This window comes from Carassius carassius, chromosome 44 (genome assembly GCF_963082965.1).
Source record: "Carassius carassius chromosome 44, fCarCar2.1, whole genome shotgun sequence".
NCBI lineage: Eukaryota > Metazoa > Chordata > Actinopteri > Cypriniformes > Cyprinidae > Carassius > Carassius carassius.
The window spans coordinates 27,096,974-27,169,062 of record NC_081798.1 but is presented as its reverse complement, the minus strand read 5'-3'; the positions used below and the strand labels follow the sequence as shown (position 1 = coordinate 27,169,062).

At 42.0% G+C, this 72,089-nt stretch overlaps 1 protein-coding gene across 2 annotated transcripts; it reads right to left on the bottom strand.

The window, feature by feature from the left end:
* Positions 1–31,592: 31,592 nt before the first annotated feature.
* Positions 31,593–67,544, bottom strand: sp1 (sp1 transcription factor). Of its 2 annotated transcripts, none has more exons than XM_059538333.1 (6): positions 67,340–67,544; positions 66,638–66,723; positions 54,909–56,028; positions 51,073–51,214; positions 49,674–49,867; positions 31,593–32,616 (listed from the first exon to the last, which is right to left on the bottom strand). In XM_059538333.1, exons 1-6 carry the CDS (start codon positions 67,389–67,391, stop codon positions 32,378–32,380), a joined length of 1,833 nt encoding a protein of 610 aa, XP_059394316.1. In that variant the 5' UTR covers positions 67,392–67,544; the 3' UTR covers positions 31,593–32,377. The 2 variants fall into 2 exon arrangements, with proteins under 2 accessions (XP_059394316.1, XP_059394317.1); XM_059538334.1 differs by having other exon boundaries at positions 66,638–66,720; positions 67,340–67,542.
* Between the last annotated feature and the right edge of the window lie 4,545 nt (positions 67,545–72,089).

Genomic DNA, 72,089 nt, shown 5'->3' with positions numbered 1-72,089 from the left:
TTCCATAAATGCCTTATACTCATTATGAAAGTCACTATTCCTTTGAAACTTTCTCTTTAAAGACAATGCTCGTTGCTCTGCCATGTGACGGTTGTTTGGCATCATAGGATTATCCTTCTTGAATGGCAAAGGCAATTGATAATGTCCATCCACTATTTCAACAGAGCTGTCCATTATCTGCATGAATTTGTGGTCTTCTACCGACATTTGTTTCTTTTCCTCAAAACTCTTTTCTGGGAAATCATGATTGTATTGCTGAATCAAAAGTTCACTCAGGTTATCAACAGAAATCCGATGTGCATGAACATATTTCTGACCTTGCTTGTTGATGCATGCATCCTCAGTATGGAGAAGTCCATTCACCACCCAACCTAGAAGTGTTTTAACAGCAAAGGGTCCATTACCCTGGCTATTGATAATTCTCCAAGGTTCCATCAATTTGGGTGCATTAATCCCAATCAGAAGGTCAATCCCAGCATTAATGTTGGGAATATCAACATCTTGAAGATAAGGCCATTTTCGAATATCTTCTCGTCTGGGGATATGTTCCCTATTGACTGGAATTTCCTGCTGAGTGTAAACTTCAGGTAATTTTATGAATTCCTTTCCTTCCAAGCTACACACTTCCAGGCCCTTGACTACCAGGCTGTTAACAGATTTCTTTTGCCCCATAGTGCGCAGAAGTATTTGTTGATGTTTCCCATTAGCATTCAAGTTCTTCCTAAGTTGTTCTGTGCAAAAGGTTGCGGAACTCCCTGGGTCAAGGAAAGCGTATGTCTGAACTACATTATTTGAATTACTCATTTTGACTTGAACTGGTATTATTGCAAGTGTACAATGTTTATCACTACATTCAAATGCCTCTGTTTTCATTGAAACCAACCCACTGCTCACTGCCTTTTTGTCTGAAGGACATGCATTACTCTGCTCTTTCGTTACATTTTGAGGTATATGCAAGATAGTGGGATGTAATTTTGAACAAATTGAACAGGTTTGTCTATTTTTGCAAGTCAAACTCATGTGTCCTTTAGCAAGACAACCAAAGCAGACACCTTTAGTCTTTAGCAGCTCAACTCGTGCGTTGTGAGACTTCTTCATCAGCTCTTGACATGACACAATCTCATGCTCACCATTACAGGCAGGACATAATTTTGATGAACTGTTTTTGGGTATATTGGATACTTGCATTGTGCTCTCTGTGTTGTTCTTTGGCGCAACTGCTACTGTTGTGGCGAAACTGCTCCCTCTGTTCTTCTGCATAGAACTCAGTGGCTTGCTACTGCTAGCGACTATTTTTGGTGACCTTCTGTTTGAGGAGCTGTCTTGGAGGTTACCAAAGACTGGGTCTTGTAGAATCCTGGCCTGCCTTTCCAGGAAGAGGACAAGATCCGAAAACGTGGCTCTTGCTCCTGTTCGTTCCCTGATGTCAAAAGCATGTGATCTCCATTTTTCTTTCACTTTGTAAGGCACCTTGGAGATCAGAAGCCTCAGGTTTAATGGAAGGTTCAGCTCATCCATGTACCTTAAGGTACGCATTACATTACAGCATCCACGGAGGAAAAGAGCATAACTGTACAGAGCTTCTCCATTGTCTGATGGGATATTATTCCAATTTAAGGCTTTATCCATATAAGCATTAGTAATTTTAAATTCATCTCCAAAATGAAGTTCCAATAGCCGTTTTGCCTCTGCATACCCTCTATCTGCATCCATATGAAGGCAACTTCTGACCAGCTCCTTAGGTTGGCCAGAGGTGTATTGTTCAAGGTAATACAGTCTGTCTTGGCTATTGCTGGTGTTGTTCTCAATACAGTGTCCAAATGCCTGCATAAATGGTCTGAAGTTCAGAGGTTCACCGTTAAACATGGGTAGATGCCTAGTTGGAAGTAAAGTCATTTTCTGTTGCTGTGCAATAAGATCAGCAACAGTACCTAGGTTGCTGGTATCTGAGCTTAAAGGGGCATGTGGAAAGGAAGTACCTGCAGATGCTTGACTGGTCGGATTCAACTGTAAGGTCTGAACAGGCCTTTGTGACCTCCGGGGTCTTGTATCCTGTGTTAAAACCTTTTGCAATGGTGTTTTGGGAACAGTAGAGATTCTGGCATATTCCACTGGTGAGGGTTCAGGGTGAACATGTTCCTTGATTCTGTCATACTTGCTCTCCAGATACGCATTCATGCCATCTCCTGGCGATTCTGAAACTTCTGTCGATATGAGTTTAGAGTTCATAGATTCAGCATCAATGCTCTGTAACACTCGCACCTTTGCATTAGCTGCAGCCAACTCTGTTTCAAGTTCAACTCTTTCCATTGCATTTTGCACTTTAATTCTTTCCATTTCCAAGGCGTGTTTTTTCTTCAGTCCTTCAGTCCGTTGCAATAGAGCTGCCTTTTCAGCTTCAGCTTTTAAACGTGCGGAAGACACTGACGAAGATTTTGAGTCAACACTGGCACCAGAACGTGAATGTTCTACTTTACTGTCACGTGCTGCCACAATGGATATACTGTCCAGAGGAGACACCACAGTTTGGGGTTCATAGCTTTGAGCACTCTTCCACATTTCTACCTCATTCAAAAATGTTTCAAAGGTTTGCATCTTTGGTTGGTACCAATCATCATTGTCACTTTTCTTTTCCTCTTCCTCATACAGCACTTGCACAGACTGATGCACATCTTTAAATTCATCCAATGCCACATGGAGATGTTCAATGCCTGTGTCAACGGCTTCAATTTCATCACCTTTTAATAATTCCTTTAATTCATTCATTTTACGTGTACACACGCCAAGTTTTCCTCTGCGCGTTGCGCAAAGCTCTTTAAGTTTGTCATCAGCCATATTTTAGCTTTTGAGAACAACAAAACAAAACAATTATTCCAGAAAATTATTTTCCTTTTCAAAAAATTAAGCACAGCACATTTATCTTCAACTCATTTCATTCTCATCTGGCTTCATTTAAGCTTATATGTGCATGAACAAAAATCTTGGTCCGCTCCAGTAGCAAATCCAGTAACAAACGATAATGCACTCCAATAGTGAACTTGAAAGGGTCAATTCTCAAAAGATCCAAAACTTTGTCAACTCCAAAGTATCAAAAAAAAAAAAAAAAAAAAAAAAAAAAAAAAAAAAAACTTTTCTGCTTCAATAACAGTCAAACAAATGCTTCCATGGGTTCCAAACAATTCAATTGTGAAGCAGTGTAAACGGTTGCAAAGTTCTTTACTTATGTAGTGGCGGACCACTCTTAGCTGGGACGTATTGCTTAGCTTCTTTAACAAGCTATCCAACACAGTTAAACTTAAATGGTACCTTTTTGAGGTGGATGAGATGGTATTCCAGCAGATAGGTAAACAGGGCAGGTATGCAGAGCAAGGCAGGTAAGCAAAGCAAAGCAGGCAGCAGGCAGGTAAGTAGGTTGGTAGTAGCAGACAAAGCATGGACTCCAGTAATCCAACAAACAATTGGTAAGTGGTTGAAAAATGGTGGTTAAAAAAGGCACAACTTAAATCAAAAATAATGTCCAAATACTGTTCAATAAAGATTCAATAGCGATTCAGTAGCGATGTAAAGAACTGTATGCTTAATACGTTCCAACAGCTTCCTTGTTCTTTTTTGTTTTTAGAAAGGTGAGAGGCGGCCATCTTTATCTTCAAACATTCTCACCGACCGTCAAACTAAAAGTCCCTACAAAATAAAGGACCCTAAATCAAACAAAATATACCAGTGCTCCAATAGCACAACAACTTAGATTAAACTCAAAACGGCTCCTACAGTCTCTATAGTGTGATATCTAGGTGAAAGAGTCTCTATGTGCTGAGAATTAACTGACCTCTGTGACGGGAGGCAGCTAGCAGACGGTCGGTTTAGCCAGTCTGTCTGCTTCCTGACCTGGGCCCCAGTTAGTCAAGTATAAACACTAAGACTATTTGCCATATTTCTAGAGAGAAGAGTGGCGCCACCCCAGGAGGGATGAAGACCATCTCTTTTAAACAGGTCAGGTCTGCCCCAAAAGCTCGTCCAATTGTCTATGAAACCTATGTTATTCTGTGGGCACCACTTAGACATCCAGCCATTGAGTGATGACAATCTGCTATGCATCTCATCACCACGGTAAGCAGGGAGGGGACCAGAGCATATTACAGTGTCTGACATCGTGCTTGCAAGTTCACACACCTCTTTAATCTTATTTTTAGTGATCTCCGACTGGCGAAGTCGAACATCATTAGCGCCGGCATGAATAACAATCTTACTGTATTTACGTTTAGCATTAGCCAGCACTTTTAAATTTGCCAAGATGTCAGGCGCTCTGGCTCCCGGTAAACATTTGACTATGGTGGCTGGTGTCTCTATATTCACGTTCCGTACAATAGAATCACCAATAACTAGAGCACTTTCATCAGGTTTCTCAGTGGGTGCATCACTGAGTGGGGAGAACCTGTTTAATGTTTTGATCGGAACAGAAGAGCGGTGTTTTGACCCACGACTACGCTGCCTCACCGTCACCCAGTTGCCCTGCTGCTGGGGCTCTGTTTCCGGAACCGAACAATGTACAGGAATCCCTGAGCTAGACGCATCCAAAGCCATATCTAGAGCCCTAACATTCTTACTGTCCTCAATTAAAGTTTGGATGCGTGTCTCTAATTCTGAAATCTTCTCTGTCAGCCTAACTATTTCCCTGCATTTATCACATGTGAATCCCTCATCAGCGACAGAGATAGATAAACTGTACATGTGGCAAGAGGTGCAAGAAACAATGATAGGAGAAGCCATTACTCACCGTGCTTGATGAAAATTCTCACTGCGGTTGTTTGATGAACTTGTGAAAAACTGGAGCGAGGGAGAGGAGAAAAGAAAACAGCAATAGGTTCGAATGAAAACGCTAATGACAAGCTAACGAGTGCTAACGTTTTGCAGGTGTACTGCACTCACGGATATAAAATAAAAGTGAACGATCAAAGTTAATCTGATAAGATTGATCGATAATATCAGAAATATGGTGTGAATTAAGTTATATTTTACCACTTTAAAAAACAGAGAGTGATAGTAAGATAAAGATTCTAGAGAAAAAAATTAAATAAAAACAGCTACACGGAGCTACAATTTGCTACAGAAGGCCAACAGGAAGTAGAGAAAACACTGCCCAACAAAGGACAACAAACTCATCTACAGTCATCTGATCTACCGGCTGAGTTATCAAAGGATTGGAATAGCTTAAGGGACCAAAAGTTGTCAGTGTTTCATCTTAAATTTACTTAAATACTATAGATTTAACAAAACATTTCTAAACTGCCTAAATGTTAGAATTAGTACCATAATTATTGCATCATGACAATGTCTTCACAGTAAAATCCTAATACTGAACATATTATTGAGCCATATTTTTTTCTTACCAAAAAAACGTCTCTAGGTTACGCATTTAAACATGGTTCCTCGAGGGAACAAGATGTTGCGTCGGAAAATGCTACAGGGAACGCGTTTAGTGTGAGCTCATCAGTTTTATCAGTTTTATGACTCATCAGTTTTATGGAAGAGCGTGACGTCACGGGCAGCATGACATAAGCGACCAAGAAGCTATGAAGGCATGTGCCGCACAACCGGCATCAGCTTCAAGTAACAGCAAGTGCCGGCAGGGGTGCCAGGGGTAGGGCATCGAGACGTAGCGTCTCGTTTCCTCAAGGAACCATGGTTACATGCATAACCTAGAGACGTTCCTCTACGGGAACTCGAGCTGTGTCGGAAAACTCGGGCAGGGCAGAAGGCCTGCAGCACTACAGGTTATGGTGTGACAGAGGTAGCCTTAGGAACATATCCCGCTCAAGGGTATATGAATGCTTTGGCCATGCCGGGCGCAAAGTGAAGATAAGTAGGGGCCAATGAGAGGGCCTGAAGATCTCCAACTCTCCGGCTCTCCTCAGAGAGGTGATTGCCAACAGAAAGGTAGTTTTGATGGTTGGACAGTGTTTTCTCTACTTCCTGTTGGCCTTCTGTAGCAAATTGTAGCTCCGTGTAGCTGTTTTTATTTTATTTTTTCTCTAGAATCTTTATCTTACTATCACTCTCTGTTTTTTAAAGTGTTTTTCACAAGTTCATCAAACAACCGCAGTAAGAATATTTCATCAAGCACAGTGAGTAATGGCTTCTCCCGTCATTGTTACTTGCACCTCTTGCCACATGTACAGTTTATCTATCTCTGTCGCTGATGAGGGATTCACATGTGATAAATGCAGGGAAATAGTTAGGCTGACAGAGAAGATTTCAGAATTAGAGACACGCATCCAAACTTTAATTGAGGACAGTAAGAATGTTAGGGCTCTAGATACGGCTTTGGATGCGTCTAGCTCAGGGATTCCTGTACATTGTTCGGTTCCGGAAACAGAGCCCTTGCAGCAGGGCAACTGGGTGACGGTGAGGCAGCGTAGTCGTGGGTCAAAACACCGCTCTTCTGTTCCGATCAAAACATTAAACAGGTTCTCCCCACTCAGTGATGTACCCACTGAGAAACCTGATGAAAGTGCTCTAGTTATTGGTGATTCTATTGTACGGAACGTGAATATTGAGACACCAACCACCATAGTCAAATGTTTACCGGGAGCCAGAGCGCCTGACATTTTGGCAAATTTAAAAGTGCTGGCTAATGCTAAACGTAAATACAGTAAGATTGTTATTCATGCCGGCGCTAATGATGTTCGACTTCGCCAGTCGGAGATCACTAAAAATAAGATTAAAGAGGTGTGTGAACTTGCAAGCACGATGTCAGACACTGTAATATGCTCTGGTCCCCTCCCTGCTTACCGTGGTGATGAGATGCATAGCAGATTGTCATCACTCAATGGATGGATGTCTAAGTGGTGCCCACAGAATAACATAGGTTTCATAGACAATTGGACGAGCTTTTGGGGCAGACCTGACCTGTTTAAAAGAGATGGTCTTCATCCCTCCTGGGGTGGCGCCACTCTTCTCTCTAGAAATATGGCAAATAGTCTTAGTGTTTATACTTGACTAACTGGGGCCCAGGTCAGGAAGCAGACAGACTGGCTAAACCGACCATCTGCTAGCTGCCTCCCGTCACAGAGGTCAGTTAATTCTCAGCACATAGAGACTCTTTCACCTAGATATCACACTATAGAGACTGTGTCTGTTCCCCGAACTAGAAAATACAAAAAACGTCCAAACCAAGTTAAGATTAAGAATTTAATTGAGGTTCAACAAATAAAAAACAGAAGCAATATGGATAAACAAATGATAAAGCTTGGCTTATTGAATATCAGATCCCTTTCTACGAAAACACTTTTTGTAAATAATATGATCACTGATCATAATATAGATGTACTCTGTTTGACAGAAACCTGGCTAAAACCTGATGATTACATTATTTTAAATGAGTCCACCCCCCAAGATTACTGTTATAAACATGAGCCACGTCTAAAAGGCAAAGGTGGAGGTGTTGCTTCAATTTATAACAACGTTTTCAGGATTTCTCAGAGGGCAGGCTACAAGTATAACTCGTTTGAAGTAATGGTACTTCATATAAAATTATCCAAAGAAACAAATGTTAATGATAAATCCCCTGTTATGTTTGTACTGGCTACTGTATACAGGCCACCAGGGCACCATACAGACTTTATTAAAGAGTTTGGTGATTTTACATCCGAGTTAGTTCTGGCTGCAGATAAAGTTTTAATAGTTGGTGATTTTAATATCCATGTTGATAATGAAAACGATGCATTGGGATCAGCATTTATAGACATTCTGAACTCTATTGGTGTTAGACAACACGTTTCAGGACCTACTCATTGTCGAAATCATACTCTAGATTTAATACTGTCACATGGAATTGATGTTGATGGTGTTGAAATTATTCAGCCAAGTGATGATATTTCAGATCATTATTTAATTCTTTGCAAAATTCATATAGCCAAAATTGTAAATTCTACTTCTTGTTACAAGTATGGAAGAACCATCACTTCTAACACAAAAGACTGCTTTTTAAGTTATCTTCCTGATGTATCCAAATTCCTTAGCATATCCAAAACCTCAGAACAACTTGATGATGTAACAGAAACTATGGACTCTCTCTTTTCTAGCACTTTAAATAAAGTTGCTCCTTTACGCTTAAGGAAGGTTAAGGAAAACAGTTTGACACCATGGTATAATGAGCATACTCGCACCCTAAAGAGAGCAGCCCGAAAAATGGAGCGCAGCTGGAGGAAAACAAAACTAGAGGTATTTTGTATTGCTTGGCGGGAAAGTAACATATCCTACAGAAAAGCATTAAAAACTGCTAGATCCGATTACTTTTCTTCTCTTTTAGAAGAAAACAAACATAACCCCAGGTATTTATTCAATACAGTGGCTAAATTAACGAAAAATAAAGCCTCAACAAGTGTTGACATTTCCCAACACCACAGCAGTAATGACTTTATGAACTACTTTACTTCTAAAATCGATACTATTAGAGATAAAATTGCAACCATTCAGACGTCAGCTACAGTATCACATCAGACTGTGCACTATAGACCGCCTGAGGAACAGTTCCACTCATTCTCTACCATAGGAGAGGAAGAATTGTATAAACTTGTTAAATCATCTAAACCAACAACATGTATGTTAGACCCTATACCATCTAAGCTCCTAAAAGAGGTGCTTCCAGAAGTCATAGATCCTCTTCTGACTATTATTAATTCCTCATTGTCATTAGGATATGTCCCCAAAACCTTCAAACTGGCTGTTATTAAGCCTCTCATCAAAAAACCACAACTTGACCCCAAAGAACTAGTTAATTATAGACCGATCTCGAATCTCCCTTTTCTGTCCAAGATACTAGAAAAGGTGGTATCCACACAATTATATTCCTTCTTAGAGAAAAATGGTATATGTGAGGGTTTCCAGTCAGGATTTAGACCGTATCATAGTACTGAGACTGCTCTCCTTAGAGTTACAAATGATCTGCTCTTATCATCTGATCGTGGGTGTATCTCTCTATTAGTTTTATTGGATCTTAGTGCTGCGTTTGACACAATTGACAACAACATTCTTTTGCATAGACTTGAACACTTTGTTGGCATCAGTGGAAGTGCATTAGCATGGTTTAAATCGTACTTATATGACCGCCATCAGTTCGTAGCAGTGAATGAAGATGTATCCTATCGATCACAAGTGCAGTATGGAGTACCTCAAGGCTCAGTACTAGGGCCGCTACTCTTCACGCTTTATATGTTACCCTTGGGAGATATCATCAGGAAACATGGTGTTAGCTTTCACTGTTATGCTGATGATACTCAGCTCTATATTTCTTTGCAGCCCGGTGAAACACACCAATTTGAAAAACTAATGGATTGCATAGTCGATATAAAAAACTGGATGACGAGTAATTTCTTACTGCTAAATTCTGAAAAAACAGGTGTTAATTATAGGACCTAAAAAGTCTGCTTGTAATAAACTAGAACACTGTCTATGACTTGATGGTTGCTCTGTCAATTCTTCGTCATCAGTTAGGAACCTAGGTGTGCTATTTGATCGCAATCTTTCCTTAGAAAGCCACGTTTCTAGCATTTGTAAAACTGCATTTTTCCATCTCAAAAATATATCTAAATTACGGCCTATGCTCTCAATGTCAAATGCAGAAATGTTAATCCATGCATTTATGACCTCAAGGTTAGATTATTGTTATGCTTTATTGGGTGGTTGTTCTGCACGCTTAGTAAACAAACTACAGCTAGTCCAAAATGCAGCAGCAAGAGTTCTTACTAGAACCAGGAAGTATGACCATATTAGCCCGGTCCTGTCAACACTGCACTGGCTCCCTATCAAGCTTATAAAGCCCTGAATGGTTTAGCACCTCAGTATTTAAATGAGCTCCTTTTACATTATAATCCTCTACGTCCGCTACGTTCTCAAAACTCAGGCAATTTGATAATACCTAGAATATCAAAATCAACTGCAGGCGGCAGATCCTTTTCCTATTTGGCGCCCAAACTCTGGAATAACCTACCTAACATTGTTCGGGAGGCAGACACACTCTTGCAGTTTAAATCTAGTTTAAAGACCCATCTCTTTAACCTGGCATACACATAACATACTAATATGCTTTTATTATCCAAATCCGTTAAAGGATTTTTAGGCTGCATTAATTAGGTAAACAGGAACCGGAAACACTTCCCATAACACCCTATGTACTTGCTACATCATTAGAAGAATGGCATCTACGCTAATATTTGTCTGTTTCTCTCTTGTTCCGAGGTCACCGTGGCCACCAGATCCAGTCTGTGTCCAGATCAGAGGGTCACTGCAGTCACCCGGATCCAGTACGTATCCAGACCAGATGCTGGATCAGCACCTAGAAAGGACCTCTACATCCCTGAAAGACAGCGGAGACCAGGACAACCAGAGCCCCAGATACAGATCCCCTGTAAAGACCTTGTCTCAGAGGAGCACCAGGACAAGACCGCAGGAAACAGATGATTCTTCTGCACAATCTGACTTTGCTGCAGCCTGGAATTGAACTACTGGTTTCGTCTGGTCAGAGGAGAACTGGCCCCCCAACTGAGCCTGGTTTCTCCCAAGGTTTTTTTCTCCATTCTGTCACCGATGGAGTTTCGGTTCCTTGCCGCTGTCGCCTCTGGCTTGCTTAGTTGGGGACACTTCATCTACAGCGATATCGTTGACTTGATTGCAAATAAATGCACAGACACTATTTAACTGAACAGAGATGACATAACTGAATCCAATGATGAACTGCCTTTAACTATCATTTTTGCATTATTGACACTGTTTTCCTAATGAATGTTGTTCAGTTGCTTTGACGCAATGTATTTTGTTTAAAGTGCTATATAAATAAAGGTGACATTGACATTGACATTGACATTGACACATGGTCATAATGTGATACTTTAAATTGAGTAAAAATAAAGTTATGTTAATGCAAACAAAACAATGAGGTGATTGTTTTGCATTTAAGGTGAAGACAGTTCTGTTCATAACAGTTGGCTGTTGGGAAAAGTGACGGGTACAAAAAAATTAGTGAAAAAAGTAAACACACACACAAAGTGAGATGCAGAGAGATATCATGGAAAATCAAGATATTGAAAAGGACAATGGAAGTGAAGTTGGGGTTCAAGAGTGGACCTTTAACTGGTTTGCACAGCCCCAGCCTAAGGTTTGGAACCTTTTTTAAATGTGATGGCCATACAACAAAATTTTGCTGTCTGTAGTTTCAGAATGTGTTGTGGATGTATGGGATGGCCTGGATGAGTGTGAGATTTTCTGCCCTGTTCTACACGGTGCTTGTTCAGCCTTGATAAATTCATTAGCAAACAACATCTAAATGTAAGTTATTTTGTATAAATGCATCAGTGTGATGTGAGGTCCAGTTAGCAGCATGACACTAAACCAGGTAGAAGTAACTACTTTTTACTTAAGTATGTCAGAGCCCATACTTATTTAACTTGAGTAAAAAAGTGCAGTCAGTACTTCTCTTCTTTTACCAGAGTAATTGTAAACAATAGTATCTGTACTTCTACTTTTTCAATTCAGTTCAATTCAAGTTTATTTGTATAGCGCTTTTTACGATACAAATCACTGCAAAACTTTACAAAAAATAAAGTTTCTACAATATTTAGTAGCTTATAAGTGGTGACTGTCAGTTTATGTGCATATGACAGGAATTTTCAGAAAAATTAATACAAGTCATAGTCAACCAGACGATGAACACTATTAACAGCAATTATAATGTGATTGCATAGTAAGTAGCAATATTTGTCAGTTCTGTACGTTGTTTCAGGGTTAGCATCATCTGAGGTCCTCTGAGGGGTTGGCATAATCTCTTCTCAGGTGTTCTGGATCCAGACTGGAGCTTGTGTAAATCCTATTTACAAAACAGAGAAACAAATAGAAACATAATTAGCGTAGCTGCTGTTCCAACAAAGTAAAATTAATTAGTTTAACCTAAACTAAAGAATACGAATGCACATTTGATCAGATACAACTGCAGTCACAAATTATGAGATAGATTATTCGAATGTTTGGCAAAAATATGTGTTTTTAATCTAGATTTAAACAGAGAGAGTGTGTCTGAACCCCGAACATTATCAGGAAGGCTATTTGAGAGTTTGGGAGCCAAATGTGAAAAAGCTCTACTTCCTTTAGTGGACTTTGCTATCCTAGGAACTACCAAAAGTCCAGCGTTTTGTGACCTTAGGGAGCATGATGGATTGTAGCATGGTATAAGGCCAGTTAGGTATGCAGGAGCTAAACCATTTAGTAATAATGTAATAATAATTTGTAATTGATACGGAACTTAATAGGTAGCCAGTGCAGAGACTGTAAAATTGGGGTAATATGATCATATTTTCTTGACCTGGTAAGGACTAAATCCGCTGCATTTTGGACTACCAGTAGCTTGTTGATTGAAGATGCTGGACAACCACCTAGAAGTGCAATACAATAGTCCAGTTTAGAGGTCATGAATGCATGACCTAGCTTTTCTGCATCAGAAACAGGTAAGATATTTTGTAGCTTGGCAATGTTTCTAAGAAGGAAAAATGCAGTTTTTGTAACATGGGAAATATGGTTTTCAAAAGACAAGTTGCTGTCTAATATAACACCCAGATTTTTGACTGTAGAGGAAGTAACAGTACATCCGTCTAGTTACAAATTGTAGTCTACTAGATTCTGTGTAATGTTTTTTGGTCCAATAAGTAATATCTCTGTCTTATCCAAATTTAATAGGATAAAATTATTGGTCATCCAATCTTTTACATTTTTAACACACTCTGTTAGCTTAGATAATTTAGAAGTTTCATCTGGTCTCGTTGAGATATATAGTTGAGTACCATCAGCATAACAGTGGAAACTAATCCCCTAATTTCTAAAAATATTACCAAGGGGCAACATGTATATTGAAAATAGAAGAGGACCTAGGACAGATCCTTGTGGCACTCCATATTTTACTGGTGATAAATGAGGTGACTCCCCATTTAAATTAACAAAATGGTAGCGATTGGACAGGTAGAATCTAAGTCGCTCAGGTTTCGGAGTTTATCAGTTTTAGCGGTTCAAATTGGAGACCGTTTCTTCTCAGTAACCACCTGCATCCAATCCACCAGTTGCCATGGATTAAAACACCCGTTCTCCTGAGCCTCGTCTACCCCCACCAGCTTTTTATTCCAGGGAACCCCAGTTGTGTCCCTCATTATTGGCAAATGCTCCCTCTATATTTCTCTTCAACCGTCATCGTTTCCCACAGAGGAGTCGAAGATAGCTTTCATTATAACCCTGCTCACAGGATGAGCAGCTAGCTGGGGAACCACCGTGTGGGAGCAGAGACTTCTGTGCTGCGCCTCCTTCCAAGCATTTTCAGATGAGCTGAAGAAGGTATTTGATCGCGCTGCTTATGGCAGAGAGGCAGCTAGACTTCTCGCGGAGCTGCGGCAAGGGGATCCCACCGTAGCCAATTATTCTATCGAATTTCGTACTTTAGCCAAGGAGTGCGGCTGGAATTCTGAGGCACAGTGGGACCTGTTCTTACACGGACTGTCGGACACCATCAAATAATTATTTTAAAGATATATTCCTCGGATTTACCCGTGGGGGTTGTTACGAACCCATTTAACTAAATATAAAGATGGGTACGCAACATAAGAAAGCCCAGGAGTCAGAGTTAAAACAAAATGTAAACAGATTTATTTTCTGATTCGACAACAGGTTTATACATCGATCAGCTTGACTTCAGTCAGTGCTGACAAAACCAAAAAAAATTATAGCCCTGTCAAATTACCTTCTCTTATAAATATATACAAAACTACCCTACCTCCTCGAAGAAAAAGAAAATATACGTGAGTCTTCCGCAAGCTTCCTGCTGCACTGTTATATCCTGCGCTAAAGTGCCAAAAAGCAAAGCTGGGTAAGTAGTTTCCCTGCATTTAGACAGTAAACATCTATGCCAAACGAAACAGCAATGTCACGCGCCAAGGTCCAAGAGGGAATGAGTTGCTGTCCTGATGTAATGGGAGTCTTTTTATAGCAGGTCCAATCCGCTTCATCAGCACACAATCAGGGACACCTGCACACAATTATAGACGGTGAAATGGCAGGAGAAAAACACAGCATCAGACAATACCAGGGGAAACCTCAAGGCCACGTAACACCCCCATCCTTAAGAAATAAAGTGGCGGGCAACGACAAAGGATGTTACGTTATTCCACTTAAAAGGTACAGAATTTGAACTAAATGTGCAACTAAAATGTAGTTATCCGGAATGTAGTTATGCTACAGGTCAAAAGATAAATACTAACAGAAACACCCGACACTTTATTCGGAACAGCCTCGGGAAACAGCCTCGGGAAAGCGCGTTAAGCTACACATTATGGTGAGCAGATACTGGTTCCCGGACTTCATGCGAGGTAAAGGGCCCACGCAGTCCAGTATTACCCTTTCAAAAGGTTCTGAAGAGACTGGGATTGGCTGTAAGGGAGCCGGCGGGATAATTTGATTGGGTTTCCCCACGACTTGGCACAGATGGCACGTTTTACAGTATCTAGCAATGTCCCGCTTTACTCCCGGCCAAATAAAAATGCCGCATCACCCGGTCCGCGGTCTTATTGACCCCCAAATGCCCCGCGAAATGATGATCATGTGCTAAAGCCAAAACCTCTTCCCTATAAGCCGCTGGGATGACAATTTGATTGACAACGTGCCAAACATCTTTCGCTGGAGCTGTTAAAGGTCGCCACTTGCGCATTAAAACACCATCCTGCAAAAAATAACCCTTTGGAGTAAATTGAATATCCTTTTCGGACATAGCCTCCGAGAACAATGACGTAAGGGAAGGATCATTCTTTTGCTCCTGGATAAGTTGCTTGCGACTCAGAGCTGATTTACTTACGGCTAAGGGAGAAATGCAAGGCAGCTTTATATGGCCGGGTGGCGAAGGATGGGCATAAAAGTGTCACCAAGGTCAACGACGTCCTCTTTTCCATCGTCTAATTTTGCACGCTGTGCCATCGCGCGAGTAACTATACTAGATGGAAAAACTTCAGGATACTCTGTGGATAAACAATCAACACCTGAAGACACAGGAGACACCACCAAGCATGGAAAAACATTTCCACCACCCAGGTCGTTTCCAAGCAACATCGAGACCCCTTCCACTGGAAGAGAGGGGCGAACGCCTACGATTACGTTACCAGTAACTAAACTGGATGAAAGGGACACCTTGTGTAAAGGTACATTTACGAACCCCATTTCGAATCCTCTAACGAGAACACTGTCTCCTGTATACGAATCGTCGCTGAAAGGTAAAATCTCTTCCAACAGAAAACTTGGAGAAGCACCAGTGTCGCGTAATATTTTAATATGCAACCGCTCGTTGGGCTCTCCAAGTAACGCGACAGTGCCATCAGTAATAAACGGCGCAAACGACGGGCTACTATTTACTTGGTCCCCAACCAATTTAGACTTATTAATATCTTTGGGGAGATCAGCGACGCACAGGGCAGACTCAGGCTTTATAGTACGAGCGGGAGAAGTTTGATTTCTTCGCTTTAACTTATAACAGTCAGCCAATACATGTCCCCGTTTCTTGCAATAGACACAAGTCAGAGGACTGGATCTATATGGTGACGCACGTTTATCGAAGCTTGGTAGCGGAGAATGGGCTGTGTCGGACATGGGCTCTTTAGCAAATCGACTGGCCTTCAGAGAGTTACTTTTAATGTTACCTGTAAGGTCGCGTTTATGGGCTAAAGCATACTCATCAGCCAGCACCGCCGCCCTGGCTGGTGTTAGTTCTTTGTGTTCACTTATGTGAGTGTCGATAGCCTGTGGAAGACAATTAGTGAAATCCTCTAGTATCACGAGGTTACGTAAAGTCTCGAAGGTGGCGATATTTTGTGATGTAAGCCAGCGGTCAAAAAGAAGCTCCTTTTCTCTCACAAACTCAACATAATTGAGAGTTTCAGTTTTTTGAAAGGTGCGAAATTTTTGCCGGTAAGCCTCTGGGACAAGCGAATACACCCGCAACACTGCTTGTTTAACCTTCTCATAATCAGAAGCGTCTTCGAGCGGTAACGAGGAATACGCCTCCTGCGACTTTCCCGTAAATACACACTGTAAAACCATTGGCCAAACTTTAGTAGGCCACTCCAAAGTCGTGGCTACCCGTTCAAAATGAGCGAAAAATTTGTCTACCTCCTTCTCATTAAATGGTGGCACCACTCTAATATTACGAGCCACGTCAAATTCAGGCCGAACTAGGACCCCGGCTTCCCTAGCCCGTATGTCTAATTCTTTTAAACGGACGGCCTGCTCAAGCTCCAATAGTTTTAGTTTGAGCTCATATTCCCTCTGGTCCTTTAATTTAACTTGCTCCCACTCCAGTTCCTTCTCTCTTAGTGCTAAACGTTTCCACTCAAGTGAACTTCTTGTGTGAGTGGTCGGAGGTTCAGGTGTGACTTTATCAACCTCACCAAACAATCCGCGGCTATGCAAAACCTCAATTAATTGCGTTTGAAGGTCGCCTTTACTTAAACCACCGCGCACCTCCACTTTATAATGTCCTGCAACACGCAATAACTCATCACGAGTAATAGAAAACAAGCCTTCCTGTGTCAGCGCTTTAACATACTCCTCCAAATTAAACATGATGCAGGACGAAGGCGGACACTAAAAAAAAACGAAAACAAGGCAACTACTTCCAGCAAAAAGAAACCCCCTGGGGCTCAAGAAAAAAAATAATAAAACAGCTTATTCCAGCAGGGCTAAAGAAAACAAAGCGATCAGTAAGTCGCGTGTCGGTTACAGCGCCGTGGCTGAGAAACTTAAAAGAAAAGACGAGCCACTAATCCGTGTAAGCAAACAATAAATCGTTCAATCAGTTCAATCAGTTCAATCGCGGACGAGCCCACATTTATGTTACGAACCCATTTAACTAAATATAAAGATGGGTACACAACATAAGAAAGCCCAGGAGTCAGAGTTAAAACAAAATGTAAACAGATTTATTTTCTGATTCGACAACAGGTTTATACAACGATCAGCTTGACTTCAGTCAGTGCTGACAAAACCAAAAAAAATTATAGCCCTGTCAAATTACCTTCTCTTATAAATATATACAAAACTACCCTACCTCCTCGAAGAAAAAGAAAATATACGTGAGTCTTCCGCAAGCTTCCTGCTGCACTGTTATATCCTGCGCTAAAGTGCCAAAAACAAAAGCAAAGCTGGGTAAGTAGTTGCCCCGCATTTAGACAGTAAACATCTATGCCAAACGAAACAGCAATGTCACGCGCCAAGGTCCAAGAGGGAATGAGCTCTTGTCCTGATGTAATGGGAGTCTTTTTATAGCAGGTCCAATCCGCTTCATCAGCACACAATCAGGGACACCTGCACACAATTATAGACGGTGAAATGGCAGGAGAAAAACACAGCATCAGACAATCCCAGGGGAAACCTCAAGGCCACGTAACAGGGTGGATAAACTCATAGAGCTGGCCATTCGTGTGGATGCCAGATTAAGGAGGCGTGGTCAGCAGAGGACACCACGGAGAATGCCTGACGTCACTCAGTTTAGTAACCTGTCATCAGTCACTGGCAAGAGTGAGTTCTCTTTTCCAGATCCCGAGCCCATGCAGATGGGCAGTCTTTCACAGCAGAAGAAGCAGAGAAGCAGAGAGAAAGGTCTGTACTTGTACTGTGGAGCCGTCAGTCACATCATTCTGCAGTGTCCAGTAAAAGCCGGTGCCTGCCAGTAGGTAAGAGGTCACAGACGGGTGGAGCAACTTTAAATAAATCCTCTTTTTCAGTCACTCTCCTACCGGTAAGGCTGATATTACATTCACTAACTTTTGACTGTGAGGCTTTGGTGGATTCGGGGACGGTGGGTAATATTCTTTACATTAATGTTGCAAGAAGACTTAAAATACCTATGGTGGAGTTCTTTCAGCCCATCTTCGCGGTGGCACTTAATGGACAGCCGTTACCCTCTGTCACGCATTCCACAGTCTCAGTAAAACTCATCATCTCTGGACAACACTCTGAGAACATTGACTTTCTCCTAACTTACACTCCTTCTGCTCCTGTGGTTTTGGGGCATCCCTGGCTGGTGCTCCATAATGCCCACTTAAACTGCGGAAAAAATACTGTCTTGTACTGGAGTGAATATTTTCATGCTTCATGTCTGTTGTCTGCATGCTCTCCTGTGTTTTGTTCTGTGTTTCAGAATGATCACACTGACCTGTCTAACGTGCCATGTGATTTCCTTGACCTGAAGAGAGTGTTCAGTAACTCTCGGGCTGCTTCTCTACCTCCGCATCGGATTTTTTTTCGTGAAAAAGAAAGATGGCTCTCTTCGTCCCTGTGTTGACTATTGATGGTTGAATGACATCACAGTGAAGAATACTTATCCTTTACCGTTGATGTTGTCAGCTTTCGAGCATCTGCAGGGGGCGTCATTTTTCACGAAATTGGATCTTCGTAACGCTTATCATTTGGTTCGCATAAGAGAGGGGGATTAATGGAAACTGCTTTTAATACCCCCAGGGGTCACTTTGAATATCTTGTTCTTCCTTTTGGCCTTTGTAACGCCCCCACGGTATTCCAAGCACTCGTCAACGATGTGTTGAGAGATATGGTAGATCAGTCCATTTATGTCTACCTGGATGACATACTGATATTTTCTCATTCTCTCCAGGAGCATGTTCAACACGTCAGGCGAGTGCTTCAGAGGCGTTCCTTTTTTGGGATACATCATCTCAGCCGAGAGGGTGCACATAAATTCCGACAAGATCCAGGCTGTGGTAAATTGGCCAACCCCAGAGTCTCGTAAGGCCCTGCAGAGGTTTCTGGGCTTTGCCAATTTCTAACGGCGGTTTATTCACAATTTCAGCCAGCTAGCCGCTCCTTTGACTTCCTTAACCTCCATCAGGACTGCTTTCAGGTGGTCTAGTGCAGCAGAAGCTGCATTTTCAAAGCTCAAAGCTGTTTCGTTTCAGCTCCCATCCTTATTGCCCCTGATCCTTCCCGGCAGTTTGTGGTGGAGGTTGATGCATCAGATGTGGGGGTTGGCACGGTTCTATCTCAGCGTTCCCTCACGGACGGTAGGGTGCATCCTTGCGCGTATTTTTCTCACCGTTTGTCCCCCGCCGAGCATAATTATGACATTGGTAACAGAGAGCCGAAGTTATCCGATGGGGTCATTATTCCATAGTATCTTGCAATCCTGGGGTTAATCGTACAAAGTTTCTTGTTAAACAATGGTTTTGGTGGCCAGCCATGGCTCGCGACATTCGTCTTTTTGTTTTGGCTTGCTCTGTCTGTGCTGTTTCAAGGTCTTCCAATCAACCCCCTGCTGGACTCCTTCAGCCTTTGTTAGTTCCTTCGAGACCCTGGTCCCACATTTCGCTGTTTCGGGTCTCCCTCCCTCACAGGGAAACACGGTGGTTTTGAACGTGGTGGATCAGTTCTCGAAGGCAACTCATTACATTCCTCTGCCCAAATTACCTTCTGCCCGAGAAACAGCAGTTGCTGTCATAGATCACGTTTATCGCTTACATGGTGGTCTCTGACAGAGGGCCTCAGTTTTTTTCCAAATTTTGGAGAGAATTTTGTGAATTGCTAGGGGCGACTGTTAGTTTAGGGTACCAGCCACCACTTTTTCCGAGTATGGAATCCGAAGTCGCGGTCCCCTCTGCCCACGCATTTATCCAGAGGTGCCGACGCACCTGGACCAGGGCCAGATTTACCCTTCTCCAGGTGGTGGCACGCACCAAGGTTCAGGCCGATCGCCACCAGTCAAAACCTCCCGTCTACGTCGTAGGTCAAAAAGTGTGGCTTTCATCAAAAAATATTCCTCTCTGATCCGTCAGTAATAAGCTTGCGCCCAAATTTATTGGCCCATTTACTGTCACCAAGACTATTAGTCTGGTGGCAGTCCGCCTCAAACTCCCTCCGGCGTACAGGAGAATTTATCCGGTGTTTCATGTGTCTAAATTAAAGCCCGTTTTTCTTTCACCCATTAATGTGCTGGTCCCAGTTCCTGCTAGAGACATGTTGGACCACACCCTTATCGATGATTTCAATCGCCGGGTAGGTTCTCCTGAGAACGCAGGAGGCATTCCTAGGGGAGGGAGTACTGTCACGGTTCATGGGTCTGTGCGTTCATCTTGCATCTCTGTCTGATTATGTGCGTTTGTTAACTAGCACCACAGCTGTGGTCTATGAGCACCAGCTGCAGCTCATTTGCACTGCCTTTATGTTTGGCTGGCATCCTGTTAGTGTTGTTGGTTCGTTAATTCTCGTCTGTTTCTCCTGTCTAGTTGTTGTTCCTGTTCCTCCATTTCATATTTTCTGGATCTTATTCCTTGCCCACCTGGGATTCCTGCACTGGGTTAGAGTCGCTGCAGTTTGAGCGGTCTGGACCTTATCCCTTGCCCACCTGGTTTTCCTGCGCTGGGTTAGAGCTACTGCACTTGAGCGGTCTGGACCTTATTCCTTGCCCACCTGGGATTCCTGCACTGGGTTAGAGTCACTGCAGCTTGAGCGACCTGGACGAGATTCATCTGGAGATACAACATCGTTTACCTACGTTTCTCATTACTTGCTATACTGAGTTATGCAAATAAACCATTTTTGCCCTTGCACTTGGATCTCGAGACTCGATCATTGTGACACTATGAGTATGTCATGATCTAACAAGCAATGAGATGCAGCCTTGACACTCTTCCTAGATTCTCTTTTCCAACTTCAGATAGATGGACATCTCTGGAACCGCACACCTGTGGTTTAATCCTACCTCTCTGATAGATCCTTCAGGGTGTCTTGGAGGGGTGATGTTTCTAAGTCACAACAACTTGCCACTGGGGCTCCTCAAGGCTCAGTACTTGGACCACTTCTCTTCTCCATCGACATGACATCATAAGGATCTGTCATTTAGAAGCATGGCTTTTCTTATCACTGCTACACTGATGACACTCAACTTCTCATTCCAACCAGATGACCCGACGGTAGTTGCTCTCATTTCAGCCGTTATGAGTGACATTTCTAGCTGGATGAATGACCATCACATTCAGCTCAACCTTACTAAGAAAGAACTGCTGGTGGTTCCACCTAACCCATCTTTTCATCACAACTTCTCTATACAGCTGGGTTCGTCAACCATAACTCCTTCCAGGACAGCCAGAAACCTATGAGTTGTGATGGATCATCAGTTAAGCTTCACAGACCACATTGCTACAACGACCCGGTCCTGCAGATTTGCCTTATACAACATTAGAAAGATTAGACCCTTCCTGTCAGAGCAAGCCACCCAACTTCGTGTCAGAGCTCTTGTTCTCTCCAGACTGGACTATTGTAAAGCTCTCCTGGCGGGCCTTCCTGCATATACTATCAAGCCTCTGCAACTGATCCAGAATGCAGCAGCGAGGGTTGTCTTTAATTAGAAAAAAAAGCTCACGTTACTCCTCTCCTCATCAGGTTACACTGGCTACCAGTAGCCGCTCGCATCAAATTCAAGGTACTGATGCTTGCTTACAAGATGACCACTGGCAGGGCACCAACATACCTAAACTCACTAGTTCAATCTTATGTGCCCTCCAGAGGTTTGCGCTCTGCAAGTGAACGATGCCTTCCGGGACTATGCCCAGCTGGTGGAATGACCTCCCAATCTCAATTCGTAGTCTTTACTCATTTTCAAAAAACATCTAAAGCCAGCACTTAACCAACTACTACTAGCACTTTTCTTTCTTTTCTTGTCTTTCATATTCTTACATATAAAAAAAACCCTGGCTATGCGTTCTGTACTAGATTAACTAAGACTTGTCATGGCTCGTGTATACTGTTGTTGTTCTCTTGTTGATCTGATTGCTTCTATTTTTCTAATTTGTAAGTCGCTTGGTTAAAAGCGTTTGCTAAATGATTAAATGTAAATGTAAATGATCTGACACAAGAAGTGAGTCATTTGTAATTTTAACAAATGCAGTTTCTGTGCTATGGTGAGGCCTGAAACCTGACTGAATTTCTTCATACAGTTAATTTTTATTTTATTTTTGCAGGAAGGAGCTCAATTGAGCAAACACAACTATTTCTAAAATTTTAGACATAAATGGCAGATTTGAAATGGGTCTATAATTTGCCAGTTCTCTAGGATTTAGTTGTGGTTTCTTAATAAGAGGCTTAATAACTGCCAGCTTTAGTGGTTTTGGGACATGACCTAAAGATAGCGACGAGTTAATGATGTTGAGAAGCGGTTCTTCGGCTACAGGGAACAACTCTTTTAGTAATTTAGTGGGTACAGGATCTGATAAACATGTTGTTGGTTTAGATACAGTGATAAGTTTATTTAGCTCTTCCTGTCCTATAGTTGTAAAGCACTGTAGTTTATCTATGGGTGCAATGGATGAAACTGAAGTATTAGACTCTGTAGAATCTACATTTGTTACTGTATTTCTGATGTTATCTATTTTATCAGTTAAGAAATTATCTTAAAATTATCTTTTATATAGTCATTACTATTAAATGTTAATCTAGCTACTGTTAAAAACCTTTCTGGTTGATTGTTTTGGTTTTTATTCAATGAGTTTGTGGATATGCTCTGCCCTGGCACTTTTTAGGGCCTGTCTAAAGCTGGACATACTATTTTTCCACGCAATTCTAAAAACTTCCAAGTTATTTTTTTCTCAATTTGCGTTAAAAACGAGTTTCTTGAGAAAGTGGGTAATACTGTTAAGTGCTTAATTTGTAAATTGCGAGGTCCCAGAACAAAGCAGGCTAACGGGTCCTGCATGTGATTACAGGAGGGAGAGGTTACGGCGCAGTCAGTTGCTTTTAGGGTCTGTATTTTCATGAATAACATGGAAATGTCATGCAATTTTAAAACAACAATTTCCAGTAGTAAAAACTTTTGAAAAAGTTCTCTGTATTATAGAGTTATATTTAATCAGGTCCTAAATTTTGGTGGGGGATTGTGTAAGCTATGTTGCATGTTTTAATAATTCTCGCAGCTTTCAAGTTTATAATGAGAAAAATTCCTGCTTTTATTTAACATGGCTTGTAGGTTTGAATAATAAAATAAATCCACACAAACTTTAGGATTAAATAATTTATTCGAAACCAGCCATCGAATCCATAAACTCTCAGAGCACGCTTCTCATCAGCGCATCTTGTCTTCACTACAGCTACCAGCTGCATGCTGTGCGATACAAGACTTTCACTCGCATCTCAGGACAGCTAACAGAACTGTCACTTGACTAATCAGGCCATTGTCTCATTGTCACAAATATTAATAATTTGCACACCTTTTTAAGTATTTTAAGCCATATGGTAGGCTACTCGCCCATTCCAAAGGCTGTAGCTATTATGTGCCCTCACAGTCACATCCAAAGTTTGTGCGTATAAAGCCGCCTCACAAGAAGCCTATTATATAAGAGTTATTTTTCGTAGTTTGTTGAGCTTAAGCAACCAAATACACAAAATATGATGTCTGATGGGTGTTGACAGGGTCGGCTCTAGGTTATTTGGTGCCCAAGGCGAGAGTGCCCCCCCCCCCCCCCCCCCCCCCCCCCCCGGAAAAAGCAACTCCACAGTTATTCCATAGTTATTCATTTTTTATTTTAAATGTTCACACAACAACTCTTTAAAAGCAACAACCGGAAGGATACAGTAGAAAACAATAGAGAAGCATTAAGATCTCACCTCAAGGAAAAGCAGTTATAGTGTTTTCATTTTAGGTTTGAAATGAATGACTTTTATCAAATGAAATGGTGAAATTCTCGTGAAGTGACTCTCAAAGCAGCTCTGCGATGAAGTGCACATGTAGTAGCTCATGTCTCAATACAGTGAAACGCTGCAAACACCACGAGCGTGATCACGCATGCTTCAGTGTGTGTGTGTGTGTGTAGTGGAGCACACATTGAGCGCTCATTCATCCCAGAGATGCGTAGAACAATTGCAGTCTCTTTTAACTTTAATATTCACAGACACTAGTCCATATCGAGATTTGATTCATTGTACAGCCCTACTTTTGATTTATTCATTCAAAAATAGCCAAATTCGGTGATGTTCGCTTAACAAGCTCCATTTGTGACTGGATTCCGCGATTCGGTGTCGCTTCGCAAACACAGACGGGGTGAATTTATGAATGAAAGTGAAAGTTCTGACACAAAACGAAGTTGTTACGTATCCTCACGATTTTTTAAGTGGGTATACGGAAATCCTTGGCCTTTTCTAGTGGGTATACGGCGTATACCTGCGTATCACGTAGACTAAGTTACACCACTGCTGTTACATTTACATTTACATTTATTCATTTAGCAGACGCTTTTATCCAAAGCGACTTACTGTTAGCTCATAGCCTACCGCAAAAAGTTCCTTTGGTAAATTGATATAATAATAATAATAATAATAATAATAATCATAATGCATTTTATTTACTGTTAAGCTGTAAAAAGTTGTTGGTCATCCTCGTCTTTATCTCCTCCGGATAGGCTGTGAGCTTGATGATATAGTCTACATAAGTTACCTCTGCTTTAGGCTCGTTTTTCTTCCTCCTCCTTCCTTTGTTTTCGGAAAGCCGATCCCGATGGCTTGGGTGTTCTTTTCATCATAAAAGATTATACATATATGATCATTTATAGCCTACAACCGCCAGGGGGGGGGCTTTTACCCCATGATTTAAAGCGCTAAAACCAGCTGTCAGATGTATTCGCGCCACTCCCGGTTGCTGAGCAACGCACATGAGTTTGACAGCTGCCTGTCAGAGTGACTCAGTCGTTTTTTAGGATTGTAAATCTAGTAAAAGAAATGGACAAATACAAGCAGTGTGTGGACAGTGCACAGTAAGTGTACAGCGTGTGCGCAGCTTTCATAATACGATACATACATTTAATTAACTTTTTTTTTTTAAATTCTGCAATTTGGCGCCCCGTCCAGCAGATGGCGCCCCAGGCGGCCGCTTGTGTCGCCTGTCGGCAAAGCCAGCCCTGGGTGTTGACAAAACAGTTTCATGACACACTCTACTAAAAAACAGGGGGGAAAAAGAAAGAAGGGGGGGGGGTCAGTAAATAAACAACACTGTGTCGTCTGTGCTGGTGTTGTATCAGACACGTGCAATTAACATTATATGAAAAACAAGCTCAAATGGAGTTAACAGTGTTTCCCGGCGAATGAAGAGATCTGTGTTTTGGCCGCATCTGAGATATGTTTTTTTTGTATTAAATAATGACCCAGATCATGAAATACATTTATTAGCCTTAGTAAGGGAAGCTTGGGAAATGAGAGCATCCAAGGAGCATGTGAATGCTATGGATTTATTTTAAATCTTTTTAATGTTCTTTAATGTTATACTTTTTAGGCTTTTTATTTATTTATTTACTTACTTACTTTTATAGAAGTATTGATACAGGCACCGTCATCTCATTTATCACAAGTAAAATATGGAGTGCCGCAAGGATCTGTCCTAAGTCCTCTGCTATTTTCAATATACATGTTGCCCCTTGGTAATATTAGTAGAAAATACGTTAGTTATAATAATTAGTTTACACTGTTATGCCGATGATACTCAACTATATATCTCAACTAGACCAGATGAAACTTCTAAATTGTCTAGGCTAACAGAGTATGTTAAAAATTAAAAAACTGGATGACCAAAAATGTTCTCCTATTAAATTGGGATAAAACAGAGATATTACTTATTGGACCAAAAAACAGTACACAGAATCTAGTAGATTACAATTTGCAATATTGTTATATTAGACAGCAACTTGTCTTTTGAAAACCATATTTCACATGTTACAAAAATAGCATTCTTCAATCTTAGAAACATTGCCAAGCTACGAAACATGTTGTCTGTTTCTGATGCAGAAAAGCTAGTTCATGCATTCATGACCTCTAGACTGGACTATTGTAATGCACTTCTAGGTGGTTGTCCAGCATCTTCAATAAACAAGCTACAGGTAGTCCAAAATGCAGCAACTAGAGTCCTTACCAGGTCAAGGAAATATGATCATATTACCCCAATTTTACAGTCTCTGCAGTGGCTACCTATTAAGTTCCGTATCAGTTACAAATTATCATTACTTATCTATAAGGCCCTAAATGGTTTAGCTCCTGTGTACCTAACTAGCCTTCTACCACGTTACAATCCATCACGCTCCCTAAGGTCACAAAACGCTGGACTTTTGGTAGTTCCTAGGATAGCAAAGTTCACTAAAAGAGGTAGAGCTTTTACACAGTTGGCTACCAAACTCTGGAATAGCCTTCCTGATAATGTTCGGGGTTCAGACTAGGGCTGGGTAAAAAAAATGATTTTTCGATTGTTTTTTTAAATGTGGTCGATTCAAAATCGATTCTCAAAGGCCACGAATCGATTTTTTTTTCCATATTTATTTCCGCAAACCTTGAACGTAAGATTAACGTTAATCTAATTACTAGTCTTCTCCACTAGATGTCACCCGCTTATTTGCCTTACACGATGTTACCAAGGAAAGGAGGCGAATCTGTCATTCATTCATTCATTCATTCATTCATTCAGTGCTTAAAAAGGCGGTTTCAGGTGCTTAGTCGACGTTGAGGCCACCTTCACATAAAAAGTCAGAGGTATGGAAGCATTTGAGATTTCGCAAGCTAGACGACGACGATAGTGTTGTGGACAAGAACTAAGCTATTTGCATGATTTGAAATGCAGAGGTGAACTGCAGTAGTAATACTACAAATCTGTGGAACCATTTGATGAGATATCACCCAAACATTACAACACCCCCACAGCTGATCACACAACCGGCGCGTCACCTGTATGAGAAAAAAATACAATCCGTCCCCTCAGTTTATAAACCGTACTCACGAATTCTTAAACTGTTCCCTCAGTTTAACAAATCATGCACACTGATTAATAAACTGTACCCACAAATTCCAATCCGTGTGCTCAGATTTTGTAAAACGTACCTTCGGTTTTTGAATCTGTACCCATGAATTCATAATCCGTGCGCATGCTATCGCAATCCGTTCCCTCGGATTTGTAAACTGTACTCACGGATTCATGCAGCAAGCTCCTACGTGTTAACATACAGTTTTAATGAATATTATTATGTGGAATATGCCTACAGCAAAGTGTCTTAAGTGATTCTCTATCAAGTGTAGTACCAGGTTGAATACAACGATTTAATAAGAAAGATGTGCATCAAAATCTTGTTTAATTTGTGATAATCTTAACACTTGATTATTATTGTAAAATAAACCTGGCATTGTGACTGACTCGGGAGTAATTTTCCCTCTTATGTAAGTCATTTTGGATAAAAGTTTCTTATGCATAACCTGTATAATAACACATAATAATGATAAAAAATAAATAAATAAAAGATATTTATTTAGCCTGTAAAAATAATAAAAATAACTGAGTGCACTTTAAGACAGTAAAAATTTTGTCATAAAATAATTAATGAACGCTTTATTTTAAAATAACCTTTTACATTTTTGGAAATGTTTGTGTACTATTCTTTCTTAACATGAAGACTTATTTTGGTCATTTTCTTATACTAAGCTTCACTTCATCTACAGCGATGTTTGACTTGATTGCAAATAAATGCACAGACACTATTTAACTGAACAGAGATGACATCACTGAATTCAATGATGAACTGCCTTTAACTATCATTTTTGCATTATTCACACACTGTTTTCCTAATGAATGTTGTTCAGTTGCTTTGACGCAATGTATTTTGTTTAAAGCGCTATATAAATAAAGGTGACATTGACATTGACTAAGCTTCCACTCCCCATGGTTAGATGCACGCTTCGCTGTTAATGTTATTAATAAATAAATAGGCCTAATATGACATTTGTATTCAGTTACAGAGCAAGGGAAAATAACATAACCGGCACATTATTTGTTTTGGATTGCTTTTGACCTTTTTTTCTTTTTTTTTTTCTTTAGAGAATTCAGGGAATTTTCTATTCTTATTTTTAGCGTCTATTTTAGGCTTATAAAGCAAAGGCAGCGGTGTCTTATCCTACTGGTGATTAATGTAAAATAAACTCTCTCTGTTTAAATCTAGATTACAAACACATCTCTTTGGCCTAATATTCAAATAATGCATCTCATAATTTTGGACTGCAGTTATTATTTTTGATCAAATGTGCATTCTTATTCTTTAGCTTGGGTTAAACTAATTAATTTTCATTTGTTGGAACAGCAGCTATGCTAATGATGTCTCTATTTGTTTCTCTGTTTCTGCTGGGATCTTCATCCCGTGGTAACTAGGATTTACACAAGCTCCAGTCTGGATCCAGAACACCTGAGAAGAGATGATGCTGACCCTCAGAGGACCCCAGATGATGCTAACCCTGAAACAACAACAGAACTAACAAATACTGCTACAAGTGTGATGGCATCATATAATAATTGCTGTTAATGGTGTTCATTGTCTGAGTATGTTTTTAATTGATTTTTCAGAAAATTTCTACCATAACTGTTTATTCAACTTTTATTGTTTGCTACAGCAGTAAAGGCAGTAACTGTACAGTTTAAAATAAATATGTAAATTTGTGATCATTTACATGTATTTTATGCACGTAATTTACATAAATCTTTATTAGCCTACTATTGACAGCCTATAGCCGCTGAGAAGCTAAGTAGCTGGAAAATAAATATATGACATGTTCCCATGCGTGACCAAACACCCAGAAATACACCATCACAATACTAATAAAAGAAAAACATTTTCTGCACTTACAAATTATTTTTAATCTTATAATCTGGATGCAGTAGTCAGCACTTTTGCAGAAGCTTTTTCTTTTGTTTAATTTACAACACTTTAACAATATTAAAGCCTAAAGACATAAAAGCGCAAAATCTTTTAAAAAATAATGCTTTTATATAAATACACACATTTTTTTTTTTCAATGATTAATATTATACAAAACAAACTACACCTATTATATAGGCTAAAATCACCAACATTTCAGCCATTTTGATTAGTTTTAGTGCCAAATATAATGATTTGAGTTTTAAATCCCATGTAAAGAAGAGCATAAACCTAAGTCGCAGCTCATTTTGATATCACTAAATCAACTTCAAAATGTGAGACACCTCATTAATGGATTTAAAGCCTCGGAATGGTGTCTGTTTCTACCTGGTGAAGGTGATCTTCTTGTTTATTGGCGGTTGGCAGACGAGCTTTAAGGTGCATTACTGCCACCAACTGAACTAAGAGTGGAACAGCAATGAGGAATGACTATTAATCAGTGGGAAAATAATACTAATAATCACTAAATAAATAATAAACATTAATACTTCGTTATATTTTCAAATACAATCTTGTTGCTTTTATTTATTAAAACAAATTATGATTCATACCTTGTTTTCTGGCCAACAGATTTTGTTTTTTAATATATATACAGGTCCTTCTCAAAAAATTAGCATATTGTGATAAAAGTTCATTATTTTCCATAATGTAATGATAAAAATTAAACTTTAATATATTTTAGATTCATTGCACACCAACTGAAATATTTCAGGTCTTTTATTGTTTTAATACTGATGATTTTGGCATACAGCTCATGAAAACCCAAAATTCCTATCTCAAAAAATTAGCATATCATGAAAAGGTTCTCTAAACGAGCTATTAACCTAATCATCCGAATCAACTAATTAACTCTTAACACCTGCAAAAGATTCCTGAGGCTTTTAAAAACTCCCAGCCTGGTTCATTACTCAAAACCGCAATCATGGGTAAGACTGCTGACCAGAAGGCCATCATTGACACCCTCAAGCGAGAGGGTAAGACACAGAAAGAAATTTCTGAACAAACAGGCTGTTCCCAGAGTGCTGTATCAATGCACCTCAGTGGGAAGTCTGTGGGAAGGAAAAAGTGTGGCAAAAAACGCTGCACAACGAGAAGAGGTGACCGGACCCTGAGGAAGATTGTGGAGAAGGACCGATTCCAGACCTTGGGGGACCTGCGGAAGCAGTGGACTGAGTCTGGAGTAGAAACATCCAGAGCCACCGTGCACAGGGGTGTGCAGGAAATGGGCTGCAGGTGCCGCATTCCCCAGGTCAAGCCACTTTTGAACCAGAAACAGTGGCAGAAGCACCTGACCTGGGCTACAGAGAAGCAGCACTCGACTTTTGGACAAATTTTGCATGTCATTCAGAAATCAAGGTGCCAGAGTCTGGAGGAAGACTGGGGAGAAGGAAATGCCAAAATGCCTGAAGTCCAGTGTCAAGTACCCACAGTCAGTGATGGTCTGGGGTGCCATGTCAGCTGCTGGTGTTGGTCCACTGTGTTTTATCAAGGGCAGGGTCAATGCAGCTAGCTATCAGGAGATTTTGGAGCACTTCATGCTTCCATCTGCTGAAAAGCTTTATGGAGATGAAGATTTCGTTTTTCAGCACGACCTGGCACCTGCTCACAGTGCCAAAACCACTGGTAAATGGTTTACTGACCATGGTATTACTGTGCTCAATTGGCCTGCCAACTCTCCTGACCTGAACCCCATAGAGAATCTGTGGGATATTGTGAAGAGAAAGTTGAGAGACGCAAGACCCAACACTCTGGATGAGCTTAAGGCCGCTATCGAAGCATCCTGGGCCTCCATAACACCTCAGCAGTGCCACAGGCTGATTGCCTCCATGCCACGCCGCATTGAAGCAGTCATTTCTGCAAAAGGATTCCCGACCAAGTATTGAGTGCATAACTGAACATAATTATTTGAAGGTTTACTTTTTTTTTGTATTAAAAACACTTTTCTTTTATTGGTCGGATGAAATATGCTAATTTTTTGAGACAGGCATTTTGGGTTTTCATGAGCTGTATGCCAAAATCATCAGTATTAAAACAATAAAAGACCTGAAATATTTCAGTTGGTGTGCAATGAATCTAAAATATATGAAAGTTTAATTTTTATCATTACATTATGGAAAATAATGAACTTAATCACAATATGCTAATTTTTTGAGAAGGACCTGTATGTCTTGGATTCCTATTTCCTGCAATTTTATAAACACTCCTCTTTCATTTATAACATGACATGTAAAACTCTCTCTTCTATATAACAATGACTGCATAACCCATTATAAATAATATTTTTTAAAACAAGTTACTAAGTCCAGTTTAAAATATACATAATCTCATTATTGTAAATCTTCTTTAACCACATTTCCTTGAATTCCATATAAATGTCTTCCCTTCGTTTCTCTTTCCCACACTCGCTGCCAGATTATTTGATCTGAAATTCTCTTTTTGATAGCTACTTGGTACTTTTGAACATATACTGCTTTTCATTCTTTACCAGATCCTGGGTCCTTTGATCATCTTTAAAAATATTCGAAATATTACTGTATTTTTGCTTTATACATTGATTTACTAAAATTTCAACATTCATGGCCTTATTCTCTTTAGTTTGTGAACCTGACCATCTGTACAAGGTGTGGAAAAGAAGCGTGGAGGCATTCAGGCAATGGCACACAGAGTATTTCCACTATATTCCATCTATATCCATGTAGAATGTAGTGGGGAGCTGCTCATGGTTTGCAAAATGAAATACAGTCTTATGTGCACAGACATAAGAGATTTCACCTTAAACAGTGAAAGCATAAATAACAGCTAGGAGTCTTTGTGAAGTTCATCTTAATTTAATAATTATGAATGCTTTACACCAAAAGAGTAACATTCACCTGAGTTAACATGTAAAGGAAAGTGTAGAGCTTTGGTTTGAACTCAAGTTCATAAAAGAGCCCTCTCTAAATAAAGGCTTTAAGGCATCTGTATTTGAACTGGTTAACATTTCCCCTAGAAACCAAACATTAAGACCACAGCGACCAAGAAAACCATGACAATTAGCATTAAGCAACTGCATGTATTTCCTGTAACTTAAATGTGTTCTGCATATCAAGACAAAGAACTGAAGCAATACAAAATGTGTTACGGAAGATCTACTTAATATAAAAATGTTGACATTTAAGACTGCAATAATTCATACGTTCACAAAACAAAGGTCATTTCAGAATTTGCAGTTCTCCATACTTAGAAAAAATATAACTTGTGTACAAAAAGCATCACATCTTTTTGTTTTCATCTTATTTACCGTGATTAATACATGAAAGCATGATGGCTTGTGAGTAAACTATTAAAAAGAAGACTACGATATCACTTTCACACAGTTTTTTCCATCTTTCTTTTGGTGTTGTTCTGTTTTAACCCAAGGTATCCACATTTCTTGACATCAAGTGGACCGCTGAGGGACCGCGTCACAATTTCAGTTCAGGGAATCGGTGAAAGAGGGGAAAGAGAGCTGAGAATATACATGGAAGGGATGCACAAGAGAAGAGGACGAGGCTCTGTCCGTCCCGGAGCCGTCTCAATGCATCGCTCAGTCACATCTCTCAGACACAAGTGCATTAATAACCATTGCTGCTGAGATTGATGGAGTGCAGATCTGTGACCTGCAGCACGCTGATGCCGCTGGGTGTTAACCGCTGGTCCACAGGAGCCAGAGTCTGCTGATCGGCCGCCGCGTCATCTGTGCTGCTCACTACACCAGGGCCCTTCTTATTCAGGTGCGTCTTGATGTGCTTGGACAGGTGGTCACTGCGCATGAAGCGTTTAGGACACTCGGGACACGAGAACTTCTTCTCACCTGTGTGCAAACAAAGCAAATACAACAGTTTGAGTGCATTTGTTCACAGTAAAGCCACTGCAAACCTCCAGTCTTAATCTGTTCTAATGAAGGAATTAAAGCAGGGCTGCGCTTCAGAGCGTCTGAGAGCTGCTCCAGGTGTGTTAGCTGAAGTCTGCCGGACTGTGCTACGCAGGAACAGCTTTCAGGGAACACAACTGAGAAACCAACTTTTGCATCAGTCAATCAACAGCCAGCGTCTCACTCTAAATAAACTTATAATGACTGGAGCTGTGGATCCTTTAGCTCTGCTCTCTCACACAAACTCCTGCTAGAATCAAACAGTCTACAGCGGGGGTCTACAGCGGGGGTCATCAGCGAGGGTCTACAGCGGGGGGCTACAGCGGGGGTCATCAGCGGGGGTCTACAGCGGGGGTCTACAGCGGAGGTCTACAGCGGGGGTCTACAGCGGGGGTCATCAGCGGGGGTCATCAGCGGGGGTCATCAGCGGGGGTCATCAGCGAGGGTCTACAGCGAGGGTCTACAGCGAGGGTCTACAGCGGGGGTCTACAGCGGGGGTCTACAGCGGGGGTCATCAGCGGGGGTCTACAGCGGGGGTCTACAGCGGGGGTCTACAGCGGAGGTCTACAGCGGAGGTCTACAGCGGGGGTCATCAGCGGGGATCATCAGCGGGGGTCTACAGCGGGGGGCTACAGCGGGGGGCTACAGCGGGGGGCTACAGCGGGGGGCTACAGCGAGGGTCTACAGCGAGGGTCTACAGCGGGGGTCATCAGCGGGGGTCTACAGCGGGGGTCTACAGCGGGGGTCTACAGCGAGGGTCTACAGCGAGGGTCTACAGCGAGGGTCTACAGCGGGGGTCTACAGCGAGGGTCTACAGCGAGGGTCTACAGCGGGGGTCTACAGCGGGGGTCTACAGCGAGGGTCTACAGCGAGGGTCTACAGCGGGGGTCTACAGCGGGGGTCTACAGCGAGGGTCTACAGCGAGGGTCTACAGCGGGGGGCTACAGCGAGGGTCTACAGCGAGGGTCTACAGCGGGGGTCTACAGCGAGGGTCTACAGCGGGGGTCTACAGCGAGGGTCTACAGCGAGGGTCTACAGCGGGGGTCATCAGCGGGGTCTACAGCGGGGGTCTACAGCGGGGGTCTACAGCGAGGGTCTACAGCGGGGGTCTACAGCGGGGGTCTACAGCGGGGGTCTACAGCGAGGGTCTACAGCGAGGGTCTACAGCGGGGGTCTACAGCGAGGGTCTACAGCGAGGGTCTACAGCGGGGGTCTACAGCGGGGGTCTACAGCGGGGGTCATCAGCGGGGGTCATCAGCGAGGGTCTACAGCGAGGGTCTACAGCGGGGGTCTACAGCGAGGGTCTACAGCGAGGGTCTACAGCGGGGGTCTACAGCGGGGGTCTACAGCGGGGGTCATCAGCGGGGGTCTACAGCGGGGGTCTACAGCGGGGGTCTACAGCGGAGGTCTACAGCGGAGGTCTACAGCGGGGGTCATCAGCGGGGATCATCAGCGGGGGTCTACAGCGGGGGGCTACAGCGGGGGGCTACAGCGGGGGGCTACAGCGGGGGGCTACAGCGAGGGTCTACAGCGAGGGTCTACAGCGGGGGTCATCAGCGGGGGTCTACAGCGGGGGTCTACAGCGGGGGTCTACAGCGAGGGTCTACAGCGAGGGTCTACAGCGAGGGTCTACAGCGGGGGTCTACAGCGAGGGTCTACAGCGAGGGTCTACAGCGGGGGTCTACAGCGGGGGTCTACAGCGAGGGTCTACAGCGAGGGTCTACAGCGGGGGTCTACAGCGGGGGTCTACAGCGAGGGTCTACAGCGAGGGTCTACAGCGGGGGGCTACAGCGAGGGTCTACAGCGAGGGTCTACAGCGGGGGTCTACAGCGAGGGTCTACAGCGGGGGTCTACAGCGAGGGTCTACAGCGAGGGTCTACAGCGGGGGTCATCAGCGGGGTCTACAGCGGGGGTCTACAGCGGGGGTCTACAGCGAGGGTCTACAGCGAGGGTCTACAGCGGGGGTCATCAGCGAGGGTCTACAGCGAGGGTCTACAGCGAGGGTCATCAGCGAGGGTCTACAGCGAGGGTCTACAGCGGGGGTCTACAGCGAGGGTCATCAGCGAGGGTCTACAGCGGGGGTCTACAGCGGGGGTCATCAGCGGGGGTCATCAGCGGGGGTCATCAGCGGGGGTCATCAGCGGGGGTCATCAGCGGGGGTCTACAGCGGGGGTCTACAGCGGGGGTCTACAGCGGGGGTCTACAGCGAGGGTCTACAGCGGAGGTCTACAGCGGGGGGCTACAGCGGGGGTCTACAGCGAGGGTCATCAGCGGGGGTCTACAGCGGGGGTCTACAGCGGGGGTCTACAGCGAGGGTCTACAGCGGGGGTCTACAGCGGAGGTCTACAGCGGAGGTCTACAGCGGGGGGCTACAGCGGGGGTCTACAGCGGGGGTCTACAGCGGAGGTCTACAGCGGGGGTCTACAGCGGGGGTCTACAGCGGGGGTCATCAGCGAGGGTCTACAGCGAGGGTCTACAGCGGGGGTCTACAGCGGGGGTCATCAGCGAGGGTCTACAGCGGGGGTCTACAGCGGGGGTCTACAGCGGGGGTCTACAGCGGGGGTCTACAGCGAGGGTCATCAGCGGGGGTCTACAGCGGGGGTCATCAGCGAGGGTCATCAGCGGGGGGCTACAGCGGGGGGCTACAGCGGGGGGCTACAGCGGGGATCTACAGCGCTTCTCAGAGCTACGACCCTGATTCCAAACGTGTCTTCAGTATTAATGGAAACTAACCATACTATAGTTAAGAATACATTATAATGTGTTTATGTATATTAAGACCGTATACTTTTCATGCATTAATATGTACATAATTTCCAAAAGGTTGCTGTGTGTAACTGGTCATCAGTTCTCTCAGCAGCATGAAAAACAGCACTTTTATTCAATGGTTTATAGCCATATAGCATTGACAGTGTGAAAGACTGTTTACGATCACTAAAAAGAGGTCTTTGCAATCTCGCAATGATCCTTTACAATCTATAAAGTTGTCTGCACGCACAATGTCTCTTTTACTTGCATTATATTGTATTGTCATCACAAAAGCAGGCAGCATTCTGAACAAAAACTCTGGCGTTTTTTGAGTGGTGCGTGGATTCTAACTTAAACACCTCTGATTGGCCATTGTGCTCATGACATCAACAAACATCCCTGTGATTGGCTACATTTCTCACCACTGCAAACAGGAACATTTCATGTTTTTAGAGCTAAAACTCAAAACCGCAAAGGATTTGTTAAATCTGATTTATGATTACAGTATCGACTGACACGTCTGCACCGGACACATACTGTAGAGCCCATTATAATCCGTGACACTGTATAAACCCTAAACCACTGCCTCGTTCTATGACACAAACGTCACATGACTTCCAGCAGTGGCTCGCAAATCCGCTGTACACACGTGTGAGGGGCTCATGCTTTCATTTCAGAGTGCTTATTTAAAATTGCTTTTTTTTTTACCCATGTTTTTATTTTAAAAACATTATTTGTCATCAAATATGAATTGGTGAACCCCCTGCACTACCGCTGTGAAGAACCTTGCTCAATTGTGAAAAACTGTAAGAAATAACACTGCAATTGTTAGAAAAAGCTGCTCTGATGGGGCAGATAAAACAGGCAAAACCGGCTGCTCCTGAACTCCTCCTCACACCCAGGAATGAGATCAAGTTATCTAACGAATCCACACACCAGGCCTATCTTCAGAACACACACACATACACGTTTGTTTTTTTGTGAAGAGTGGGAAATATCCCATAGGCATAATGGCTTTTATACTGTACAAGCTGTAACTATAACCCTCACAGGAAACTCTGTACATTCTTACTTTCTCTAAAAGAAAATAACTCCGTGATTTATAAGCGTTTTGAAGTTGTCATTATACAAATGCGTGTCCTCACACACACACACACACACAGTTTAAAAACAACAACAGCAACAAAACGAGTTCAACTGCTGGCCAGTGGATGAAGGAACAGATCAGAATGTTTTAAAACAGGACTGAACATCTGAAATAAAATTTATTTTCTTTTTATTACCAAAATGACATTTATTAAACAGAAATGAAATTTTCAAAATAATTATAATTTAAAGGGTTAGTTCACCCAAAAATCAATTATGTCATTAATAACTTACGCTCATGTCGTTCCAAACCCGTGAGACCTCTGTTTATCTTCAGAACACAGTTTAAGATATTTTAGATTTAGTCCGAGAGCTCTCAGTCCCTCCATTGAAGCTGTGTGTACGGTCTACTGTCCATGTCCAGAAAGGTCAGAAAAACATCCTCACAGTAGTCCATGTGACATCAGAGGGGCAGTTAGAATATTTTGAAGCATCGAAAATACATTTTGGTCCAAAAATAGCAAAAACTACGACTTTATTCAGCATTGTCTTCTCTTCCGTGTCTGTTGTGAGAGAGTTAAAAACAAAGCAGTCTGGATATCCGGTTCGCGAACGAATCATTCGATGTAACCGGATCTTCTTGAACCAGTTCACCAAATCGAACTGAATCGTTTTAAACGGTTTGCGTCTCCAATACGCAACCAGTTTATTGAATCGAACTGTGCGGAAGAAATACTGGTGATCCGAAAACCGATGCAATTGACTCATGAACGAGTCAGTCTGTTGTTCATTATCTGGCTCGGCTCGGTGTTCATCTTCAGTTCTCTCTTCACAGCAGTTCAGTCAGTGTACTGTTTGAGTAAATGAATTACTCCGGGATATTGGTTTGTTTGAACTCAGAGGGAGTGTCAGACACATTAAAAAATTTAACAGCTTAAGTCATTTGTGGATTAATGCGTATTGGAGACGCGAACCGTTTAAAACGATTCAGTTCGATTTGGTGAACTGGTTCAAGAAGATCCGGTTACATCGAATGATTCGTTCGTGAACCGGTTATGACAAACTGCTTTGTTTTGAACTCTCTCACAACAGACACGGAAGAGAAGACAATGCTGAATAAAGTCGTAGTTTTTGCTATTTTTGGACCAAAATGTATTCTCGATGCTTCAAAAAATTCTAACTGAGCCTCTGATGTCACATGGACTACTTTGATGATGTTTTTCTTACCTTTCTGGACATGGACAGTAGACCGTACACACAGCTTCAATGGAGGGACTGAGAGCTCTCGGACTAAATCTAGTTCAAGTCAACGCTTCTCTGCCAAAAGACATGTTTTAACAGCTTTTCACTGTTATACACTCGGGGGTGCTATTACACATCTTCTGAACGAGTACAAAACCTCCCGAACAAACACACATCGATCTCACATGCAAACAGATGCATATGAGAAATAATGTGATCATCAGCAATAGATGGAAGCAATTTACTGGATTTATTGCTTTGATAATCATACTGAATATTATCCAGATTTCATCACCTCTTTGATCAAAATTATTCATTTTTTTGTGAAACCTACCTAGATGCAAGTGTTGATTAAAAAAAAAGAAAAAAAGGTATGCTTTAAGGTAGACTAAAATTGATTTTGTTGTTTAAAAGTAGAGGCTCTGATATGTATTTTGTTGCATGGCATATTCAAATATTCATACACCAAAATATACCGGAGACCATCAAATTCTAGTGAAAATCAGCAAAATTGCTGGCAACTAATTTTTTTAATGCTAGCGGGGAAAGAGTAAATTAAAATTATGAAAAAGTGGTTTGAATTACTGGTTCAATGACTCAAATACTTCACTTGTATCATTACTTGATAGATCAGTATTTCTGAACAAATCTTTTGAATGACAATGACAAATACAGTTTTTTAACAGTGACTTGTCACCTAGTGGAGAAACAATGCAATCAACAAACATTGTTTGAAGCTCCAGTTACTTTCACAAGATGACTTGCTCTATTTTGATCACTACCATAGACAACAAACATTCACCCCAGTATTTCTGTGTTAATATGAATGACTGTAAAACAGAAATAAGATTGTGTAGTGGGAAGACTGTTTCTTGGTAAATGTCTGCTGTCTGTGTCAGTGGCAGCGAACGCAGATCTGACTGCTCGGGAAAGACTTTAGGAAGGTTTAATAGCCACGGTAAGGATCATGCCATATAGAAATCAGATTGTTTGGGTGTTTGAATCGAGATCACAATTCAAAAATCACAATTTACCTTTATTCCACAACCTCTGTCCCTTCTCTGAGAAACATGCTGATCATTTCCTGCTTTTATAAAGCCCCTCCCTCAAATACAGACGATGGGCTCTGATTGGTTAGCTAGCCCATTGTGTTGTGATTGGCTAAACCGACTCTAGTGCATGTTTAAACATCCCGCCGCTCACCCCAGTGCATGTGCTCCGGTTGAAAGTGACGTGACATACAGCCAAGTATGGTGAACCATACTCAGAATTCATGCTCTGCATTTAACCCACCCAAAGTGCTCACACAGAGCAGTGGACACATACACACACACACACAGAGCAGTGGACACACACACACACACAGAGCAGTGGACACACACACACACACACAGCAGTGAACACACACACAGCAGTGAACACACACACACACACACAGCAGTGAACACACACACACACACACAGCAGTGAACACACACAGACACACAGCAGTGAACACACACAGACACACAGCAGTGAACACACACAGACACACAGCAGTGAACACACACAGACACACAGCAGTGAACACACACAGACACACAGCAGTGAACACACACACACACACACAGACAGCAGTGAACACACACAGACACACAGCAGTGAACACACACACACACACAGCAGTGAACACACACACACACACACAGCAGTGAACACACACACACACACACAGCAGTGAACACACACAGACACACAGCAGTGAACACACACACACACACACACACACACACACAGACACACAGCAGTGAACACACACACACACACAGCAGTGAACACACACACACACACACACACACACACACACACAGCAGTGAACACACACAGACACACAGCAGTGAACACACACACACACACACACACACACAGCAGTGAACACACACACACAGCAGTGAACACACACACACACATACACAGCAGTGAACACACACACACACACACAGCAGTGAACACACACACAGCAGTGAACACACACACACACAGCAGTGAACACACACACACACACAGCAGTGAACACAAACACACACAGCAGTGAACACAAACACACACAGCAGTGAACACACACACACACACACACACAGCAGTGAACACACACACACACACACACACAGCAGTGAACACACACACACACACACAGCAGTGAACACACACACACACACACAGCAGTGAACACACACACACACACACAGCAGTGAACACACACACACAGCAGTGAACACACACACAGCAGTGAACACACACACACACACACAGCAGTGAACACACACAGACACACAGCAGTGAACACACACACACAGCAGTGAACACACACACAGCAGTGAACACACACACAGCAGTGAACACACACACAGACACACAGCAGTGAACACACACACACACTCACACACACACACACACACACACACAGCAGTGAACACACACACAGCAGTGAACACACACACACACACAGCAGTGAACACACACACACACAGAGCAGTGAACACACACACACAGCAGTGAACACACACACACACAGCAGTGAACACACACACACACACACACACACACACAGCAGTGAACACACACACACACACACAGAGCAGTGGACACACACACACACACACACACACACAGCAGTGAACACACACAGACACACAGCAGTGGACACACACACACACAGCAGTGAACACACACACACACACACAGCAGTGAACACACACACACACACACACACACACAGCAGTGAACACACACACACACACACACACACACACACACACACACACACACACACACACACACACAGCAGTGAACACACACACACACACACACACACACACACAGCAGTGAACACACACACACACACACACACACACACACACAGCAGTGAACACACACACACACACACAGCAGTGAACACACACACACACACACACACACACACACACAGCAGTGAACACACACACACACACACACACACACACAGCAGTGAACACACACACACACACACAGCAGTGAACACACACACACACACACAGCAGTGAACACACACACACACACACAGCAGTGAACACACACACACACACACACACACACACACAGCAGTGAACACACACACACACACACAGCAGTGAACACACACACACACACACACAGCAGTGAACACGAACACACACACACACACACACACACACAGCAGTGAACACGAACACACACACACACAGCAGTGAACACGAACACACACACACACACACACACACAAAGCAGTGAACACGAACACACACACACACACACACAGCAGTGAACACGAACACACACACACACAGCAGTGAACACGAACACACACACACACACAGCAGTGAACACGAACACACACACACACACAGCAGTGAACACGAACACACACACACACACACAGCAGTGAACACACACACACAGCAGTGAACACACACACACACACACACACACACACACAGCAGTGAACACACACACACACACACACACACACACAGCAGTGAACACACACACACACACAGCAGTGAACACACACACACACAGCAGTGAACACACACACACACACACACACACACACAGCAGTGAACACACACACACACACAGCAGTGAACACACACACACACACACACACACACAGCAGTGAACACACACACACACACACACACACACACACACACAGCAGTGAACACACACACACACACAGCAGTGAACACACACACACACAGCAGTGAACACACACACACACACACACACACAGCAGTGAACACACACACACACACAGCAGTGAACACACACACACACACACACACACACAGCAGTGAACACACACACACACACACACACACACAGCAGTGAACACACACACACACACACACACACAAACACACACACAGCAGTGAACACACACACACACACACACAGCAGTGAACACACACACACACACACACACACACAGCAGTGAACACACACACACACACACACACACACACAGCAGTGAACACACACACACACACACAGCAGAGCAAGAGAGCGAAAGAGAGCAAGAGCGACAGAGAGCAAGAGAGCGACAGAGAGCAAAAGAGCGAAAGAGACAGCGAGAGAGTGTGAGAGACAATGCTCTGCATTTAACCCACCCAAAGTGCTCACACAGAGCAGTGAACACACACACACAGCAGTGAACACACACACACACACACACACACACACACACACACACACACACACACACACACACAGCAGTGAACACACACACAGCAGTGAACACACACAGACACACACACACAGCAGTGAACACACACACACAGCAGTGAACACACACACACACACACACACACACACACACAGCAGTGAACACACACACACACACACAGCAGTGAACACACACACACACACACACACAGCAGTGAACACACACACACACACACACACACACACACAGCAGTGAACACACACACACACACAGCAGTGAACACACACACACACACACACAGCAGTGAACACACACACACACACACACACAGCAGTGAACACACACACAGCAGTGAACACACACAGACACACACACACAGCAGTGAACACACACAGACACACACACACACAGCAGTGAACACACACACACACACACACACAGCAGTGAACACACACACACACACACACAGCAGTGAACACACACACACACACACACAGCAGTGAACACACACACACACACACACAGCAGTGAACACACACACACAGCAGTGAACACACACACACACACACACACACACACACAGCAGTGAACACACACACACACACACACACACACAGCAGTGAACACACACACACACACACAGCAGTGAACACACACACACAGCAGTGAACACACACACACACACACACACAGCAGTGAACACACACACACACACACACACACACAGCAGTGAACACACACACACACACAGCAGTGAACACACACACACACACACACACACACAGCAGTGAACACACACACACACACACACACACACACACACACAGCAGTGAACACACACACACACACACACACACACACACACACACACAAACACACACACAGCAGTGAACACACACACACACACACACACAGCAGTGAACACACACACACACACACACACACACACACACAGCAGTGAACACACACACACACACAGACACACACAGCAGTGAACACACACACACACACAGACACACACAGCAGTGAACACACACACACACACACACACACACACACACACACAGCAGTGAACACACACACACACACACACACACACAGCAGTGAACACACACACACACACACACAGCAGTGAACACACACACACACACACACACACACACACAGCAGTGAACACACACACACACACACAGCAGTGAACACACACACACAGCAGTGAACACACACACACACACACACACACACACAGCAGTGAACACACACACACACACACACACACACAGCAGTGAACACACACACACAGCAGTGAACACACACACACAGCAGTGAACACACACACACACACACACACACACACACACACAGCAGTGAACACACACACACACAGCAGTGAACACACACACACACAGCAGTGAACACACACACACACACACACACAGCAGTGAACACACACACACACACACACACACACACACAAACACACACACAGCAGTGAACACACACACACACACACACAGCAGTGAACACACACACACACACACACACAAACACACACACAGCAGTGAACACACACACACACACACAGCAGTGAACACACACACACACACACACACAGCAGTGAACACACACACACACACACACAGCAGTGAACACACACACACACACACACACACACACACAGCAGTGAACACACACACACACACACAGCAGTGAACACACACACACACACACAGCAGTGAACACACACACACACACACACACAGCAGTGAACACACACACACACACACACACAGCAGTGAACACACACACACACACACACACAGCAGTGAACACACACACACACACACACACACAGCAGTGAACACACACACACACACACAGCAGTGAACACACACACACACACACACACAGCAGTGAACACACACACACACACACAGCAGTGAACACACACACACACACACAGCAGTGAACACACACACACACACACACACAGCAGTGAACACACACACACACACACACACAGCAGTGAACACACACACACACACACACACACACAGCAGTGAACACACACACACACACACACAGCAGTGAACACACACACACACACACACACACACACACACACAGCAGTGAACACACACACACACACACACAGCAGTGAACACACACACACACACACAGCAGTGAACACACACACACACACACACACAGCAGTGAACACACACACACACACACACACACACAGCAGTGAACACACACACACACACACACACACACACAGCAGTGAACACACACACACACACACAGCAGTGAACACACACACACACACACAGCAGTGAACACACACACACACACACACACAGCAGTGAACACACACACACACACACACACAGCAGTGAACACACACACACACACACACACAGCAGTGAACACACACACACACACACACACACAGCAGTGAACACACACACACACACACAGCAGTGAACACACACACACACACACACACAGCAGTGAACACACACACACACACACAGCAGTGAACACACACACACACACACACACAGCAGTGAACACACACACACACACACACACACACAGCAGTGAACACACACACACACACACACAGCAGTGAACACACACACACACACACACACACACACACACACAGCAGTGAACACACACACACACACACACAGCAGTGAACACACACACACACACAGCAGTGAACACACACACACACACAAACACACACACAGCAGTGAACACACACACACACACACACAGCAGTGAACTCACACAGACACACAGCAGTGAACACACACAGACACACAGCAGTGAACACACACACACACACACACACACACACACACACACACACACACAGCAGTGAACACACACACACACACACACACACACAGCAGTGAACACACACACACACACACAGCAGTGAACACACACACACACACAGCAGTGAACACACACACACACACAGCAGTGAACACACACACACACACACACACAGCAGTGAACACACACACACAGGAGTGAACACACACACACAGCAGTGAACACACACACACAGCAGTGAACACACACACACACACAGACACACAGCAGTGAACACACACACACAGCAGTGAACACACACACACACACACACACACACAGCAGTGAACACACACACACACAGCAGTGAACACACACACACACAGACACACAGCAGTGAACACACACACACACACACACACACACAGCAGTGAACACACACACACAGCAGTGAACACACACACACACACACACAGCAGTGAACACACACACACACAGCAGTGAACACACACACACACAGCAGTGAACACACACACACACACACACAGCAGTGAACACACACACACAGACACACAGCAGTGAACACACACACACACACACACACACACACAGACACACAGCAGTGAACACACACACACACACACAGCAGTGAACACACACAAGGGAGGGAGACAGAGAGAGACAGCGAGAGAGCGACAGAGCGAGAGCGAGAGGGAGCGAGAGAGAGACAGAGAGCGAGAGACAAGAGAGAGACAGAGAGAGCGAGAGACAAGAGAGCGAGAGACAAGAGAGCGACAGAGCGAAAGAGACAGCGAGAGACAAGAGACAGAGAGAGAGAGAGAGAGCGAGAGACAAGAGAGCGACAGAGAGAGCGAAAGAGACAGCGAGAGAGTGTGAGAGACAAGAGAGAGACAGAGAGAGCGAGAGACGAGACAGAGAGAGCGAAAGAGACAGCGAGAGAGTGCAAGAGACGAGAGAGAGCGACAGAGCGAGAGACAAGAGAGCGACAGAGAGAGCGAAAGAGACAGCGAGAGAGTGTGAGAGACAAGAGAGAGACAGAGAGAGCGAGACAGAGAGAGCGAGACAGAGAGAGCGAGAGAGAGAGCGAAAGAGACAGCGAGAGAGTGCAAGAGACGAGAGAGAGCGACAGAGCGAGAGACAAAACAGAGAGAGAGAGACAGAGAGAGCGAAAGAGAGACAGAGAGAGACAGCGAGAGCGACAGAGCGAGATAGAGAGACGAGAGACAGATAGAGCAAGAGAGACAAAGAGCGAGAGCGAGAGAGCGTGAGACAGTGAGAGCGAGAGACAAGAGAGAGAGACAGAGAGAGAGCGAGAGACAAGAGAGAGACAGAGAGAGCGAGAGAGAGAGAGACAGAGAGAGAGAGAGAGAGAGAGACAGAGACAGAGAGAGAGACAGAGAGAGAGACAGAGAGAGAGAGAGAGAGAGAGAGAGACAGTGAGAGAGAGAGAGACAGTGAGAGAGAGAGAGAGAGAGAGACAGTGAGAGAGCGAGAGAGAGAGACAGTGAGAGAGCGAGAGAGAGAGACAGTGAGAGAGCGAGACAGAGAGAGACAGACAGCGAGAGAGCGACAGAGAAAGCCAGAGACAAGAGACAGAGAGAGACAGAGAGAGCGAGAGAGAGAGACAGTGAGAGAGCGAGAGAGAGAGACAGAGAGAGAGAGAGACAGAGAGAGAGACAGAGAGAGAGAGACAGAGAGAGAGAGAGAGAGAGAGAGAGCGAGAGACAGTGAGAGAGCGAGAGACAGTGAGAGAGCGAGAGAGAGAGAGACAGAGAGATAGAGAGACAGACAGCGAGAGAGCGACAGAGAGAGAACGAGAGACAAGAGACAGAGAGAGAGCGAGAGACAAGAGAGAGACAGTGAGAGAGAGAGAGAGAGAGAGAGAGAGAGAGAGAAGAGCGAGAGAGACAGAGAGAGAGACAGAGAGAGAGAGAGAGAGAGAGAGAGAGAGAGAGAGAGAGAGAGAGACAGACAGCGAGAGACAGACAGCGAGAGAGAGACAGACAGCGAGAGACAGACAGCGAGAGACAGAGAGAGAGAGAGAGAGACAGACAGCGAGAGACAGACAGCGAGAGACAGAGAGAGAGAGAGAGAGAGAGAGAGAGAGAGAGACAGACAGCGAGAGACAGAGAGAGAGAGAGAGAGAGAGAGAGAGAGAGAGACAGACAGAGAGAGAGAGAGACAGCGAGAGACAGACAGCGAGAGACAGAGAGAGAGAGAGAGAGACAGACAGCGAGAGACAGACAGCGAGAGACAGAGAGAGAGAGAGAGAGAGAGAGAGAGACAGACAGCGAGAGACAGAGAGAGAGAGAGAGAGAGAGACAGACAGCGAGAGACAGAGAGAGAGAGAGCTACGAGAGAGCGAAATGCAGAGCAGGGGACGCTAGGAGCAGTATTAAGAACCGCTGGATTAAAACATTGATTTTAAACTTGTGAATGCATTACAATCATTACAGAATCACGATTTAATCTAGTTATCCTCGGTCTTCCTCTTCTCTGCCTTGCTGCCTTTTACTGATAGCAGGGTTTATCTGGGTTTGTAACATCACAAAAACAGGAAGAAACTTGTGGTACCTACAAGCTTTTTTAGGCATTAAACACAGAATTTTTTAAAGAAAATATATCCATTTGCATTGAACTTTCAGCTTTACAACTTTCCAGATATTGTTTTAGAGTTGTTCCGATTCTGATACTAGTATCGGAAATATCACCGATACCACAACAAATTCTGGCATCGGCGAGTACATGAACCCATATACCGATCCGATACCATTTTCTTAAACAAGACCTAGTTGTGACCGCTAGCTTTGCCTAACCGCTGCACGGTTCTTCTTCGCTGCTCAGAATGCAGGAAGTTGTGCTGTGTTGCCACATGCAACTCCTGTTTAGAGCAGCGAAGAAGAAATGAAAACGCGTTAGCAGCACTGATCTATATATGACTGGATCTCTCATCGCGTTCTAAACTGCCAACAGACAGTGAAGCCGCTTCTATATTATAGATCAGTGGTTAGCAGTATGTCTGCTGTATAGCAGTATTTCTGACTGGACCAACCAGACAGTAAAACGGCGACTAGGGATGCCACAAGTACTGCCACTTCACTACCAAGTCGGTGCTGAAAATGTAAAAATGTGATGATACCAGCGTCTCTGTAGAACCGGTAGTAAGTTACCGACTCCTGAGTATATTCGTTACCCACAGCTGTGTTCAGTCGCTTCCGTGTTAGTCTAAGCGCAGGGCTCCAGACTGTAGCCGAATATATACTAGTGTCTGTGAATATTAAACTACAAATTACTATTTAAATATTACTCCTGCAAATTCTACATCTCTGTGGGTGACGGGCGAGATGCGAGGGAGCTCGCTGTTTTGTGGCCTCTGCCGTGTGTCACTATATGAGGATACGAACACATACCTCCACTTCATGAGAATTTACCGTTGCATTTGAGAAAACTGTCATATCATAAACACAGACACTCAAAGATCTTCATGGCAGCACATCAAAATAAACGTTCAGTTTGACGTGAGTAAATTTACATTACATTAAACTACTGTTGTAGCCTACAGTAGATTTAGCTATGTCTCTATGTAGTAATAATAACACGTCTCTATTAATAATAATAATTATGCCTAGACGGTTGCTTGTTTTCTACTTGTTTAAAGAGAGTACATGATTAATATATCATTTTTTATATTCCTAGACTTATTTGTTGCAGTTTTTTTATACAGTTATATTGTAAAACTAAAATACCTTTTTTAGTTTGCGGTGTTAGATTTTTGGCTGCATTTCAAGTTCTTTTTCGCTTAAGAGAAGAAACAGTCGAGCTACAGAGAAGGACAGCAGCTTGTGAGTGTTTTGCCTTGTTTTCTCATCAGACTAGTGTGTGATCGTCATTGCTAGGAAAGTTTTTTGGTTTAAATTGTGTGTGTCCTACCCTGGTTAATACGTGCTGAAAGTGGCGCTTGGTTTTGCGTTTGCCTATCGCGGGACTGCCTGGTTTCGATCTGCTAAATAGTGAGGCGTCTCCAACTAAGACGATAGATATATGCAATTGAATGTTTAAATGAAATAAACCGTTTTACTTTAGTTCTATAAAATTTATTTTTCCAGTTTTAGAAAATAGTTCCCTTCATTGATGCTTTACAGTAAAGCACAACTATGACTAAGCCACATAATCAATATATCCTAAATACTCTTCCATGTAGCCAAACTAAGGGTTTGATTGGTTTAATGAGTGACCCCTTCTGGTCAGTATATTAGAATGATTTCTGAAGGATCGTGTGACACTGAACACTGCAGTAATGATGCTGAAAATTCAGCTCCGATCACGTTGAACTGTAATATGACAAATTACTGTTTTTAATTACTTTTGATCTAATAAATGCAGCCTTGGTGAGCAAATCTTAATCAACTTAAATACTCTAAACTTGTAACTCAATTTTCATGTGAAGCTCAATATTTGATTTTGTCACAGATCTATTTTAAATATATAACCGTGTTGAGTTGAATCCTCAAGATGAGCATTTGACAGTGGCTAATTACAAGCAGTGAGGGCAGAATCAACTTAAGACTTACTGAGTTTATTCAAATTACTCTTAAAATCACCAAGTACATAGAGCTCTTTATTTTGTTGTTCATACATGTTTTTTGTCAACAACTTTATAGGTTTCTGCAATCTGCATGGCTATACTTGCATAGCAAATAACCCTACAACAAACCAAAGCTCTCCCTCTCACTCACACACACACACACACACACACACACACACAGATATATGCAGTAAGTAACTGGCTTCACTTTAACTCTTTAAGTGTCTGTGACCTGTGCGATCTCTGCAAGTGTGTGAAACTCACCTGTGTGTGTCCTCTTGTGCCGCTGCAGCTCATCGGAGCGGGTGAAGCGTTTCCCGCAGAAGGACCAGGAGCACACGAAGGGCCTCTCTCCAGTGTGCCAGCGCAAGTGTGCCCGCAGATGAGACGTCTTCCCATACACCTTCCCACATCCGGGAATATGACAGATGTGCTGCTTCTTCTTACTGGGGTCACTGCTGCAGGAAGAGCAGGCGTGATCACAAAGACTGAAATATGTAGGCAGAGCTTTTACAGCTGGCCATAGTGAACTGGTCTAGTAAAAATTACGTCAAAATATCCATCCCATCAAGTATTGTAGTTAATAATAATGTTTTGTTTATAGAACACCATTCAAGCATCGAAAGACACAAATAACAGTTAACAAAGTCAGTGATATCTTCAGTGAAGTCAACTTCCAGAAATCAGAAGTTTATCATTATACTGGATCCATGCATCAGGTCTTAAAGTGACAGCAGCCTATAAATACCTGCTGCTACAAAACGCAGCTTTAAAAGAAGGATTAAAGGGTTAGTTCACCCAAAAATGAAAATCTGTTTTTTGGACCGGTACGTAACTGGGTTGATACCAGAGTACTGATAAGCTTCAGTCTAAGCTTCAGCTTTCATCTCCGTATACTTCAGTGCAAAAGCTGCTTGTCATTTTTCTTCACTGAATGATGTGGCCTAGGGACTTTGATAATGAACGCGATATTGCATAGCTTGTCAGTGATCTATGGCTCTATTAAATGCCGCTCCATTTGAAAGCAGGTGACGGTGATTTCTCTGTAATCACGGAACCAGATTTACTGACTAGAGCCGTGTTTCCACTGCAGGAACTTTACCCAGGACTAAGGACTAATGTCCATCAGAGCTGTTGCCCGTGAACTGAATGTTAATTTCTCTACTATAAGCCATCACCAAAGGCGTTTCAGAGAATTTGGCAGTACATCTATTCGGCCTCACAACCGCAGACCACGTGTAACCACACCAGCCCAGGACCTCCACATCCAGCATCTTCACCTCAAAGATCATCTGAGACCAGCCACCCCAACAGATGCTGCAACAATCAGTTTGCAGATTTTCTGGTGAATTAAATCTTTACATTTATACAGTAAACACTATAGTGTTATTTTACATTAAGGCCTATTTATTTGGTCAAGAAAGACTGCAGACTTCAAAAACACATCTCTACAGAAAACAAATTTTGTCAACGTTTAGAAGTACACTAGCATGACCATAAAGCTGGGATATATGCATTTAAACTAAAAAGCGCTGACACAATTCTATACTGTATACACTGTCTGTGATCCTCTACAGCAAGCACTTTCTGGTGAAAGTGACCCTGTCCTGCAGTGTAGTGTGATGTAGTGTAAGCCTGTGTCTGCATGACATGAGGAGCGTACCGTCCCTCTCCATCTTTGCAGAAGGGACAGGTGCAGGCTTCTCTGCGTGTGCGTCTGCTGCTGGGCGTCGGGCTGCTCTCCATATTCTCCTCCAGCGCACCGCTGTCCTCCAGAGCGTCCCCCGCGGTCCCGCTCGCATCGCCTGCACACAAACAGACACAAGCAGCTCGCAAAACAAGGGCTAGATTACAAAACTGCAGCTGCCTTCATCAATGTGCTCACTAGAAATAACGTCTTACGTTTCCATAAATGTGTTCTGTGCTTCACTAGACATGGTCAATTCTAAAGACACGCAACATCATAAAATCAAGAAGTTTGCTTTGCTTGTTCACTGGATGTTGAGACATGGCCAGAGGTAAGTGAACACAAGGGTTTAGGCATCAATTCACCAGTTTTTCACCATTTCATTTGAGAAAACAATCAGATAAAGATAGAAGGTCTTCACAACAACCTGCCAAAATAAAAGTTTAGGTTTAACTTGATTGAATTAAAAGGAATCTGAGGAACCCAAAAAACACTTCCGTTTTACATACGACAGGCAATTAAGATCAAATTATTCCATTAATTTATGACAATAAAGAGACATTTCTACTGACTCTGAAAACACCAGAAGAGAGAGAAGTCCAGCTGCAGAAGGCATGAGGACCACAGATGCGGCCAGAGCATCTAATAACCTGCGTGTCTGTAATGTAAGACAACTAAGACAGAGCTCAGAAGGACAGCTGAAGCTCAGTGTGTAACCGTGTGTAGAGTGGAGAAAAGCTGCGAAAGGCAGTCTAGTAGTGAAAGCAGCTGGGGGACACACAAGATACTCAATGCAGCTTCTGATATCGCTTCCAGAGAGGCTGAAGGAAACGCAGATTGAACACTACTTCAGTTAATGGTCTAGTCCTGTCCAGTTACTTTTCCCCAGTGTCATGCGATATGCTCCATAATCCTATCGTCCAATCGCCAGTCTGTGAGATCGCAGATAAATGATTTCATTGTGGTAATTTAATCCTTTACTTAGTCAAGTAAACTCAGGCAATTTGATAATACCTAGAATATCAAAATCAACTGCGGGCGGCAGATCCTTTTCCTATTTGGCCTAAACTCTGGAATAACCTACCTAACATTGTTCGGGAGGCAGACACACTCTTGCAGTTTAAATCTAGATTAAAGACCCATCTCTTTAACCTGGCTTACACATAACATACTAATATGCTTTTATTATCCAAATCCGTTAAAGGATTTTTAGGCTGCATTAATTAGATAAACCGGAACCGGAAACACTTCCCATAACACCCTATGTACTTGCTACATCATTAGAAGAATGGCATCTACGCTAATATTTGTCTGTTTCTCTCTTGTTCCGAGGTCACCGTAGCCACCAGATCCAGTCTGTGTCCAGATCAGAGGGTCACTGCAGTCACCCGGATCCAGTACGTATCCAGACCAGATGCTGGATCAGCACCTAGAAAGGACCTCTACATCCCTGAAAGACAGCGGAGACCAGGACAACTAGAGCCCCAGATACAGATCCCCTATAAAGACCTTGTCTCAGAGGAGCACCAGGACAAGACCACAGGAAACAGATGATTCTTCTGCACAATCTGACTTTGCTGCAGCCTGGAACTGAACTACTGGTTTCGTCTGGTCAGAGGAGAACTGGCCCCCCAACTGAGCCTGGTTTCTCAGTGCACAGATGCACACACACTATTTAACTGAACAGAGATGGCATCACTGAAGTCAATGATGAACTGCCTTTAACTATCATTTTGCATTATTGACACTGTTTTCCTAATGAATGTTGTTCAGTTGCTTTGACGCAATCTATTTTGTTTAAAGCGCTATATAAATAAAGGTGACTTGACTTAGTTTCACTGCCGGAGGGTGAATCCAGGGTATGGATGAAATCAGTCTCATTATTCATGTAATCTACACATTGGCCCTCATTCATGAAACACTAGCATAACTAATTTTTGTGAAAAGCTGTTCTAATGTAAATTTTTTAATTCATGAAAGTGTTCGTATTTTCATATTGTTAGTTGGTACGAAAGAAATGTATACCTGCTCTTTACCAGATGTAAATGGTGTGTTAAACATTGTGTTCTCTTTGGCAAACTGATGCACTGCCATCATAATATTTCACAAGTTAATTTGCTCAGTTTGTTTTTATTTATTTATGTATTTTTGCAGCTGTGAGTTGATAACGGTTTCGCTTTGAGTAAAACAGCACTTGACTGTCACTTTTTACCCAATGAAGGAGGGGTGGGACAAACACCACACCGACCAATCATCATACTTGTACTATAACAGAACAACGATAGAGAAGTTAATATTGCTGGTTACTGCATTTTTATTTTCAGCAATATTCTTCAAAATTAGATACTAGTAGTAATATTACTGCGGTGAATATTCCAAATCATAGCAACTAAAACATCTCAGCTGTGCCACCAAAGTGTTCAAGCGCCATCAGCTGGTCGTTTTCAGAAGAGCGCCTGACATTTTTCAGCTGGCTAAAAATGCTTTGGTGGACACTTTATTTAATATTTATTGTTAGAAATATGGCCTATTAGACCTGTCACGATAGTCGATAAATCAATCACCCGATAAAAAAAAAAAATTAGCTTGATCATTTTTCTGCCCGGTATAATTTCCTTTTTCAATTTTTATTAAAAAAAAAAGTAACCTGTTATGATGTGGGGTTAGTCTGGAGCGCAGCCGGCGGTAGAAAACACTCTCTCCGATGGCACAGATGTCCCGGGAATAAAGAGATAACGTCTCAGTGACCAGCTTTGGGAAGTGCCTTCTTATTTGCTTGTGGATGTTTGCATCTTTAGTGATACAGCATTGTACTTGCCTTACTGCTTTATTTTAACACCGCGTAGCATATTTTGCAAGTAACTTCGTTGCCCTTTCTGTCGAAATGGGCCTACTTTTCACTCGCTTCATTTGGTTTGCTCAGCTAAATATGTCTGTAGGCGTGTGTCAATGCGCCCAGTGAGTTAACACACACAAACTTTTAACTGATAGTAATAGGGGCCATCCACGCCGCGCCTAAAAATGTGTGGAAAATGCTAGACGTGTTGTTTTCTCCTTTCCAAAGCGCTCACTGAGGTGTCTGTAGTTGCTAAGCTACCCTCAGCCGCGATATCAGTTTCAACAAGTACATTTCAGTAATGGATTTCCACCACCGAAAAACCTTGCTGTAACTCTGTTACAAGATTCATTTACGAAGAAAAGTATTAAAAAAATTAAAAAAATAATAAAAAATAAATAAACTCTGCAGTGTTTGGGTGCAACAGGTATCATCACCCTGAAGGAAGCTGATTGAGTTGGTTCTTGTCACATGACCTGGTGCGCTTGTGTCATTTTGAGCAGCTGAGATGTTTTTAACAAGATCCCACATCAGGCGGACGCGCCTGGAAAAAACGAGCGCATTTCGTCCATTATGAGCGCGCATACCGCATATGAAATAACAAACTTGAGCGCCCAAAAGACGAGATTTGTGAATGGCCCTTCATCGGTCAAAATTTTTACTTTCGGTTAACAGCATATAAACATAATAAAACATACAAAATTAATAAATTTTAAGCCACACAAAGTCAACATGTTGGTATTTCTTGCTGGGAATCTGCCTTAAAATAAAAGTTTATTGATCTTTGAAAAGGTGTACCTGCGTTATTATGCCATTAACATTATATTAGTTGAAACTGGTCTTAGAACGACATTATAATCATTTATCGTGATTATTTCTCTGAGAATTTATCGTCCAGCAAAATTTATTATCGTGACAGGCGTACTGATCACATGTTTATAGAAAGGACCGAACAGAAGAAGGGTAGCAGACTCACCCGCTGTGTTGGTGATGGTGATGGGAACCCCCTGCAGCTGGTGCATCTGCAGCCCTGTGTTTCCCAGTGTGTTCAGGTTGATGGTCTGCAGGCCTGAGAGCGTGCCGGGCTGTGCTAGCGTGATCTGGGTGTTAGCGGGGCTCTGCAATTGAAGCGTCTGCCAGCTGACCTGTCCATTCGGCCCGACGGTGCGGATCAGGATGGGGCTGCCGTTGGCGATGGTCTGGATCTGAACATTCTGCAGTCCGTCCTGAGACAGGCTCTGTGTGGCGAACACCTGGCCGCCGGCCGAGACACTCTGCAGCACCTGCTGCGGCTGAATGACGATCTGAGCCTGACTCACTTTCGGTCCATCTCCGGACGTGTTCTGGAAGGGCTTCCCTGGCTCTGATGTGTTGCTCTGGGCGAGCGTTAGGACGCCTCCCGGCGCAGTGGTCTGTGTGCTGGTGGAGGTGGTGCAGTACTCTGCTGCTGTGGTGCTCTGGAGCAGCTGCTGATGAGCTCCTCCAGCGTTTGCGTCACTTACAGAGCCCACCGGCAGGAGCGTGATGTTGGCATTGAGCGGCATGTTGGTCAGGAACTGCGCCTGATTGGGCAGCACCGCTCCGCTCAGGCTGAGGTTCTGCAGTGGGATGGCTTGCTGGAAGAGGCCAGGGACAGTCAGGATGTTTCCAGAAGCTCTGCTGGGGGCAGCGATGAGCTGCTGATTCCCGCTGGGAGATGTCACCAGCTGAAACTGACCCGCTGTGGACACCTCCGGAGCCGTCTGAGTGAACTGGAGCTGCTGTCCGTCCACGGTCTGGAACTGCGGGATCATCTGGTACTGGACGCCCGGCATGACCCCAGAGAGGGCGCTGAGGACCGGAGCAGCCTGCAGGTTCTGAGAGGAGGCCATCACATACTGCGGCTGCAGCAGGGCTCCGGTGCTGTGAGAGCTGCTGGACACCGGAGCGCCTGCAGGGACCACATGCCAGCCGTTACTGCTGTGGGTCAGATGGGGCTGCTGGAGCTCGATCTGGGAGTCCTGGCTCTGGCGCGACTGCTGTTCTGCCGCGTCGTTTTCATCTATCCGACTGCAGGTGGCAGCCAGCAGTGCTAAAGGGGACGGCTGCTGCGAGTCCTGGAGAGAGAAATATGCTTTAGAGGCATTCCAGAAATTACTGTTGTTGCTAATTAAGAAAAAAAAAAAAACAAGCTAATTTTTTGCATTTCAAAAGCAAACAACGCTATCATTGCATCTCTACCAGTGTACTAACATTTAAATGATTTAGCTAGCCTTTTCAGTGATCATTTCTGGATCATCGATCTCTCTGTCCTGCAACAGTTGCAGTAGCAAATAAACCCAAATAATTCACATATTTTTAATACAATAGTGTTCTCATTATAATGTTATATATGACAGAGCCAATCATAATTATTAAAGGGTAATATATGACGTTGCTAAAAAGAAATGCTGTGTTCAAAATAGATATGACGATGATCTGAGAGAGAGAGAGGCTGTGCATGCAAGTCGCATTTCTCTATTAACAGTGAAGCTGTGGCTTTAATCCCTTTAGAAACAATGATGTTACCAGCTACGTGTTGAGAAAGATAACGTAGCTAGATAATGTTGATCCTGAATGTCTGATTGCACGCAAAGCCTGATGTGTGTGAGTGACTGAGCATGTGTGTGCATAAGATACAGAAGACAGCGCATTAGAACTCTTCTTTTCATTTTATTTGTAAAAAGTAGAGAGCGCATTCATTTGTGAAAAACATGAAAACATGAAACGGAGGCCCTTCATATTGCAGAGGTCAACTTCTTATAGTTAGCACTGGCCCTAAAGTATGCAGCATTTCATAAACAGCTGTTTTACTAAATTCTACAGAGGTAAATTCTACGTTTTGTCTGAAGGGTATAGAAAAGGTTAGTATACCGCGGCAGCCCTGCAGTTCAGGCCTCCTCATGTGAAGACCGAAGAGTGTAAAGACCATCGACACCACCGGGCAGGGACACCAGCAAGGGATATAAGTATAGCTTTGATTAATCTCTTTTTCCTTCTACGTGCTTCACCTCTGTTTCAGTTTTTATAACCAATTCTTACCAGATAACCAGATCCCTACTATCACTACCACTCCCATACCACACATCACACAATCTTAACAATCTGCACACTTTGCCTATATCTGCTAATACACTACTTTCTTTTTCTATTGGTCTCTGGAATTGCCAGTCTGCTGTAAACAAAGCTGATTTCATTACTTCTATTATTAGTCATTCAAAGCTTAATCTCATGGCCCTAACAGAGACCTGGATCAAACCAGAGGACACTGCTACACCTGCAGCACTCTCCAATAATTTCTCATTTTCCCACTCCCCCCGTTTGACTGGAAGAGGTGGAGGTACTGGTCTGCTCATCTCTAATGATTGGAAATTTAATTCTTTACCATCTTTGGGTATCAACAGCTCCTTTGAATCTCATGCAGTTACTGTTACCTACCCTCTTAAAATACATTTTGTAGATGTCTATCGACCCCCAGGACCACTGGGTAACTTTTTGGATGAATTAGATGTGTTGCTCTCAACCTTTTCTGAGGATGGTACTCCCCTAGTTATGCTTGGAGATTTCAACATCCATCTAGATAAACCTCTGTATGCTGATTTCCACACTCTGCTTGCCTCTTCTGATCTCAACCGAGTGTCAACTACTGCTACTAACAAATCAGGGAACCACCTGTACCTTATTTATACACGACACTGCTCTACTGATCATGTTCTGGTTACTCCACTGCACACGTCTGATCACTTAACATGGTCCCAGACACATCACTTGACGTAACCACGTCGATGTAATCTACGCTCACTCTCACCCTCCCGGCTATCTGCAATGGTTTCATCTTCACTTCCTTCCCATAAACTGTTAGCTTCTCTTGATGCTAACAGTGCTACTGATACTTTCTGCTCTACTCTTACATCTTGTTTAGACACTGTTTGCCCGTTGTCAAGTCACCTTTATTTATATAGCGCTTTAAACCAAATACATTGCGTCAAAGCAACTGAACAACATTCATTAGGAAAACAGTGTCAATAATGCAAAAATGAGAGTTAAAGGCAGTTCATCATTGGATTCAGTTATGTCATCTCTGTTCAGTTAAATAGTGTCTGTGCATTTATTTGCAATCAAGTCAACGATATCGCTGTAGATGAAGTGTCCCCAACTAAGCAAGCCAGAGGCGACAGCGGCAAGGAACCGAAACTCCATCGGTGACAGAATGGAGAAAAAAACCTTGGGAGAAACCAGGCTCAGTTGGGGGCCAGTTCTCCTCTGACCAGACGAAACCTTGTCTTCCAGGCCAGCCCGTAACACCCCTTCTGCCCCTTGGTTATCTGATGTTCTACGCCAACACCGTTCTAAGCTTAGAGCTGCTGAAAGGGTGTGGCGCAAATCCAAAAATACTACTGACCTTAATGTGTATCAGTCACTCCTATCTTCCTTCAATTACGTATTTTTCGGACTATAAGTCGCATCAGTCCAAAAATACGTCATGACGAGGAAAAAAACATATATAAGTCGCACTGGACTATAAGTCGCATTTATTTAGAACCAAGAACCAAGAGAAAACATTACCGTCTCCAGCCGCGAGAGGGCGCTCTGTCTTCAGTGTAGACTACAGGAGAACTGAGCAGCATAGAGCGCCCTCTCACTGCTGGACTGCAGTAATGTTTTCTCTTGGTTCATTTCTCTCGGTTCATGTCAAATTAATTTTGATAAATAAGTCGCACCTGACTATAATTCACAGGACCAGCCAAACTATGAAAAAAAGTGCGACTTATAGTCTGAAAAATACGGTAGTCTAACTCTTGCATGCTTTTTAAAACATTTTCCTCACTTCTTTGTCCTCCTCGTCCCCCTCCTGCTTCATCTCTAATAGCTGACAACTTTGCCACATTTTCATTAATAAAATTAAAAACATCAGTGCACAATTTTCCACACCACAATCAGTCAAGCTCATATCAACAGCAAACATACACTCATTTACATCCTTCTCTTCACTCTCTGAGGCAGAAGTCTCCAAACTCATCCTTTCTAATCATCCTACTACTTGCCCGCTTGATCCTATTCCATCTCATCTCCTTCAAGCCATTTCTCCTGCAGTTGTACCTGTACTCACTCACATCATTAACACATCCCTCCACACTGGTGTTTTTCCCTCAGCATTTAGAGAGGCTTGTATAACTCCACTACTTCACCCCTTACCAGTCACCCCCCATTTTTGGCATAGAGACAGAAATGACATACCCAAAATAAAAAGGGTTCTGCTCATGATTCTTTCTGACTACATACATAATCAACATTTGTTCACAAAGCTGACACTTCAAAGTTTACGGTTCAGGAATCAGAATCACTCAGACTGTTATGATTATAGAGATATACAAGCTCAAACATAAAAACAAAAATAAAAATATTAAAAACATATTTTTTAAATGTATTAACAAAATTGTTGATGTGTGATATGAGTTTAGAAACACAGTGTAGCTAAACCACAAGTCTACCAAAGCTTCATCTGAAAATTTCATAATCTAATCTGTAAAACTGTGAATTTTATGAAATATTTTCTAAGGCCATGTCATGTGTGTTTTTAGAGAAGGCTAATCAGATTGATTTATGGCACTTGTCATCTCTGTAAGATCTCACATGTAAACACTCCTGTGTGCTTTGTCTGTGTTTTTGTCTTAACTCCCCATTCGTGATTCTATTGTTGTCACTCAATGAGCCAAACACATCCGTCAGGTACGAGACATTATCCTCATTATTCCTTTATCATCATTCTTTTGTTCTATTCAGCCATTATTAGCCTTTATTATGGCATTACAAGGTTTACATAGCAGGGAACTACACAAACCTTTTCCACTGGTAGCACTTGCGCAACTACCGTTTTCAGTTACTGGCGCAAAACATGATTTAGTCGCACAAATTATAGTAAGCTGCTCTGTATTATAATGAAACTGTATTGCATACAGATGTGCTTTTTATTTTCCTTGCCATCTTTTACACCACATGCCTTCTTGTTTTATTTCTTACAGTACACACAGTGCATTGCTCCGTCTTGGTTCCTTAACCCAGGGCTGCAGCTGAAATGGTTTAATATTTACTGTGTGCTTGTTCTATTTATTTATTTGAGTTAATTACACAATGTTTCCTTTTTTAAGTTTGTAGGTGTCCAGAAACTAATTTAAAATAGCACTGCATAGTCTTCACTGTAAAATAAAATACACAGTCAAACCAAAATGTATTCAGACACCTTCAACATTTCTCACATTATCAGTTTATTTGCTGTAGTTTATAAAATGGTAATAAAATATGACAAGAACTCAGAGTTAAACTGTGTCAGAACAAATTCATCTTGATAATGTCAGATAACTTTGATAGAAAGATAAGTAATGGATTACAATCAACCAAAACTTCAGACAACTGTCAGTATGACAATATTTACACAACTATCAATACTTTGTTGAACAGTTACCAAGCAAAGCTTAATTTGGTTCAGTCTGTGGTGTGAAAAGGTTGCATTAGCAATTAAAGAAAGAAACACTAAAGCAAAACATGGTCAGGTCCCTAATTTATTTATTTATAATAATTTATAATTTATTTTTAATCAATTTCACTGGCAGTCTACAGTATGAAGAATTTTTGGGTATAATATTTCACAGTTCACTGTATTTTACTTACTGCATAAATGAACTAGTGTCCTGCAGCCATTAGTAAAACAATATAATGAATTCTATCTGATTTTTGGATTGACTGTGGATAAATTCTTGTTAAAACTACAAAGTAATTCAATCAAGAGCAGTGAGTGATTTACTTTCATTTTCATTCATTAAAGACACTGACAGCAGAGCTAGTAAATTAGGCGCGGTCACCTTAAGAGACAAATGCATCCATTATAATGATACACATCCGATTTCTTTCTCAACTCTTTACTTTCACTTAAGACATAACCACAGACTTTTCGAACACACTTTCCAAGACGGGTATTTTGACATATTTAGTATGTATTTGTCGGTACAAAAGCAAGAAGACTTTGAGACGTGTCTCTGCGTGCGCCCTGAACACCAGAACACCGCAGTGCTGAATTAAGCTCTTTCGCATGATACATTTGCAACATCAAAAAAATTAGGGTCGCAATGTAATTTCAAAAGGTGGCATATGCGTCCATTTTGGTTGTAGTGTAGTTCCCTGCATAGCCACATCGCTTCAATCCCAGAATACATTTACCAAACTATTATCAAAAGTCTTTATATAGAAATACTAGGGATGCACAGATCCAATTTTCTAATCGGGTATCAGCTCCAATACGGCAATTTTTCTCGGATCGGGTATCGATCAGAAAGCCATACTCCTGAAGCCATACAATAGCTCAATGCAGCGGTTCTCAATTCCAGTCCTCGTGCCCCCTGCTCTGCACATTTTGTACATTTCTCTTATTGCTTGAGACTATTCGAACATAAGTGCCCTGCGAAGTGAACATCACTGGATATTCTGCCATGATTACGAAATGAACGTATATGTGCCATTCAAAGTGCATTGAAGTTTGAGAGACGCCAATTTAAATTGTTTTATTTACAGAGGTATATGATGTTACAGTTTTCTGTGTGTGAAGACTCTGCGTAGCGCAAATACCTGAATTAATGTTTGGCTCATGGTGTAGGGAGCATGTCAATGGGAACACAGTTCATGCACGGAGCTCCCTTCTAACGAGCTGGTTATCTGAATCAGGTGTGTTAACGAAAAGAGACTATGTGCAGAGCTGGAGGGCCCGAGGACTGGAGCGGAGAACTGCTGGCTTAATGTGAGATACATATGCATATTTAAGTCCTTACTTTAAAGTGAACACAAACTCTTTTCTCTGCTGTGTCTGTCAGTCAGCCTTTAAGCACTGGTCGCGTTCGGTTACAACAGTCAGCTCAGAAAAACTCTCTCCAAGGTCGTTCTTTGTTCCCATTATTATACTTGATTTGTAAATACAGGTCTATGAATTCGCAAAAATTACTTTTAACTTCTTGCCGGAGTTTAATGTTGTTTTGTTAACGTTACTTGCTTCCAGGTGTCTGTGAGAACAAAACATGGGCATAGAAAATACTCAATTGTTTTTAACATGCACAGTAACTGAAATTTAAAACAGTTAAAAAAAGGCTCTATAACTGTTAAACATATATAATACACTGCGTATATTAATGAATGCACGAAGCATTTACAATGTGCACATCCGATGTGCAGAATGAAACGCTTAAAGCAAATCGGCGTCAGGCTGTCTCACTGTAAACGCTTCGTGCTGCTCTGTATTTGTTTTGTCCTATCGTATCCATCATATGTTGCCTTATTAAAAAAAAATATATGCTATTCATTTAAAATACATTTCTTTTACATTTTATAGTATATACTTACATATAAAAACATGAATGTATGTTTTTAATGAATGGGTTTTATAATGATACAAATAGCAATGTGTAACATTTTACCATATTTAGTCCAACACTTATTTGTTCCCGACAAAAATGTTTATTATTTTTCACTAAATCTTTGGATTTCTAAAATTATTGTGCACTGATTTTCCTAGATTAACTTTTGCCGAACTAACCACTAACCTAGTTTGAAACATTTTTGTCATAGATTGTTAATATGCATAGGCCTATATTTTATTTCTTTCCTTTAATAATGAAATAGTCTGTATCTAGCAGACCGGCATGAAAACGGGTCAGGGGTGAAAAAGGTGAAAAGGATATTACCCCTCTAGAGGGGTCCGGGGACATACCCCCCTGGAAGAAAAATGTTAATATTCCATATTTTGAAGCATCAATCTGATGCATTTTAAGATGCTTTTTTTGCCAACCTGGGGAGAGCTGGAGAAACTTAACTTCAGCCATGAGTCAAAAACTATTACTAATTATTATTATGATTACTGTAGCCTACTGTTCATCAGTCAAATGGCAGTAGTGGAAGGGGGATCGAGCGGGAATCTTTATTGGTGTCAATTTTCAGTCTCTTTTTAATGATAGGCTTTACACATCGGTCAATCATCCCCACTTGCTATTTGGGAAAAGAACCTAGCGCTATGATTGGTCGAACTCTTCTTTTGCTGTTGCTTGATTTGAGGACTGCGCGAGCCCAGAGGCGTCACCAGGTTTTTGCGTAGTTTAGAGTGACAAATCGTACCAGCGTACTTTGAAGTCAAAATGCGTATCCACTACACAAATTGTGTACAGGTTGGCAGGTCTGCTTATTGATAGAACAGTGCACTACTTGACCGTCTGCTTGGTCAGTCCCCTCACCTCAAAATATACCTCAAAAATGGTAGTGTTAGTTAATAATTTTCCACCGGAGCTTTAGCTAGCTGGCTAACACTGCGTTCTCTCCTGCGGTGTTCAATGACTCAATTCATCAAGCTGTACGCAGTTCACTGAATATGAATATTTATTATGAAAATGCCCCAAATCAAGTTAACAGAAAAACAGTCAATATTAAATTTCGATAACCACCAACGAAGAACTTCCATGCGGAAGACATGATTAAGTGCGGATGTGAGCGTAAGCTTGAAGATTTGAAGCAGAAGCACACGGACCGATCAGACTTCAAAGTACCGCAGGAGAGATTCGAGAGAACCATCTGCTCTCTGTGTAGAGTTTTATGAAATCAGTTTCATTTTTTCCTCAAATTCAGTTTTATTTTTTTCCAAATTCCGTTTTTCCGTTTTAATTTTTTTCATTTTTAATTTCTCAACTCCTAAGATTATATGATTAAAACAAATTTCTCCTAAATTTAATAATTAAATTAAACTGTATTAATCAAAAAGCATGTCCAATTAATTAAAATCATAAAACAAACATTTTCACATCAATTTATTAAAAGTTTAACAAAAATTACATGTTTAGGTCCCTATGAAATGTTTTATTTTTTCTTCACCATATGTTTTATTGTTACCTTACTCTGTGTTTTAGCATGTGTACTTATTTAAATGCATAAAAAAACAAGTTAATTTGTTAAATTATTTCCTTAAAATAGCCTTATGAAAGGTTTTTTCCCCCCTCAGAAATTCTGTTGTGTATTTACATTTTTCTGGTTATCAAATAAAGGCATTAAAACATTCATTTAATTTATCTTTTAATTATTGAAAATTAAACAAACTTTATTTTTTTGGTTTATTTATTATTAAAAATAAAACATGGAAGAAATGTTGTGTGATTACTCCTTAAAAAAATGATCTTGGTTTCATTTTAGTAGTAGACTATGTACATTCTGCTGAGCAATAGTAATAGTACAAATGGCAAATACTTGTCTTTAAATTAAACCGGACTTTTATTTTGATGGGTTACCGTACCTTTACAGTTCTGTGTATGTGATACGACAGACTTATGATGTGATATGACGCTAGTTTTACTCAAATCAAACGGTCAAATGCTCATGAAGTGACTGTCAGGGCAGTTCTGCAGATGTTGTTAAACCGTAAATTTCATTTTTATGACTGGATTCCTGCATCGCGGAAATCATAGGACCCTATCTGTGGCTCTCGCGGTGCTTGATGTCATACACCGATCGGTTTGCAGGAGAACAGAGGAAGGGATTTTGGTCAAACACACTACTGTCTATGAGCTTTTAATCTCACTTTCTCTGCACAGACTGAAATAAATCCTTCTGTGAGATTATGAGGTTTCTTACACAGAATAAGACGCAACATATTTCCTAGTATTCTAAGCAGTGATGAAAAATATGTCGATTCACACGGCATACTGTATTATAATGAAAATTATAATCATGAACTCAGATAAACCATATATTGCCAAATATATATATATCGGCCAAATATTCTCATCAGTGGATAACAATCACAGTAAAGGTTAGGGGTGCTTCGATTGGGCTAGTGATCACTATCAGCCGATTATCAGTTTGGGATGTTTGATCGGCCGTCTATATGAAGATCCAATCTCAAGCTGATGATGGGTAAAATAATTATAATGCTGAAGGTGAGGTACAATTCATATTTCTTTATTAACTTAGTCATTTGAAACCTTTCTGTGAGAATTTCACAAACAGCGTGAGAGAATCAGCACACGCTCTCTCTATTTCTCTATAAATGCACGAATCAAATCACATCGCGTCTGTCTATAAGCGAGCTGCAGGCTGCACACTGACGGGAATTATTACTTGCACAATCGAGGCAGTGTTGCATCATCACTGAAGTTTATAAATTGCATTTCTTTTTAATGGTTGGCAGTGTTTAACCATTCAGTGCTCGCACGCTCTCCTGGAGAATGAGCTCATGCTCACACACACACACACACACACACACACACACACACACGACTTCGTCTGCAGTGTGAAAGCTGCTTCTGCAGAACACACACATGGACTGCCAACAGAGTAAGTGTGAACCTCACACAGTTTTATATATTTTTAAACATGTATGTACATTTATAACACTATTCTTTGTATTTTATCACCTTCAAATTACAAAACAACTGGTAATATTGATGCAAGGGTGTTTCCAATGCAGCGTCTTTGGGATGGACGGTGATGTCTGTCTGTTGTTATCAGTCTCTCTCAGTTTGTTCCTTTTTTATGAAAGTCACGAAATTATTATTGTGGAGTTTTTCTTCTGCTACAAAACCTAATTGTGATGTTCTCATTCACTGCTCAAGTTAACCCAACTATGACGACTTCTGCTGCTGAGAAACCTGGAAGTGGGAAAAAGGTCCACTGTGTGATGCAACTGCATCACTGTAAAAACATTTAGGTGAGAAATATATATTTTTGTAATGTCTAAAAAAAAAAGAAAAGCATGCTCCCCTCTAACTAAAAAATCCCTCTGAGAGTCACCTAAGAGGGAAACTGCCCCTACTTTCAAAAATGAAATTCAGGCCATGAATAAACGTCTAAAAATCTTGACTGTATCACTATAAATAATAACAAGATGGGTATCATTGATCGTACACTGATGCTTTCTGTGATCGAGCTCCAGAAGCAGAGATAGCAGCGCTGGTAAAACTGAACCTCTGTGTGTCTGAAGATCTCACGGGTTTGGAACGACACACTTCATTTCTGGCTGAACCAAACCTTTAACTGTAGTGTGCAATTTATTGCCATAATATTTGTATTATACTTATAATAACATTTACTATTTTTCATATTTTTATTGGACTGCATTAAAACCTGCAAGCATCAAAATAGTTATTTCAACAAGATTATAGATCCCACAAGAATTAGTAAAAACATAAAAACACGTGTGATCAAGTATTGATAATAAATAAAGAGATTTCAACTATGTTGGACAACTGAATTTTCTGGTCACCTACTTTAAAAAAAGAAATTAATCTGATTAACAACATCAATAAAGAACCGATCACACTTGTGTTTCTAATCTAGACAGAGAACTGAATAATGACAGAAACACACTTTAAAGCAAGTACAAACTCTGCATCAGCATTTGGACAAAGGACTGTCCGGCACACGAAATCAACAATTATTAACCCTACAAACACCTGTGTCCACAAACATTCATACAGTCTGTTTCAGTCTGAAGAAATCTGCTCTGGTCTCCAATCACAGAGCAGAGGACTCGGCTGGGTTTTATTCCCAGAGAGAGTTTTAAGAGCAGACACTCCTTCCTGATCCACCCATAACCCTCCCATCAGAGCAGTTAGACACACACACACACACACAGGACAGGGAAGGGTTAAACAGTGGAGCACTCACTGGAGCTGTGCTGCTGGGGTTTCTCTTCTGAATGAAGCTCGTGTCGTTGTCCACCAGCGCCGCCATCTCACTCTGCTGTGGATCTACTGACACAGTTAACAGAAACTTATTTCACTCATCTGTGGATCTGACACACAGTTAACAAAGTCAGAAAGAGCACAAGCATGTGTTTATTAGTGTGCTGTTCACTGGTTTAAGGTTAGCAGAGCAGGGTTAGCTGAGGAGCTGACACGCGTTCAGTGGCCATATTCCTTCACTAAAACACTTTAACACTTATCCGCTTCTTCATGATCTCCGTCGCCATCATCTTCATCTTCATCATCGTCGCTGACGTCCATTCTGTGACGTTAGTTCAGCGCGGTTTATCGTCGCTCGTGTTATGTAAGTTAATAACTCAATGTAGGTCGCTGTAAAGATCAACTCAACTTTCACAACTTAGCAAACAAGATCACGGTCACTAACTCCAGAAACAAAAACAAAAAACTTCTACATCAAATTTAGATGGCTCCTGTTTGCGATTTCGAGACGATGATTGTTGTTTATGATCACTTTAGCGGTGTACGAACAACATAATCTGCTGTTTAGGGCGAATCGATGTCAGTGTTTGATAATATCACACTCGCTGTAAAACTCATCAAGTACAGTTGTCGTTAATCGTGATTAAAGCTCATGAACACACTCAGATGTATAAAGTGAACTCACCGCTCATTATGTGTGAAGGCGCGAGTTTTTCACGCTTCTTTAAGTCTGACATGAACTCTTTAACAACTCAACCAAACTTGATGAACAGAAAGGAAGGAGTCAAAGCAGCGGGGGCAATGGGCCAATTAAAAAGCGACTCGCTTTCTCCTCGGCCAATAGGATTCTTTGTTTTAACCCTTGTCACGTAGACGCTCAGAGAAACTGCTCAAGTTCAAATAAGACACTAGCTGCGCACTCAGTGAGTAGGTACTTCATTTCAACAAGTGCTTACTTCTCGAGCGCTAAAACAGTACGTTCTCTACAGCCTAATCTCGTTTAGTACGAATGCGATCCGGACGTCGTCCGCCATGTTGACGTTATCATGTGACCTATGACGTAATAATTTAAAAGATATGAGCGACAGGTTTTAATTCACCTATCTGTAAATATTTCGATGTTGATGCAATTTGCTCATTTTGTGGTCTTTTTTTAAGAAACATCTGTTGCTCAATTGGTAGAGCATTGCGCAATCAAGCGCAAGGTTGGGGGTTCGATTCCCCGGGAACACATGATAGCTAAAAATTGATAGCCTGAATGCACTGTAAGTCGCTTTGGATAAAAGCGTCTGCTAAATGCATAAATTTAATTGAATCTGCCCTTTTACTGTGATTTAAGTATAACCAATAAATGTTATTTTGTTTTAAAGTTTTTATATTTTTAACTCTACTAAAATGTCCCACAATTTAATCCTTGAAGATATTATTTATTATTATTAAAACCCCAAATCGTTATCTCGTGAATATGTTGTTTTCTGTATATCTTGTTTAAAATTGTTCATCTACACACACAACTGGCCTAAATCTCCTTTGTTGTTTTCTTTTTCTTGTTGAATTTCTCTCCTGTTTCATACCTGTGGCTTATAAATAACAAAAACAACTACAAAACCAAAACATATGTAATTTTTAATGTATTATGGTTATATGAATACTATGATTATTCAAAGATATTTAAATCCTTTTTTCCTGTGTATATAATCTCATACTATGATGTACGCAAACCCATTATAATCATCTTTTCTGCTTTTTGTCATTATGACTGTTCATTGTTAAAGAACAATGTCTTTTGGTCTTTCTCGATGTTCTCGCTGGCTCTGAGGTCACTGAGGATGAAGAGACCACAGCATCATCTGGCTCAGATGAGACAGTAAGAGCTGGAGAGATGGAGCGTCTCATCCATGACACTCTTCTCCATCCTCAGTGCACACACCAGTCTGCAGACAATTCAGATCCTGCAAAGATGCACAAACACAATACAAAAGCATTTTAACAGCACAGTTTCATTTTATTCTGTATTTGAAGTTACAGAATGATCTTACTTTATATTTTTGTTTCAGGTTCCTTTTTTTCCCCACAAATGCCGCCGTCACCTTTCCTTGCAGGTCCTGCTCCACCACAAATGCTCTGCAGCAAATGCACAGAAATCAAGAATAAGGAAAGTGCTGTAATAAAAAAATAATAAAGTGCTGTTTGAAATTACAATAATTAAAATAAACTACAGCTTAAGATTTAAAAGATGTTTTATATATGTCACTGAAAGCCTTCATCAATCTCTCTGCAGATAGACTGCATGAACGCTGACGACACGACAGGAGCCGATCACTTTGATTTCAAAACTAGAGTTAATCAATGGCAAAAATCTCCCCATAGCACACAGAAAATTATTGTTATTGGCTATATTGCGATCCTTTTGTTTCTATCATTACGCTGCTGCTGGGAAACAGACACACAAGACGTTTTTACTAAATTTGATTTATGCAGCCAATTCACTTCTTTCTACGTAATATTAAACGACGGAAAAGTGACTCTTCCAACAAAGCACTTACGATCTATTGAGAGAAGAAAACCATCCCAATTGTTCCGGAGAACGATCAGTTATTTAACCATTACTCTACTTCTGGCGAGTGACGTGCATCAAAATCCAGGACCTCATTTTAATAAAGACGTTTGGAGTTGACCGACTACAAGGTACTTTCAAACTGCGTGCAAACAATGAGAAAAAGGATTTTCATCTGTTTAAAACAACAAATCACGAGAAACTTTTATGGGATTCGCGTTCAAAGCCCAAAGGATTACTTATGGGACATTTAAACATCAGAAGCGCCTCAAAAACTGAACAACTGGAACATCTTCTCACAAATTCGAACTTTGATTTGCTTTGCTTGTCAGAAACGTGACTAACAGAAACATCACCAAATATTGCATATCTGGTCCCGCGATATAAAGTCTTCAGGAAAGATCGAAAATTTGGAAAAGGTGGTGGACTGCTTATGTATGTGAAGGACTGCATTGACTGTAAGGAAATTGAATTCAATACTTTAGTGGATATAGAAAATATATTGCTGTAACTATTGTTTTATCTCCATGCATGAAATTTACTGTAGTGGGCATATATAGACCTCCTTCATCTAATAGTATTTTCTATGATCATCTGAGAAATCTTTTAAAGGGGTTTGATCGAAATAAAGAGTTAATTCTGGTTGGAGACTTTAATATATATTGGATTGAGAAGTCAAATAGGAAAAAGCTTCAGGAGATAGTTAAGTCATCTTGACCTTGTACAGTTAATCAGGGGCACTACTAGAATCACTTCATCCTCTGAAACTCAAATTGATTTAATATTTAGCAATAAACCAGAAAGAATAAGTAAGTCAGTAAATTTATTAACAGGGCTATCAGATCATAATCTTATATTAGTGGTAAGAAAATTAACAAAACACAGGTTTTTATATCAACAAGAAAAGAAAAATGTGCTAAATATTATACCAAAAAGACTTAAAAATAAATTTGAAGAGGAATTAAAAAAACTAGATTGGAATGAGACCCTGTCGACAGACAATTTAGAAGCTGCCTCTGAATGTTTAATGGTAACAATTAATAAGATCAAGGGTGAATTTTTTTCTAAAAAATGAACAGTTATGGAAGTTAATGAAACAGAGGGATCATGCTTTAAAAATATCAATTAAATCAGGGTTAGCTCATGACAGAAGGACATTTCAGCACTTATGTAACAAAGTTGTAAAGGAATTGAGAAAAGCAAAAGCTAATTTTTTTATTGATCTTATAAATGATGCAAAGGGGAATAGTAGAGAAGTATGGGAGAATATCAATAAAGTACAAAAGAAAAATAATAAAAACCATAAAGGTATTGAATTGCAGGTTCATGGAAGTTTAATTCAAGATAAGCATCAAATTGTTAGTGTATTTAATAATTTTTTTATAGACTCAGTTCGAGATTTAACACATGGATTTGGTATGAGAAGTAATGATATTATATTACCAAATCATGATCTTACTGTTTTTAATATTTCTGAAGTATCTGAGTCCTATATAATAAAAATTCTAAGCCAGTTTAAGAGTTCTAGGGCCAAAGATGTTTTTAATTGTGATTCTGTATTTGTTAAAACGCATCAGGTTCAGGTTCAGGTTCAGGTTCAGGTTACTTTATTGGTACCCGTAGGTAAACTAGTTTTGCAGTCTAAGAGGCAGGGCATCCTTAAGACACAACATGCAACACACACAACATTAAAACATATAAAAAAAAGGAAATAAAAATTAAGTAAAAACAAGGAACGGAGAACAGTACATGACCAAAGTGCTTATGCGTTTTGTGCAAATAATTTTACAGTTTGTTTAATAGAATGATTGCTGCTGGTACAAAACTGTTTTTAAATCTTGTAGTTCTGCAACCATTTAACAATTTGGTTTAAACGATTCTTGTACTTGACTGAGACACAACCGAACCATGCCACCAGGGAGAATGATATGACGGTTTCAATAAAAGACTGATAAAATAATGTCATCATTGTCTTGTCTATATTAAAATGGTGCAATTTTCTCAAACAGTATAGACGCTGTTGCCCTTTTTTACAGACAGCCTCACAATTCTCCTGGAAATTTAGTTTAGAGTCAATAATTGTCCCTAGGTATCTATAGGATTGTACTCGGTCCACTAGTCGGCCATTTATAGTTGTTGCCTCATATCCCGGGTTTTTTCCAAAATCAATGTACATATCCTTTGTTTTGGGTATGTTCAATTGAAGGTGCGACTCCTCACACCATTGGACAAAGTCTTCAAGTATTGGACCATGGCCTCTATCATTTTTATGGAGCAGACTCAATATGATGGTGTCGTCGGCATATTTAATAATGGCCCTGTTTACATATTTGCTCTGACACATGTTGGTATATAAAATGAACAAAAGGGGTGAGAGTACACACCCTTGTGGTGAACCTGTAGAAGAGCAAAGCTGACCAGACAGAGCTCCATTCACCTTTACTCTCTGTGTTCTTTTTGTTAAAAAATCCAGAATCCAACCAACAAGACTAGGACAAAGATCAAACTGCTCAATAAGACGGTTGGCTAGAATATATGGTTGAATTGTGTTAAAGGCAGATGAAAAATCAATAAAAAGAATTTGTGCATGGGACCCACTTCCCTCAAGATGTTTGAGGAGCAAATGAAGCAGAGTGAGAGTGGCATCTTCTACCCCCCTGTGTGGCCTGAAGGCAAATTGAATGGGATCCAATGCATGTTCCGTTATCCTTAAAATATGTTGCTTTATCAATTTTTCAAAATTTTCCATTACAATTGAAGTAAGAGCGACAGGTCTAAATTCATTGAGTGTTTTAAGTGAAAAGTGAAAGTGAAAGTGACGTGACATTCAGCCAAGTATGGTGACCCATACTCAGAATTTGTGCTCTGCGTTTAACCC

Bases quoted from the DNA above. Each gene is read 5' to 3' on its own strand.
- sp1 (XM_059538333.1), bottom strand. From the start codon at position 67,391: ATGTCAGACTTAAAGAAGCGTGAAAAACTCGCGCCTTCACACATAATG. The intron at 56,029-66,637 runs GTGAGTGCTCCA...TTCTCTCTCCAG, and splicing joins ACCCCAGCAGCACAGCTCCA to GACTCGCAGCAGCCGTCCCC. The intron at 32,617-49,673 runs GTGAGTTTCACA...GTTTGCACACAG, and splicing joins GCACAAGAGGACACACACAG to GTGAGAAGAAGTTCTCGTGT.